We start from the raw sequence: 72,089 nt of genomic DNA, 5'->3' as shown, positions 1-72,089 counted from the left end.
GTTTCTTCTGTCATCCTTTCCCTTTTTTCATACTAAGCTTTAGCCCCACTAAAGTTCAGGTATTTCCTGTCCCTTGAATATCTATCCTCCCTCTACATTGCCTGGTTCCATGCTGTTAACAGCCTTTAACAGGCTATTCCCTCAAACTTACACTATGACATTCAAGTGTCAAGCCTTGTTCACTTAGAAGTAGCTGCTGCTGAGGAGTGGAATATAATCAAGAATAGGGACAATAACAATTGTATCACTAGAGGTTTTGAGAGAACAATTTGGGCTGTGTCGAGACCTAAAACTTAGTCTATTTTCTACTGTAAGTTTCAAGAGACATTTGGTTTTCGTTGTTTTTGCTACTGTACTGTTTTGTTTAACAGACTATAAGAACACTGAGTGCAGTCTTCTCCCCATCTGTTTTGGCACTGGAACCTGGAGTTATCCCACTGGGACTGGCTAAGGAAGAGATACTTCCCTTCATATGCAGGCTCCCTAGGAACCTGTGTGGGTGCCAAGATGCAAGCAAAAGTGGAGAGTCATGTGTGCATTGGACATAGTCCATCGATTTAATAGCCAGAAAGTCACAAAATAATAGAGAAAAAGATGACGGGTTTAGAGACACCAATAACTCCTCTTGCCAAACTTTGAGCTAGAAGGAATAACCAATAGGAAAAAAATCTTGGGTGAGATTAATTGATAGTCCCTATGGGAATAGGCAAGATAGGGAATATTTTTTTTTTTTCCTTTACCTTCTTTGACTTCAAGATGTTGGTGTGAGAGACACATAACTTAAATATCAATGCTTCTATTTTTAATCTTAAAATAAATTTTAAATTAATTTTAAAGTGTTTTATGATAAAAAATCAATTATTTTGTCAATCTGAAGTATAGTGCTTTGTTAAGAATAAAAATATTCCACTAGCTGCAAAAGTAGAATCCACATTTTTCCTACATCATACTGCATGATTTTTGTTGACACTACTGCCTAATTTCTCAAATTTAGTTTTAAATCTTCTTATCCAGTCAATTCAAGTAACTACATAGCAAGTTGAACACCTCTTTATGATACTGTAATAAAAATCATGAAAATATATATCAGCAATTTTCATACAAATTTTTAGTAATTATTATTTCCTTTCAATTTCAAATAAAAAAATGAAAACTCAAACATGTTATTCCTTAGAAAACTCTTCCCTCACAAAAAATTTGAACTTCAAGGAATCTAATGTTTCTTTCAGTTATCCATGGTAAAAATAGTTGCTTTAAAGTGGATTAAAATAAAATAAGCTTTTATCTTATTGATGTATTGGAAAAAAGAAATGAAATGAGTTTAGTTTGATAAAAAGTCATTTTCAGAAAATGTATAAGTTCAATTTATTTAAACACTAAAACCAAGCATCCCTAGATAATTGTATTTAACTCTTCTATGTTTTAAAATTATTCCCTTGATAAAAGTAGGCACCTCAAAAGCACTCTCAAAGCCTACAGGAGCATTTTTTTCTCACTTATAATGCTACATACATTGTATATTTATCTTTTGTTTTATTGGGTATTAGAGAGGGCTGGAGATACCAGCTCTGAAAAAGAGGGAACCGTTAGATATATTTTATTACATGTAGCACAGGTATTTAAAATCACATCACTGCCTCTCTTACAGATTCTAATTATAATGACATGAGAACTCCATTCTAGTTTTATGCTGTTGGAAAAGGAATTTATCCAAGGATATTCAGAAATTAACTTACCTAATTGTAGGTTAAATCATATTGGGTAAGAAATAGAATATAATATGGGGAAAAATCAGTATTTTTTAAAGTTGTGTGCACTTAAAATGTGGAGTCATACAGAAAGAATGCATAACCAGGAACGTATTACCAAATAAAATATGAATGAGACTGTTTTGATATTAGATATTATACACAGTAAAGGAATTATTTGGAAGCTTTAAGTTTCCGAACATTCATTTCTTTTTTATACACTAGATGTTGGGGATACAAAGAAATATAATTCTCATCATGAAGGAGTTCATATCATAGTGAAGAAAATGTCAGTTTGTAATAACTGAGATAAATTTATATCTCTATAATATTTAGATAAACAATATTGCAATGAAAGTTTTGTAAAAGATGATGGAATGCCGATTAAAGAAGTATAATTAAAATTTCTATTAGACGGGGAAAGGAGTGCTAGTGTTGAAGAACCTCAGGTGAGATGGAATTCGCCTGGAGTTTAGAAGAGGCCAAGGAACTATGGGGCTGTATTGGCAGAGGTTAAGCATGAGCGGCTTCTCTGGTGGCTCAGTCAGTAAATAATCCACCTGCCAATGCAGGAGACCTTGGTTCAGTCCCTGGGTTAGGAAGATCCCCTGGAGAAGGAAATGGTAACCCACTCCAGTGTTCTTGCCTGGGAAATCTCATGGAGAGAGGAGCCTTGCAGGTTACAGTCCATGGGGTCACAGAGTTGGACATGACTGAGAGACTAAACCACCACCACCATGCTTTTGACTGTGGTGTTGGAAAAGATTCTTGAAAGTACCCTGGAAGGCAAAGAGATCCAACCAGTCAATTCTAAAGGAAATCAGTCCTGAATATTCATTGAAAAGACTGATGCTGAAGCTGAAACTCCAATACTTTGGCCACCTGATGTGGATAACTGACTCATTTGAAAAGACCCTGATGCTGGGAAAAACTGAAGGCAGGAGAAGGGGATGACAGAGGATGAGACTGTGGGATGGCATCACCAACTGGATGGACATGAGTTTGAGCAAGCTCCAGGAGCTGGTGATGGACAGGGGAGCCTGGCATGCTGCAGTCCATGGAGTTGCAAAGAGTCAGGTATAACTGAGAGACTGAACTACACTGAATTGATCAAGCATAAGCAGGGTCAAAGAAACAGTATAACTATAGAGAAAGAAATCAAGAGATGCATAGGGTATAATGTGTTGGTGGGACAGAGTTTGTTACTAAAGAGAAGTTGGAGATTTATTTGAGATCATGTTTGAATAGACTTTAGGAGTCATTCTGGAGTTCATTGCATGAATAATAGAGCTTAGTGTTGCTTTTTTTTAAGTAACATGTGAAATGCTTATTTAAGAAATTAACTCTTGTGCGATGGGAGTGAGATGCAATATTGGACAGAGAGCCTAATATCAAGCATAGCAGCTAGGAGTCAGTCACTGTTATTCAGGCCAAGGACATAGAAGGACTGATGGGAAGCAATGTCAGTAGTTAACAGAAGGAAATATTTGGAAAGCTGAATAAACAAACATGATGGCTTGTTGATGGTGAGGCTGGTGGATGAAAGATGAGAAGGAATCAAAGGTAGCACCAAAAGGTGGGTTTTTCTGACATCTGGTTCTGGAAAACTATGTATTCTGATAATCTCACATATGCTTATGAATACATTTGGATAACTTCACATTTTTTTTTTTTTACAATTTAATTTCTACTTCTGTGTTGTGTCTACATTTTATAGATGCTTCTGTTGTGCTAATCACATTGGATTGCCCTTGTTTAGACCTCTCTCAGGAGAGATGCAGGTGAAAATAAGCAAATTACTGAAAAAAATCTGCATGAAATTATTCAAATGATCAAATAAAAACTTACCATGGATGTTGTTAAATTAAAAATTAAATAAAGACCAAATTTACATATGATATTCAGTTTATAAATCAAGGAAGCATAGAGAGCAGAAAGAATTAGTGGTATAAGTTTTATTATATAAAGTGTATTATAGCTATGAAAAAAATTTTGTATCCAAGGATATCAGTTGAATGTGCAGAGATTAAATTGTCATAAAACTATTTTATTTTTCCTCCATCCTCAGATATATTAATATTTTAATATTTAAGCACATAAACTCTTCTTATTTTATCATGAAATATCTTTAAAAGTAACACATATGTTATGATTTTAAAAGGAATATATGCTTACTAAAAAATTTGAAGCTGAGAAGTATATAAATGAAAATAGAATTAAATGTAATACCAACATAATACATAACCTTTATTCAGTTCAGTTCAGTTCAGTGGCTCAGTAATGTCTGACTTATTGAGACCCTATGGACTGCAGCACGCCAGGACTCCCAGTCTATCACCAACTTCTGGAGTTTACCCAAACTCATGTCCATCCAGTTGGTGATGCCATCCAACCATCTCATCCTCTGTCGTCCCCTTCTCCTCCTGCCTTGAATCTTTCCCAGCATCAGGGTCTTTTCAAATAAGTCAGCTCTTTGCATTAGGTGGCGAAAGTATTCGAGTTTCAGCTTCAACATCAGTCCTTCCAATGAACACCCAGGACTGATCTTCTCTAGAATGGACTGGTTGGATCTCCTTGCAGTCTAAGGGACTCTCAAGAGTCTTCTCCAACACCACAGTTCAAAAGCATCAATTCTTTGGCACTCAGCTTTCTTTACAGTCCAACTCTCACATGCATACATGACCACTGGAAAAGCCATAGCATTGACGACATGGACCTTTGTTGGCAAAGGAATGTCTCTGCTTTTTAACATGCTGTCTAGGTTAGTCATAACTTTCCTTCCAAGGAGTAAGTATCTTTTAATTTCATGGCTGCAGTCACCATCTGCAGTGCTTTTGGAGCCCCCCAAAATAAAGTCAGCTACTGTTTCCCGATCTATTTACCATGAAGTGATGGGACCAGATGTCATTATCTTACTTTTCTGAATGTTGAACTTAAAGCCAATTTTTTCACTCCTGTTTCACTTTCATCAAGAGGTTCTTTAGTTCTTCTCTCTCTGCCTTAAGGATGGTGTCATCTGCTTATCTGAGGTTATTGATATTTCTTCCAGCAATCTTGATTCCAGCTTGTACTTCATCCAGCCCAGCGTTTCTCATAATGTGCTCTGCATATAAGTTAAATAAGTAGGATGACAATATACAGCCTTGACATACTCCTTTTCCTATTTGGAACCAGTGTGTTGTTCCATGTCCAGTTCAAACTGTTGCTTCCTGACCTGCATACAAATTTCTCAAGAGACAGGTCAGGTGGTCTGGTATTCCCATCTCTCCCAGAATTTTCCACAGTTTATTGTGATCCACACAGTCAGAGGCTTTGGCATAGTCAATAAAGCAGATTTTTTTCTGGAACTCTCTTGCTTTTTTGATGATTCAGTAGATGTTGGCAATTTGATATCTGGTTCCTCTGCCTTTTCTAATTTCAGCCTGAATATCTGGAAGTTTATGGTTCATGTATTGCTGAAGCCTGGCTTGGAGAATTTTGAGCATTACTTTACTAGCATGTGAGATGAGTGCAATTGTGCGGTAGTTTGAGCATTCTTTTGCATTGCCTTTCTTTGAAATTGGAATGAAAACTGACCTTTTCCAGTCCTGTGGCCACTGCTGAGTTTTCCAAATTTGCTGGCACATAACATTTCATTAATGATTCTTATTCATCTGTGTTTATTTTCCTGTCTTGCATATGTGTGTGTGTGTATACCTCTTTACTGATAAATTATTAATAATTTGTTGATTATTGTGACTACATACCCCCAAAATATTGTCACTTTTCTTAAGATTCCACATTATGTTACCAAAGTACATTGTGATTTAGAATTTTCTTAGGTATTTTTGTTTGTTTTAAATTATAGACAAAATTGCCACAAATGTCACAGTGACTGTTTGTGTAAGTCTTTATATCTGATTGTTTTTGTGGGTCGTAGTTAAAAGATAAATAAGAAAAAGGGAATCAAACTAAAAGAAAATTTGGGTAATTGAAATATTCTAAAACTTTAGTTTGAAAGTTAGTAGCATGTCACTTTAAAACAGAAAATGGTTTTGATGTCTGATGATTGTGAAAAGTAAAAATGTCTAAAAAGGAATGTGAATAATGTTCAAATATTTCTGATAAGTGGGAAAATTGTCATTGAAATTTATAGTCAAGAATTGGTTCCCTGGAGAAAGGATCTTGTATTTGCATCTCTTTTCTCTATAAAAAGTTCGGCGAAAATTAACCCTATTAGAACTTCATATTTTTATTATTATTGTTTCCATAATTGAGGAAAATGAAATAATATTTAACTTTTTGTGGCAATTTTGATTATTAAATAAGTAATCAGAACTAGAACCTTTTTTCTTAGTTTATAAACAAAATGTAGGCTAATGTAACTATTTCTATCCCCTTATGCTTCTCTCCACAGTAAAGTTTCACTTAATTGAATTATTCAAACATGTTGAATGATATTATTATACTTAAAAATCTAAGTAAATTTAATTATACATTTATTTTTATTCTTATTGTTTTTAAACTTTATGTTTCTGTTAGACAAATTTCAATATTACCAGCATTAGCAGTTAATTGTGAGAAATGTCAGGTATTAAAAAGCTGGTTTAGAAAAATGGTTTGGGGCAAAATGATGCCTTTACTATATAATTTCTTAATAGAACCTATCAGCTTATGCTTTAATTGAATTGAAAATTTCTTTTTTCTTTGAGTATTAAGTATTAACATGTGGTGAGTTGTTGAATTAGCAAAGCTATATATGGGGGGAAGGGGGAGAAAAGGTAGCCATTTTTCCATAATGTTTTATTAAATTTTGATTCATTTAGGCCACAACACACATATACTTACATATACCATGTTCTCGTACATCTTTTTTTTTTTTTTTTTTTTTTTTTGAGAACAAGAATATTAGAGAGACATTTTGAAATTACCCAGAAATACATCTTATGTAGAAAATGGCCAATAGTTTGAAGGGCCTCCCTGAGGCTTTTATTAACACACTGCTAGATCTCTGTAACTGCATGGGGAGATGTTGCCAGTGGTCCAGCTGGCCAATTTATTGAAACCAGGACAAAACCCCAGTTTCTATTTAATTATCTGTGACATCGCTACAACCCTAAGAAATTGGGTTGCCTGGTAATTTTGCTGCATTGCTGAATCTGTTACAAAGTGAAAATGGTGAATTCAAGAAACTCATTGAGTTACAGGCCTGGAATGAAACTTTAATGGCTACTTCATTCATCTCCCTGCCTTAATCCTTGGTTGGCAGTAAAGTAATATCAAGAAGATAGACATCTTATTTTTATCTTTAAGGAATGAGAATCTGCAATCTTATTTGGAACCCAAGTCTCACATCTCTTCATCACCTCAGCCAGAAAGTTCTTCCAAGCATCTATGTAAGGTTTAGCCAAATTAATATTTATTACTTCTCATTGAAAATGGATTGAACTTTCACTCGTATAACATCCTGAAGATGTGATGTCTATTACCAGAATACAAGTGAATGTGTCCATTCAATTTTTCTTAGAGTCTTGCTATTTAAACTATTTTTGTGATGTGGGGACTGTCTCCTGAACCCTGTGTTTTAACCTTTATTATTGAGATGGAGAATTACATGAATAAACTAGGCTGCATTTCAGTGATAGTCTTGTCTTTTCTTGAAACACTACTAGACAATCCAGTTTTTGAAATAGCTACCTAAATTAAACACCATTCATGATCACATCTACTTTTTAAATTCATCAAACTCTATGAATTTTATTTGAATTTTCTTAGGGTACTGCTCTGCCCAATTTGAACTCAATTCATAAATATAGTATACACATTTATTTATTTTGTCTATCTTAAAATTCTTTCCTGGTATGTTTTGCATTGAATTGATGAATTGAAATCTGATATCTGAACTAGAGAAACAGATTACTTAATAATGGCTACTACTTTTAGAAAGTAAAAATCATAAAAAGTATATTGCTGAGTGGCCACATAAAGAGTTCACAATTCTCTTACACTTACATCACAATAATATTTCCTACAATTTAGAAATGTAATGAAACATGCCATTCTAACTAAGGGGGTTTGTATTTCACTTTTGAAAATATTTGTGTCAAGACACAAAAAGAGAGATAACCAAGAGAAAAGTTGAATATACTCCCATTATTTTCCCTGAAAGTGCACACACAAAATGATACTCATAAAAAAATTACCCCTTGAGGAACAGGTTTTGTAGCATCATTGCTTCTCTGCTGCTGCTGCTGCTAAATCGCTTCAGTCATGTCCGACTCTGTGTGACCCCATAGACGGCAGCCCACCAGGCTCCCCCATCCCTGGGATTCTCCAGGCAAGAACACTGGAGTGGGTTGCCATTGCCTTCTCCAATGCATGAAAGTGAAAAGTAAAAGTGAAGTCACTGAGTCGTGTCCAACTCTCAGCGACCCTATGGACTGCAGCCTACCAGGCTCTTCCGTCCATGGGATTTCCAGGCAAGAGTACTGGAGTGGGGTGCCATTGCCTTCTCCATTGTCATCCCCTTCTCCTCTTATAATATTACACATGCTAAATAAGAATCTGTATAGATGTGGCACATGTTGCATATTAAGTCAATGATAGCATATTATAAAAAATATAAAATAGTTTAAACATAAGGAAATATGAGCCAGCTATGCATGTATCTGTGTGTGTGTGTGTGTACTTAAAATCCAGTGCCAAATGCACAATCATCTGATGTAATAAATTATACATGAAAGACTTTCAAACTCCTTGGAAGAACATATTTCTTGTAATACAAGGAAGTTATTTTATAACATTATTCATTTTTCTTGTTGTTCAATGTACACTTTTAAATGTCCACTGGAATATTTTGCCTGATTAGGTTATGCCTAGGTAATAGTGGCAAAGTTAATAAATACTATAATGGCAAAAGAGGGTCTTTTAGTTGTTATATCAAATGTTTTTTTATGAAAGTGCAAACAATAATTCAAAATTATAATTGCCAGTATTTATGTTCCACTGCCGTAGATGGTTTAGCATCAGTTCACTCAATTCTAAGTATAACCTCATTAGATGAGGTCTTCAAGAGGATGTGACCGCCTGTTAACCCACAAGCGGGGCCCAGACAATGGAGCCTTTCACCCCCTTCCCTGTCCTTGGAATGTACAGTCCACCCACCATACTCACAGCTGTAGCCATTTTCAAGGATGCAGCCTTGAGAGAGTAATGAGTTATTGAGGCCATCTGGACTGAATATATGACTAGACCCAGCTAATACACTTTTAAGACTCTGGCATGTGACTGCCCAGATCTGCTCATCTTAAAGGTGCCCAAGATAAGCCTTCTATGTAAGTTCCCTTGCTTATTAAACCCACCATCTACTAACCTAAAGTGCTCTGTTTCTCCCTTTGCTTTCTCCTTGTCCTCATGCATTGGGGCCAATTTATGAATAAACAAACCCTATTATTACCTCCATTTCATAAACGAGGATACTTGCTCTGTGAGGTTAAGTAATTTTGTTCAGCAGTCAATAAATGTAGAGCTATTACCTACCAGCCTTCTTGGACTCTTTAATCAATAGAAATTGATAAAAGGCCAGACAAGAAATTCAGGCAAGGCTTTATTTGGACTCATGTTGCACCACAAGGGAGGGAAAACATGAAACAGGTGACCTTGCTTGTTCGCTGAAGGAGGATAAGCTGGTGCCTTAAATGAGGTGAGGGCAGGAACCGATCAATGGGATGGGCTTAAAGGGTAGCTTAGGTGGTTGGCTCACCCCTTGTGGGTGCTGTGTGCATGAATCATTCGCCATACCCTGCTTTTGCCCTTCAGAATTGGCAGTTGGTCTTTTTGTATCTTGTCATTCATAACTTGCCCCATCTGCACATGCATGCAGATGTTTTTAGTCCCATACAGTTTCTTTTATTTTGTTGCTCCAGGAGATGTTTGTTCAGGTGCATCTTGGCAGAAAAGGTCCCAGGTCCCAGTCTGCCTTAGAGACCTCATAAAATTCTAGGCAGTTTGGCTACAATGTGTTTTTTTGTTTTTTGTTTTTTTAACCACTGCAAGTCATTTGTTTCCCTGGTGAAAAACATCATAAGGCTGCACAGATCATAGATACTGTAACTCTAATATGTAATCAAAATTGAGTATTGAAACCTGCCAGGAAAATCAGTATGGAACTGTTATGTTGAAAAGGAAAATACAAGAGAATGTAATGATAAAGTAACTTTTTTCCTCCTATAACTTTTCTTTTAGGCCTATTATGTCTGCCGAGTTACTCCCTATTCCTTGGACGATATTTGGGGCATATCATTTTTCTGCTCACTCTCTCAGATAGTAAAATGTTCTATGATTAGTTTACTCACAATTAAATTTTATTTTTATATGACAGGGTTCAGGACATAATACTCCAAAATACAACACCTGGACATATTGACTATTTTAATATTCAAGAAGAAATTTGAGAAACGGCAGTTGCATGAGGGACTCTGACATTTTCCCCATCTCCGATAAAAAGACCCTCCTGTGAGAGGTGCCTGTCCCATTCTAAGAGGAGAGTGCTTATTTCTGAAGACTAAGGAAGGCAGAAGTGGAAATGAATGAATCTTGCTGAGTTCCCCCAGTTTATCACTCTTAGCGCATTATCTTTTTCTCCCGTCACATTTTCCACAACTTTGCACACTTCATCAAAACTAGTGTTAGAATATTCAGATTTAACAGCTTTTTCCAGTCTTCATTTTCTCAGCAAAGCTCCCACATACATAGTAAGTAAATCTGTATACTTCTTTTCTCAGTAATCTCTTTTGTTACAGACTCCCCAGAAAGGGTAGAAGAAAATATTTTTTCCTCCCTATGGTTATTAGAATATCCATTATCATGTAATAGAATTATAAACTTTTAAAAAATTTATCCTACTATTTTGCCATATTTCAGTTAGAAACCTGAGTGATTGGAGACAGTGGTCACTGTCTTCTGTATATGTTTTGTTGTCCATTATTTTGTTATGAAAACTTAAAACATGAACCAGAGTTAGCCCCTTGTGGCTCAGATGGTAAAGAATCTGCCAACAATGTGGGAGACACGGGTTTGATCCCTGGGTTGAGAAGATCCCCTGGAGTAGGAAATGGCAACCCACTCCAGTATTCTTGCCTGGAGAACTCCCTGGACAGAGGAGCCTGGCAGGCTACAGTCCATGGAGTAGCAAAGAATTGGACATGACTGAGCAACTGACACCACCAAAACATGTATCAGGGTTGAAAAACTATACTGAACACTCCCCTGGATTATACCACAAACTTCCTGATGTTCTTGCTTCATCATAAGTTTCATTCCCTTATGCATCCTCTGTTCAATCCATCCATCCATCTTATTTTTGGATGATTTTCAAACTAAGTCAGAGACTTCAGAACATTTCTAAATATTTGAGCATGCAAATGTTAAATAAAATTGAATATTTATATTCAGGTCTTTTTTTTTTTCTGATGTCAAATTTACACGCAATTTGTGTGTAACACATTTCAGAAATTTAGGTAAATGCTATCTGAGCTTTGACAAATTCATATGCCCTTGTAAACCAAATCAAGATAAAGAATATCACTATCATCCTAGAAAGTTTGGTCATGCACTTCCCACTCAATTCATGCCTCTCACAAGAGGCAACTATTGTTCTGAAATTTTTAGAACACATATTACTTGTGTCTGTTTCAAAACTTGAAATTAATTAAGTCATATCATGTGATATCTTTTTATTGGTGAGTAGCATTGCTTTCTCCATACAAACAAAGCATCAATTAATTTAATACATTCACTTCTGGGTGGACTCAGCTCTTTTCCATTTTTTAATTATTATGTATAAAACTGCAACATTTTAATATACCATAAGTTTCTGTACATATATTTTTCTTTGGGGGTTAAAGACCTAGTAATCAAATTCAAGATTATGGAATAAATGATGTTTTGTTGTTGTGTGGTGGCTTAGTCGCATCTGACTGTTTTGTGACCCCAAGGACTGTAGCCTGCCAGGCTCCTCCCTCCATGGGATTTCCCAGGCAAGAACATAGGAACAGGCTGCCATGTCTTTTTCTAGAGGATCTTCCTGGCACAGGGATCAAACCTGCATCTCCTGCCTTGGTAGGTACGTCCTTTATTACTGAGCCACCAGGTTTAGTTACATGTGATATTGCCAGAACTTTATCCACAGTAAGTCTACAAGTTGATAGTTATGGATAATCTACATTCTCATAAATTTTGGTGATATCAGTCAGTTTCATTTAATCATACAGGAGGGTATGTAGTGGTAGTTTGTTATAATTTCCCTGATGATTTGTGATGCTGAACACCTTTCCGTGGTTTCAGAGTGTATTTCACTTTTGTAGATTAGAATGTTCTATAAATGTTAATTGGGGCAAATTGCTAGCTTGTTTTTAATATATTCATATCAGAGTCTGGTTCTGATTATTACTTCTTGTCTTTTCAGAATCTGGTTTTCCTCACCCTTTTTGAATGTATCGTGATGTTTTATCAGAAGCCTATTATATAGGAGAGCAGATATGAGTGAAGAGTTTTGTTTTGCTTGTAAATTCGAACTTCTGACAGGCCTGTGATATGTGGACTTCTAAAAAACTAGTTAGAAGTTGAGCTGGGTTCTAGGCTCCTTGTTGCTGTGGCTATTATTGTATTGTAGCCATCAGATTCCTCTGGGCAAACTTTATTTGAGATGTGAGTTAATTTGCAGAATTGTTTTGTCATTTTCTTTGGTATCTGCTCCTTTCCTGGCCTTGTATTTTCCTTCTGCGCTGTGGGCTACAGAGACTTATGCTTTTGCAGTTCTCCCAGCTGTATTCCATCATTGCCTTTACACAGTGCATGTTAGCCTGGTGGCAGGTGAGAAGGGAGAGTTCTTTGTTCTGAGTTAACCTCAGTCCTGGGCTGAACTGGGTCTCTGTATCTCCATAGCTGTAACTTCACTTATTCTTAGTTCAGTTGCTCAGTCGTGTCTGACTCTCTGTGACCCCATGGACTGCAGCATGCCAAGGTGCTGTCCATCACCAACTCCCAGAGCCTACCCAAACTCATGTACATTGAGTCAGTGATGCCACCCAATCCTCTCATCCTCAATTTTCCCCTTCTCCTCCCACCTTCAATCTCTCCCAGCATCAGGGTCTTTTGCAATGAGTCAGTTCTTCACATTACGTGGCCAAAGTATTGGAGTTTCAGCTTCAGCATCAGTCCTTCCAATGAATATTCAGGATTGATTTCCTTTAGGATCCACTGTTGGACTTCCTTGCAGTCCAAGGGACTCTCAAGTGTCTTCTCCAACACCACGGTTCAAAAGCATCAATTTTTTTGTGCTCAGCTTTCTTTATGGTGCAACTCTCACATCCATACATGACTACTGGAAAAAACATAGCATTTATTAGATGGGACTTTTTTGGCAAAGTAACATATCTGCTTTTTAATATTCTGTCTAGGTTGATCATAGCTTTTCTTCCAAGGGGCAAGCATCTTTTAATTTCATGTCTGCAGTCACCATCAGCAGTGATTTTGGAGCCCCCCCCAAAAAAGTCTTGCACTGTTTTCATTGTTTCCCCATCTATTTGTCATGAAGTGAAGGGATAAGATGCCATGATCTTAGTTTTCTGAATGTTGGGTTTTAAGCCAACTTTTTCACTCTCCTTTTTCACTTTCATTAAGAGGCTCTTTAGTTCTTCATTTTCTGCCATAAGGGTGGTGTCATCTGCATGTCTGAGATTACCCCAGCTTGTGCTTCATCAAGTCTGGCATTTGGCATGATGTACTCTGCACATAAGTTAAATAAGCAGGGTGACAATATTCAGCCTTGACATACTCCGTTTCCTATTTGGAACCAGTCTGTTGTTCCATGTCCAGTTCTAACTGTTGCTTCTTGACTTGCATACATATTTATCAGGAGGCAAGTCAGGTGGTCTGGTACTCCCATCTCTTGAAGAATTTTCCAGAGTTTGATGTGGTCCATGTAGTCAAAGGTTTTGGCATAGTCAGTAAAGCAGATGTAGATGTTTTACTGGAACTCTTTTGTTTTTTTAATGATCCAATGGATATTGGCAATTTGATCTCTGGTTCCTCTTCCTTTCCTAAATCCAGCTTGAACATCTGGAAGTTCACTGTGCACATACTGTTGAAGCCTGGCTTGGAGAATTTTGAGCACTACTTTGCTTAGCATGTGAGATGAGTGCAATTGTGTAGTAGTTTGAGCAGTATTTGGCATTGCCTGTCTTTGGGATTGGAATGAAAACTGACCTTTTCCTTTCCTGTGGCCAATGCTGAGTTTTCCAATTTGCTGGTAAATTGATTGCAGCACTTTCACAGCATCACCTTTTAGGATTTGAAAGAGTTCAACTGGCATTCCATCACCTCCACTAGCTTTGTTTGTAGTGATGCTTCCCAAGGCCCACTTGTCTTCTCACAACAGGATGTCTATCTCTAGGTGAGTGATTATACCATAGTGGTTGTCTGTGTCAAGAAGATCTTTTTTGTATAGTTCTTCTGTGTATTATAGCCATCTCTTCTTAATATCTTCTGCTTCTGTTAGGTCCATACCAATTCTGTCCTTTATCACTTTTCCTATGCATGCTTTTGGGCCTAAAGTACTGGGCTAGTATATATTCCTGCGTCTTTTCCTAGTAACAGTGCTGTTCTTTGTTTTTTTTCTAAATCACACTTCATTTCCTCCAATCTAAAGCCTTCCTCCCCCCAAAAATGTCTTAATTGATTTTTACCTGCAGATTTTTGTTATTATTTTTTTATCTGAAGGGAATACAGGGAAACCCTTCACAAATTTCCACAGTGGCTAGTTTTCCCCTCCAACACAACAAGAAATGATTCTTTAAATATTTCCTCAATCTTCTGTAAATACCCCATAGTGTTTGTGGAGGAAATGTCTCCAAAAGGTAAGACTTTGCTTCCTGGCATCACTTTTAAGGGTTTCATACTTTGATTATTTTCCTACACTTGACTTTTAGATAGTCTTTAAAATGTTATAACTGTAACTTTTTACCAATTGATTCTTCATTCTACTGCATTTTTTTTCAGGCAAACAATTGCTGGAGTATTTCTTTTTTACTTCAAGTGCTACTATTTCTAAAGATTTTGAGTCACTTATTTTGCAGTTTCTATTTTCTGGTGAGTTAAAGGGGAGTTGTTAATTTGAATTTTGTTCAGGTTTTGCCTTGTTGTAATGGTGGGAGGAATATTTATGCATCACTCTACAACTTTGAACTGAACCAATTTTATTTTGAGTCATTATATTTTTCTCAGCCTGGTATATCTTTCTGCATCATTTTGCTTTTCATCTGCTTATGTCATATTTGAAGTAGATTCCTTTTATTTAATATAAATTTATTTATTTTAATTCGAGGCTAATTACAATATTGTATTGGTTTTGCCATACATCAACATGCATGATTCAGGATGCTCGGGGCTGGTGCAGTGATGTAGATTTCTTATGTAGCGTATAATTGGGTTTTGCCCTTAGTTTGTGGCAGTGTGGGTGTGTGTTTAGTTAAGTTGAACTATTTGCGTATAATGTGATTGTTGATAGAGTTGTGCTTAGGTATACTGCCTTGTGAGTTATTTTTCATGTGTACCATCCACTTTTTGTTATTGTTCCATTTTCTTCTTTCTGCCATCTTTTGAATGAATTGAATACTATTTATGGTTCCATTTTGTCTCTATTTATTAGATACATGCCTTTAGGGTTATAATTCTTATGTTGACCTAAAGTTTATAATGTAACCTTTTTTTTTTTTATGTCTCCTTGATTTTTTTATTTTTTTTTAATTTTATTTTTACTTTATTTTACTTTACAATACTGTATTGGTTTTGCCATACATTGACATGAATCCACCACGGGTGTATATGAGCTCCCCATCCTGAATCCCCCTTCCACCTCCCACCCCATATCATCCCTCTGGATCATCCCCATGCACCAGCCCCAAGCATCCTGTAACCTGTATCGAACATAGACCGGCACTTCGTTTCTTACATGATAGTATACATGTTTCAGTGCCATTCTCCCAAATCATCCCACCCTCTCCCTCTCCCTCAGAGTCCAAAAGTCCGTTCTATACATCTGTGTCTCTTTTAAAATTGTCATGGTCTATCTTTAATATTTGACATGGAACAACAGACTGGTTCCAAACAGGAAGAGGAGTACATCAAGGCTGTATATTGTCACCCTGATTATTTAGCTTATATGTAAAGTACATCATGAGAAATGTTGGGCTGGAAGAAGCACAAGTTGAAATCAAGATTGCCAGGATAAATATCAATAACCTCAGATATGCAGACGACACCACCCTTATGGTAGAAAGTAAAGAAGAACTAAAGAGCCTCTTGATGAAAGTGAAAGATGTGAGTGAAAAAGTTGGCTTAAAGCTTAACATTCAGAAAACTAAGATCATGGCATCCAGTCCCATCACTTCATGGGAAATAGATGGGGAAACAGTGGAAACAGTGTCAGACTTTATTTTTGGGGGCTCCAAAATCACTGTAGATGGTGATTGCAGCCATGAAATTAAAAGACACTTACTCCTTGGAAGGAAAGTTATAACCAACCTAGATAGTATATTCAAAAGCAGAGACATTACTTTGCCAACAAAGGTCCATCTTGTTAAGGCTACGTTTTTTCCAGTGGTCATGTATGGATGTGAGAGTTGGACTATGGGGAAAGCTGAGCACCAAAGAATTGATACTTTTGAACTGTGGTGTTGGAGAAGACTCTTGAGAGTCCCTTGGACTGAAAAAAGATTCAACCAGTCCATCCTAACAAGTGGTTCTGGGAAAACTGGTCAACCACTTGTAAAAGAATGAAACTAGATCACTTTCTAACACCACACACAAAAATAAACTCAAAATGGATTAAAGATCTAAACATAAGACCAGAAACTATAAAACTCCTAGGGGAGAACATAGGCAAAACCCTCTCTGACATAAGTCACAGCAGGATCCTCTATGATCCACCTCCCAGAATACTGGAAATAAAAGCAAAAATAAACAAATGGGATCTAATTAAAATTAAAAGCTTCTGCACAACAAAGGAAACTATAAGCAAGGTGAAAAGACAGCTTTCAGAATGGGAGAAAATAATAGCAAATGAAGCAACTGACAAACAACTAATCTCAAAAATATACAAGCAACTTATGCAGCTCAATTCCAGAAAAATAAACGATCCAATCAAAAAATGGGCCAAAGAACTAAATAGACATTTCTCCAAAGAAGACTTATGGATGGATGGCTAACAAACCCATGAAAAGATGCTCAACATCACTCATTATTAGAGAAATGTTAATCAAGACCACAGTGAGGTACCATTTCACACAAGTCAGAATGGCTGCAATCCAAAAGTCTGCAAGCAATAAATGCTAGAGAGTGTGTGGAGAAAAGGGAACCCTCTTACACTGTTGGTGGGAATGCAAACTAGTACAGCCACTATGGAGAACAGTGTGGAGATTCCTTAACAAATTGCAAATAGAACTGCCTTATGACCCAGCAATCCCACTGCTGGGCATACAAACCAAGGAAACAAGAATTGGAAGAGACACATGTACCCCAATGTTCATCGCAGCACTGTTTATAATAGCCAGGACATGGAAACAACCAAGATGTCCATCAGCAGATGAATGGATAAAAAAGCTGTGGTACATATACATAATGGAGTATTACTGAGCCATTAAAAGGAATACATTTGAATCAGTTCTAATGAGATGGATGAAACTCGAGCCAATTATATAGAGTGAAGTAAGCCACAAAGAAAAACACCAATACAGTATACTAACACATATATATGGAATTTAGAAAGATGCTAATGATAACCCTGTATGCTAGACAGCAAAAGAGACACAGATGTATAGAACGGACTTTCGGACTCTGAGGGAGAGGGAGAGGGTGGGATGATTAGGGAGAATGGCACTGAAACATGTATACTATCATGTAAGAAAAGAATCACCAGTCTATGTTTGATGCAGGATACAGGATGCTTGGGGCTGGTGCACGGGGATGATCCAGAGAGATGATATGGGGTGGGAGGTGGGAGAGGGGTTCAGGATTGGGAACTCATTTACACACATGGTGGATTCATGTCAATGTATGGCAAAACCAATACAGTATTGCAAAGTAAAATAAAGTAAAAATTAAAATTAAAAAACAATAAAGTGGTGAGAAGTGGGTACAAAAAATAAAAAAATAAAGGAAATCAGTCCTGAGTGTTCATTGGAAGGACTGACGTTGAAGCTGAAACTCCAATACTTTGGCCACCTGATGAGAAGAGCTGATCCATTTGAAAAGACCCTGATGTTGGGAAAGATTGCAGGCAGGAGGAGAGGGGACGACAGAGGATGAGATGGTTAGATGGCATCATCAACTCAATGGACATGAGTTTGCAGGTGTTGGTGATGGACAGGGAAGCCTGGTGTGCTGTGGTTCATGGGGTCGCAAAGAGTCGGACATGACTGAGCAACGGAACTGAATTGATCTTTAATATTATGGTATCTCACATAAACTCTAAGGACAGTATATTTCCCTTCTCCCATCACTGATTTTATGCTGGTTTTCATAGATTTTACTGCTCTCTCTGTTATAAAACCTAGAATACATTGTTGTTTTTGTTTATACAATTATATTTTTTTGGAAAGTTTTAATGGTGTTTCTCCACATTCTTACAGCTTGCTTAAAAAAACAAAAACAAAAACACAAAAACAACCCAGTAAATCTGCTGTCATATTTCTTTTTACTTTTTTTGTATGGATTGTGTTCCTTTGCTCTAATTGCTTTCAAGATTTTCCCTGTCTTTTTTTCAAGACCCTTGAGGGCATGTAGCATATCTGTCTTGCTCCTTACTATTCACTCAGCATCATCATACTGTCTAACACATAGTAAGAGGTTAGTAAATAATTATTTAATGGCTGCAATGCATATGGTACATACCATGGTAGGTTTGACAGGATAAGCCCATGAAAAAGAGTAGCCCAGAAAAGAAGCCATGTAATAAAGATTGAGTTGTGTTGTGATTGGTAGAAAACATAAGGTAAAAGTTTATATCACTCTCAGATACAGTGAGTTCATCAATAAGCAGTCTTGGACTGGTAATATATCTCCATAATCAACAGGAAATCATTTTCTTCTACTTTGTTGCCTTGCCATCCTCAAAATGTATTTTCCACCTTGTATTCAACAGAGTTGTTTGAGCTTCAGCCATTACTTCTTCAATCCAATATGTGAGAAAGATGAAGAAGCAAGAAAGAAAGGGAAAGGGGTGAATGTCTGTTATTTCTCAGAGAAGCTTCCCAGGAATGATATATGGCACTTTCTCTTACATGTCATAGGTTAGAATTTAGTGACATAGCCACATTCAATTACAGGAGAGGTTGGAAATGTGGTCTTAATTCAGATAGCCATATGGCCAGATAAAAATCAGAGATATTATTACTCTGGTGTAATAGAAGGTTAGAACAAATATCAGAGGACAACCCCTACCTGTTTCTGCCACAGCCAACAGTGATAGGCATCCACCATTTTTAGGGCTGTAAAGAGGAGGCAAATGGGATGTATTGTTTTTTTTTTATTTTCAAACTACTCCTGCAAAATAAACCACTTCAAAGCCCTGTGGCTTTAAAGAACAACTATTCTCTGTTATGCTTCTGTGGGTCAACTGATTTAAAAACTGAACTAGACTTGGCTGGACTCAGATTGGCTCCATATTATGCTTCCACCCAAGCAGAACAGTCAGCATCTACTTGCAGAAATGTTCCACTGAAATAAAAATTTCTTTTGTTGTTTTTGTCTAATTTTGAAATAATTACATGTTTCAGGAATTTGCAGAGATTGTACAGAGAGGTCTTGTGTAACTATTCGAGGAAAGTAGGTGAAAGCTACATATATAGTACAACATCAAAAAGAATCTAAGATGGTCTAATCTGTGTTTATAGTTCTATGTCATTTTATCATATGCATAAATTCATGTAACCAGTACCATGATCAAGATAAAGAACTATTTCATCACAAAGATTTCTCTCCATACTTCATTATGGTCACACTCATCCCCTACTCCCACCATTGCTCACCCTTGCCAATCACAGATCTGCTCTACACTTATTTAATTTTGTCATTTTAAGAGTATTATATGATGGAATCATACTGTATGTAACCCTCTGAGATACTTTGCTCACTTATCATAATGCCCTTTCAGTTCAGTTCAGTTGCTCAGTCGTGTCTGACTCTTTGCGACCCCATGAATTGCAACACACCAGGCCTCCCTGTCCATCACCAACTCCCGGAGTTCAAACAAACTCATGTCCATCGAGTCGGTGATGCCATCCAGCCATCTCATCCTTTGTCGTCCCCTTCTCCTCCTGCCCCCAATCCCTTCCAGCATCAGAGGCTTTTCCAATGAGTCAACTCTTCACATGAAGTGGCCAAAGTACTGGAGCCTCAGCTTTAGCATCATTCCTTCCAAATAACACACAGGACTGATCGCCTTCAGAATGGACTGGTTGGATCTCCTTGCAGTCCAAGGAACTCTCAAGAGTCTTCTCCAACACTGAAGTTCAAAAGCATCGATTCTTCAGCACTCAGCTTTCTTCACAGTCCAACTCTCACATCCATATATGACTACTGAAAAAACCATAACCTTGACTAGATGGACCTTTTTTGGCAAAGTAATGTCTCTGCTTTAGAATTTGCTATCTAGGTTGGTCATAACTTTCCTTCCAAGGAGTAAGTGTCTTTTAATTTCATGGCTGCAATCACTGTCTGTAGTGATTTTGGAGCCCCCCCAAAATAAAATCTGACACTGATTCCACTGTTTCCCCATCTATTTCCCATGAAGTGATGGGACCAGATGCCATGATTTTCATTTTCTGAATGTTGAGCTTTAAGCCAACTTTTTCACTCTCCTCTTTTACTTTCATCAAGAGATTTTTTAGTTCTTCTTCACTTTCTGCAATAAGGGTGGTGTCATCTGCATATCTGAGGTTATTGATATTTCTCTCAGCAGTCTTGATTCCAGCATGTGCTTCTTCCAGCCCAGAGTTTCTTATGATGTACTCTGCATATAAGTTAAATAAGCAGAGTGACAACAAACAGCCTTGACGTACTCCTTTTTCCTATTTGGAACCAGTCTGTTGTTCCATGTCCAGTTCTAACTGTTGCTTCCTGACCTGCATACAGGTTTCTCAAAAGACAGGTCAGATGGTCTGGTATTCCCATCTCTTTCAGAATTTTCCACAGTTTATTGTGATCCACACAGTCAAAGGCTTTGGCATAGTCAATAAAGCAGAAATAGATATTTTTCTGGAACTCTCTTGCTTTTTCCATAATCCAGCAGATGTTGGCAATTTGATCTCCAGTTCCTCTGCCTTTTCTAAAACCAGCTTGAACATCTGCAAGTTCACAGTTCACGTATTGCTGAAGAATTGCTTGAAGAATTTTGAGCATTACTTTACTAGCGTGTGATATGAGTGTAATTGTGTTGTCGTTCGAGCTTTCTTTGGCATTGCCTTTCTTTGAGACTGGAATGAAAACTGACCTTTTCCAGTCCTGTGGCCACTGCTGAGTTTTCCAAACTTGCTGGCATATTGAGTGCAACAATTTCACAGCATCATCTTTCAGGATTTGAAATAGCTCTAAGTTTATATATATCAATAATTCAATCCTGTTTATTGCTATATAATTTCTATAGTATGGGTGTACAGCAATTGTTTTAACCTTTCCTTCACTGAGGGACATGATTGTTTCCAGTTTTGGTCATTACATATAAAGCAGTGATACATAATTGTGTAGAGACTTTTGTGTGGATGTAAGTTTTTACTTCTCTGGAATAAATGTCTAAGGGTGCAATTGCTGATTTACATTATAAGTATAGGTTTAATTTTTAATGGTGCTGCTAAACTATCTCCCAGAGTAACTGTGCCATGAGATATCCATTTTTATCTGCATTTGTGTCAGCATTTAATGTTGACTTTTATTTTAGCTGATGTAATAGGTATATTAAATTATAAATTATCTTTCTATTTGATTTTAAGCAATTTATTTGTGATATGCTTAGGCATAGTTTCTAAATATTTCTTATGCTTGAAGTTTTTTAACTTCTTATGTCTGCGTGTATATATACATATTTTTCATAAAGATTAGGAAAATTATCGCCTGTATTTAAATAGTTTTCATCACTCCTCAATTCATTGACTTCAATGCACATACCTTTAGATGCTTGATGTTGTCCCAGAGTTCAATGATGCTATTTTTACCCCAAACATTTTTCTGCTTTTTATTTTGTTTCTACTGTTAAATCTTCATGTACAATAAAATTCTGCAATATCCGCATGTGAACTTCATCTAGTGTTTTCTGATGTTAGAAATTGTACTTTATTTTCTAAGCTTTCTTGTGGGTATTTATTTTCTATAATTTTGATGTCTCTACTTAACCTGCTAAATTATTCTATATACTTGAACAACCAGAATATAATTATTGCTTAAATTTATTTTTCTTATTTCTATAAGTTTAATTTTCCACTTCATTATAATAGGTTTGTTGAAGTATAATTATCACAAAATATATCAATTCAAATTATAGAGTTCTATGGTTTTAAATATATTCAGAGTTATATGATTTTTTAAATTTGAATAGTTATCAACACAGTCTAACTTTAGAAATTTTTTTTTTCTTTCTCTAAAAATAAACATTCATATATGTACAGTTGTTTACCAACCCCATCCTCCTCGGCCTTAGGAAACTGCTAACCTATATTGCTTCTTAGATTGACCTGTTCTGGACTTCATTTAACTGAAATCATAATATGCGATAGTTTACTAAGTTACTTCATCATCATAATGTTTTCAAGGCTTATCTTTGTTAAAAATGTATCAGTAATTATTCATTGTTTGTACTCATTATTTCACTCTAGAGATACACACAATTTTCTTTGTTTCATCAGTAGAATGGATTTGGGTATTCAAATTTTGAGTTTATAAACAATGCTGCTATGAATATTTGGTTAAAGTTTTTATTGGACATGTGTTTTCATTTCTAGGTAGATAACAAGAAGCAGAATTGTTGGATAATACAATAACTCTATGTTTAACATTTGAGGAACTGCCAAACTGTTTTCAAAAGTGGCCAGCAGCATTTGACATTTTCATCAGCAGTGCTTAAGGATTCTAACTTTTTCGTATCCTTATCAACACTTGTTATTGTCTGTCTTTTTGATTTATGCAATCCTAGCGGATATAAAATGATATTTTATTATGGTTTTGATTTTTTATTTCCATAATGAGAAACTCTGGGCTGGAAGAAGCACAAGCTGAAATCAAGATTGCTGGGAGAAATATCAATAACCTCAAATATGCAGATGACACCCTCCTTATGGTGGAAAATGAAGAAGAACAAAAGAGCCTATTGTTGAAAGTGAAAGAGGAGAGTAAGAGAGTTGGCTTAAAGCTCAACATTCAGAAAACTAAGATCATGGAATCTGGTCCCGTCACTTCATGGAAAATAGATGGGGAAACAGTGGAAACAGTGACTGACTTTATTTTGGGGGGCTCCAAAATCACTGTAGATGGTGATTGCAGCCATGAAATTAAAAGACGCTTACTCTTTGGAAGGAAAGTTATGACCAACCTAGATAGCGTATTGAAAAACAGAGACATTACTTTGCCAACAAAGGTCCATCTAGTTAAGGCTATGGTTTTTCCAGTGGTCATGTTTGGATGTAAGTGTTGGATTGTGAAGAAAGCTGAGTGCTGAAGAATTGATGCTTTTGAATTGTAGTGTTGGAGAAGACTGTTGAGAGTTCCTTGGATTTCAAGGCGATCCAGCCAGGCCATTCTAAAGGAGATCAGTCCTGGGTGTTCAGTGGAAGGACTGAGTTGAAGCTTAAGCTCCAATACTTTGGACACTTGATGCAAAGAGCTAACTCATTTGAAAAGTCCTTCATGCTGGGAAAGATTGGGGGCAGAGGAGAAGGGGACGACAGAAGATGAAAAGGTTGGATGGCATCACCGACTCAATGGACATGGCTTTGGGTGGGCTCCAGGTATTGGTGATGGACAGGGAGGCCTGGTGTGCTGCAGTGCATGGGGTTGCAGAGTTGGACACTACTGAGCGACTAAACTGAACTGAACTGAATGAATAATGATGTTGAATATCTTTTCATATGATGTATTTCTCAAGGGAAAGATATTCCTCATTGCTTCCAAAAAAATTTTTCATTTTTTTTTCATAGATGATTTTTTAGTTGTCAGGATGGAAGGGAAAACCCAGTTTTATTGTTATCTCCCCCAAAGTGAGAGTACTTTATTACAATTAAATAAAATGATTCTAATGATTCACAGAGGTCAGTTGAAATTATATTACCTTTTGTAATTGTTTCAAAACAAGCCTAAAAGTTGTATATGTGCATTGCAGCCCAGTCCATGGCAAAAGTATCATCTTAATTGAGAGTGGACTGAATTGCAGATTTAGTGCAAAGGATAAAATAGTCAGCCCCACAAGGTTTGCTTGTAACTTCAAAATTATAAGTGCTTCCAGATGTTCCATTAACCAACATAGGGTTACCATTTTGATCAGTATTTTTCTTTTCACATATGTTTAGCAAATTTTTTACTATAATTTTCCTGGCTAATTACTTAAACCTCTTACATAACCTGAATACTTTGGTTAGAGTGACCAGTTGAAACTATTAGGCTGAGGAATCTCTTGTTAAAATAACTATAAGTATTTCAGAGTCCTATGAACTGAGTTAATTCATATGTTGAATATGTAACCCCTGGTACCTCAAATTGTGACCTTATTTGGAGGAACAGTTTTTACAGAACTAGGTAATCTAAAGTGAGGTTGTTAGGGTAAGCTATCATACAATATGACTAATGTTCCCATTGAGGGGAAATTTTGACATAGAGAAAAGTATAGAGGGAAGAAAATAAGAAGATGTTTGGAACATATAAGGCAAAGTGAGAGGCCAGGAATGGATTCTTTGACAGCTTTAAGAAGGAACAAACCTTGCTGACACCTTGATCTTGGACTCTAGAACTGTTAGACAATAATTTACTATTGTTTAGGCCACCCTAGTAGCCATACCAAATACACAAGGGAATTAATTTATTTCAGGAACCCAGCCTTCCTTTTGCCTTCATTACTTTGACCTTGGCTATCACTCTATTAGACTCACCTTTCCTTTTCATTAGTCTTGCAGTGAACCACAGAATAAATGTTGACTTTTTTCACATTGCTGACACCCTGTTAAGCCCCTGTCTGCTCCTGGCAGGTATTTTCTTCCCCAGACAAGAACATTTTCCCCAGAGACAGACCTAACACAAAGCAATAACCTGCCAGAAGCTTTAATATATCTATGGCAACAAGATTACAATGCCATTTACTGCTAAAGTTCAAGTCAACAATTCTTTGGAGGGAGGACAGGATGCTAACATCTGGAATAGCTCTTTTATCTAAAGCAAAATAAGCTACTTTTTTTGGCGGGGGGGGGGGGGAGGTTGGTTTGTTTTTCCTTTTTGTGATGATTTTTCTTCAAAGAAGTTTTGAAAAAATATATACCAAAGGCTGTATTATGATTCTTGTTCCTTGAGTATAATATATGGCCAATCTACTTCTGCTTAACAGAAAGGAGAGACATAAATATAATAAATGAAATGAAAGTGTCAGTTACTCAGTCGTGCCCAACTCTTTGCAACCCCATGGACTGGGTCTCTCCAGGCTGCTCTGTCCATGGAATTCTCCAGGCAAGAATATAGGAGTGGGTTGCCATTTCTTTCTCCAGGGTATCTTCCTGACCCAGGTATTGAACCTGGGTCTCCTGCATTATAGGCAGACTCTTAACCATCTGAGCCACCGGGTAAGCAGGGAACTTTAACAAAGGATAGATACCATTTCACACCAGTCAGAATGGCTGCGATCCAAAAGTCTACAAGCAATAAATGCTGTAGAGGGTATGGAGAAAAGGGAACCCTCTTACACTGTTGGTGGGAATGCAAACTAGAACAGCCACTATGGAAAACAGTGTGGAAATTCCTTAAAAAACTGGAAATAGAACTGCCTTATGACCCAGAAATTTCACTGCTGGGCATACACACCAAGGAAACCAGAATTGAAAGAGACACGTGCACCCCAATGTTCATTACAGCACTGTTTATAATAGCCAGGACAAGGAAGCAACCTAGATGTCCATCAGCAGATGAATGGATAAGAAAGCTGCGGTACATATACCACATATAAAATGGAGTATTACTCAGCCATTAGAAAGAATACATTTGAATCAGTTCTAATGAGGTGGATGAAACTGGAGCCTATTATACAGAGTGAAGTAAACCGGAAAGAAAAACATCAATAGAGTATACTAACACATATATAAGGAATTTAGAAAGATGGTAATGATAACCCTGTATGTGAGAGAGCAAAAGAGACACAGAGGTATAGAACAGTCTTTTGGACTCTGTGGGAGAGGAAGAGGGTGGGATGATTTGGAAGAATGGCATTGAAACGTATAATATCATATATGAAATGAATTGTCAGTCCAGGTTCGATGCAGGATACAGGATGCTTGGGGCTGGTGCACTGGCATGACCCAGAGGGATGGTAAAGGGAGGGAGGTGGGAGGGGAGTTCAGGATGGGGAACACGTGTACACCCGTGGCAGATTCATGTTGATGTATGGCAAAACCAATACAATATTGTAAAGTAAATAATAATAATAATAATAAATAAATGATAAATGGTTAAAAAATAAAAACAAAATGAAAATAAAGGTAAAAAAAAAAGAAAACACAGGATGCCCATTAGATTTGAAAAATAGCTCTAACTGTCAAATTTTGATAGTTTAATGAAAAAAATTGGATACTGACATTTAGGGTGTCCTGACAAAGTTACTGCAAGATCCCAGAACAGAAACATTACAATATAGGACATATCTTATATATATAGAATGCCTGCCTACACTACCAGGGCAGAATATGATTGACCCAATTTCTGTTCCTTGTCTGCATCCGTTGATCTCTTCTGTGTATGTCAGATCTATAGATGTGGGAAGGGAAATAAGAATTAAGTACTGGGAGATTTTTAAGACTGGCTAGAAACAAATTGTTCTTGATTTTAAAGGGAAAAAAATATTTGCATTTACTGGTATTCTAAACAATTATAATATAAAATGTAATAATGGTAATATAAAATTTATAACCTAAAAATATAAAACGATTTACCTATTTAAAAAAGGGAAAAACTATAAGTAGAGAAAAATTTACTTTCACATGTTTGAATATCTGCTTTCAGTCCATGTCTGTTTTCTCTTAAACAATGAAAAAAAAAAAAAATTAACTAAGGAGAGGAGTTTAATAGGCCTTCCCTGCTGGCTCAGATGGTAAAGAATCTGTAAGTAAATATAGGTGAAAATTAAACATTTTTCCGTAATCTTAAAAATTGTACTTTATTTTGTTTGCATGGTTTCTGATAAGTTCACTATAATTATTATTTTTTTATTATTCTAAAGTTATCTCACTGTTTAAAAAAATTGTCTTCATATTCTGGTAGTCAATATGAATGTTATATGCTTGAGTGTGCCTTTTGGTATTTATCCTGACTGATGTTCTCTGAGCTTCCTTACCTCTAGTTTGTTTCCTGTCCTTAATTTTGGAAATATCTGGGCCATTATTTATACAAATATTTCTCTGTTCTTTCCTAATATTCCAATTACACATACTACACATTTGAAATTTGCATTGTAAATAGTAGTTCTTTCTGCCATAAGGATGGTGTCATTTGCATATCTGAGGTGATTGATATATCTCCCGGCAATCTTGAGTCCAGCTTGTGATTCTTCCGGTCCAGCGTTTCTCATAAGGTACTCTACATATCAGTTAAATAAGCAGGGTGACAATATACAGCCTTGATGTACTCCTTTTCCTATTTGGAAACAGTCTGTTGTTCCATGTCCAGTTCTAACTGTTGTTCCTGACCTGCATACAGGTTTCTCAAGAGGCAGGACAGGTCGTCTGGTATTCCCATTTCTCTTAGAAATTTCCACAGTTTATTGTGATCCACACAGTTAAAGGCTTTAGCATAGTCAATAAAGCAGAAATAGATATTTTTCTGGAAGTCTCTTGCTTTTTCCATGATCCAGTGGATGTTGGCAATTTGATCTCTGGTTCCTCTGCCTTTTCTAAAACCAGCTTGAACGTCAGGGAGTTCACGGTTCACGTATTGCTGAAGTCTGGCTTGGAGAATTATGAGCATTACTTTACTAGCGTGTGAGATGAGTGCAATTGTGTGGTAGTTTGAGCATTCTTTGGCATTGCCTTTCTTTGGAATTGGAACGAAAACTGAACTTTTCCAGTCCTGTGGCCACTGCTGAGTTTTCCAAACTTGCTGGCATATTGAGTGCAGCACTTTCACAGCATCATCTTTTGGGATCTGAAACAGCTCAACTGGAATTCCATCACCTCCACTAGATTTGTTCATAGTGATGCTTTCTAAGGCACACTTGACTTCACATTCTAAGATGTCTGGCTCTAGATAAGTGATCACATCAAGATGATTATCTGGGTCATGAAGATCTTTTTTGTACAGTTCTTCTGTGTATTCTTGCCACCTCTTCTTAATATCTTCTGCTTCTGTTAGGTCCATACCATTTCTGTCCTTTATTGAGCCCATCTTTGCATGAAATGTTCCCTTGCTCTCTCTAATTTTCTTGAAGAGATCTCTAGTCTCTCCCATTCTGTTGTTTTCCTCTATCTCTTTGCATTGATCGCTGAAGAAGGCTTTCTTATCTCTTCTTGCTATTCTTTGGAACTCTGTATTCAGATGCTTATATCTTTCCTTATCTCCTTTGCTTTTCGCCTCTCTTCTTTTTACACCCTCTTTTTAAGACCTCTTTTTAAGGCCTCCCCAGACAGCCATTTTGCTTTTTTGCATTTCTTTTCCATGGGGATGGTCTTGATTCCTGTCTCCTGTACAATGTCGCGAACCTCAGTCCATAGTTCATCAGGCACTCTATCTATCAGATCTAGACCCTTAAATCTATTTCTCACTTCCACTGTATAATCATAAGGGATTTGATTTAGGTCATTCCTGAATGGTCTAGTGGTTTTTCCTACTTTCTTCAATTTAAGTCTGAATTTGGCAATAAGGAGTTCATGATCTGAGACACAGTCAGCTCCCGGTCTTGTTTTTGTTGACTGTATAGGGCTTCTCCATCTTTGGCTGCAAAGAATATAATGAATCTGATTTCGGTGTTGACCATCTGGTGATGTCCATGTGTAGAGTCTTCTCGTGTGTTGTTGGAAGAGGGTGTTGGCTATGACCAGTGCATTTTGTTGGCAAAACTCTATTAGTCTTCACGCTGCTTCATTCTGCATTCCAAGGCCAAATTTGCCTGTTACTCCAGGTGTTTCTTGACTTCCTACTTTTGCATTCCAGTCCCCTATAATGAAAAGGACATCTTTTTTGGGTGTTAGTTCTAAAAGGTCTTGTAGGTCTTCATATAACTGTTCAACTTCAGCTTCTTCAGTATTACTGGTTGGGCATAGACTTGGATAACTGTGATATTGAATGGTTTGCCTTGGAGACGAACAGAGATCATTCTGTCATTTTTGAGATTGTATCCAAGTACTGCATTTTGGACTCTTTTGTTGACCATGATGGCTACTCCATTTATTCTGAGGGATTCCTGCCCACAGTAGTAGACGTAATGGTCATCTGAATTAAATTCACCTATTCCAGTCCATTTTAGTTCGCTGATTCTTAGAATGTTTACATTCACCCTTGCCATCTCTTGTTTGACCACTTCCAATTTACCTTGATTCATGGACCTGACATTCCAGGTTCCTATGCAATATTGCTCTTTACAGCATTGGATCTTGCTTCTGTCACCAATCACATCCACAACTGGGTATTGTTTTTGCTTTGGCTCCATCCCTTCATTTTCCACTGATCTCCAGTAGCATATTGGGCACCTAATGACCTGGAGAGTTCCTCTTTTGGTATCCTATCATTTTGCCTTTTCCTACTGTTCATGGGGTTCTCAAGGCAAGAATACTGAAGTGGCTTGCCATTCCCTAAAAAGCCTCTTGATGAAAGTGAAAGAGGAGAGTAAAAAAGTTGGCTTAAAGCTTAACATTCAGAAAATAAAGATCATGGCATCTGGTTCCTTCACTTCATGGGAAATAGATGGGGAAACAGTAGAAACAGTGTCAGACTTTATTTTGGGGGGCTCCAAAATCACTGCAGATGGTGATTGCAGCATGAAATTAAAAGATGCTTGCTCCTTGGAAGAAAAGTTATGATCAACCTAGATAGTATATTCAAAAGCAGAGACATTACTTTGCCGACTAAGGTCCGTCTAGTCAAGGCTATGTTTTTTCCTGCAATCATGTATGGATGTGAGAGTTGGACTGTGAAGAAGGCTGAGTGCCGAAGAATAGATGCTTTTGAACTGTGGTGTTGGAGAAGACTCTTGAGAGTCCCTTGGGCTGCAAGGAGATCCAACCAGTCCATTCTGAAGGAGATCAGCCCTGGGATTTCTTTGGAAGGAATAATGCTAAAGCTGAAACTCCAGTACTTTGGACACCTCATGCGAAGAGTTAACTCATTGGAAAAAGACTGGTGCTGGGAGGGATTGGAGGCAGGAGGAGAAGGGGACGACCCAGGATGAGATGGCTGGATGGCATCACGTATTAGATGGACGTGAGTCTGAGTAAACTCCAGGAGATGGTGTTGGACTGGGTGGCCTGGCGTGCTGCGATTCATGGGGTCGCAAAGAGTCAGACACGACTGAGCGACTGAACTGAACTGAAGTGAAATAGTAGTTCTTAGATGTTCCATTGTATTTCTTTCTTTTTCTTCCCCCTTTTCCTTCACTTTCTTCTTTACCATTCTTTTAGCACTTTGAACTTCGTTGTAGTTTGGTAAGTTTCTAGCAGTCTATATTCAAGTTCACTGATTATTTTCTGATTAGTGTCTAGTCAACTGATGAGCTCATCAAAAGCATTCTCTGGTTTCTGATATTCTTTCCTCTAAAATTCCCTTCAAATTCTTAGAATTTCCATCTTTCTCCCTTCAGCCCATATGTTCTTGTATGTTGTCTACTTTTTCCTTTAGAGCCCTCAACATGTTAGTTAAGTTTATTTTAAATTTCTTGTCTGAAAAGCCCACCATTTGTTTCATGAATCTGATTCTGATGCTTGCTAGGTCTCTTGAAACTGATTCTGCTTGTCTTTTATCATGCCTTGTAGTGTTCTGTTGAAAGATGGGCATAATATATAGGATGATAGCAACTTGGCTTTAGTGTAAAATTTAAAGTAGATCTGGCTAGCATTTGACCTTCATTTAATGTTTGCTATAGTTATATATACCAAAGACTTCAAATTCCTGTAGGGTAGTTATCATTTGTCTCCCCTATTGACTTTGGATTTTTCTAAGTGCATTTTTTCCCCTAAAATTATGGTTCATAAAAGTTCTTTCAGCTGTGAACCACTATTATTATGCTAGAGCCTTGTTGATTTGATAGTGGAGAGGAGGGCAAGCATTCTATAATCACAATTAAATCCAGTTATTTCAGGGGACCTGGCATGTGACCATTTTAAGACTTTTTTAGTCTCCTTTGTCCCTTTTTTAAGTCATTGGAAGTAGTGGTGGGGAGGATAACCTTTTACCCAGGTGGGATAAGGCTCTAATAAAGCTTTTACCCTTAGAGAGAAGGACTTTTCATATGAAGCACTCTGGTTCTATTTCACAATGATTTTGTTCCTCTCTCCCACTGGAGACATAGGTGATCTTTCTCACCTCTCTAGCATAAAATCTGATGCAGTTTCTCAAGATTAAAATCTACAGAAGTGTTGGGTTCCCTAAGACTGTGGCCCCACGAGTTTTTCCTTCATGTTAAAGCTACTCAGCCTAAAATGAAAATTGTAGTTTTTAAAAATTCTAATTTGCAAGCTAGTCAGTGTACATTAGGATTGTGATATGATATAGCATTTTATACTAAAAAAGTACAACTTAAAACATACATTAAAGTGGAGGGTTCCTTTATTAACTCTTCACTAGGTAAAATATTTGCTTACATGAAATACCGATGAACATAGTTCTAGAAAAAAAAAAACTATCTATTGTGGTTGGAAAAGTCAAGTTGAGGCTTAAAAATGTATTTTAACATTTATAGCCACAGTTCTAACAAGCACAGTAACTTATCAAATGAAGTATTTAAAAAGTAATGTGTATTTTAATATCAAAATTTTATTATAGATTATCTGCCATAAATGTTGAAATTTTATATAATGATGCAAAGTTACTTAAAAATCTGAAATATCAATACAAGTTTTCTATGTAGATTACTATAAATGATCCAATGCTTTTCTCATTTATTTCTCAATAGTTATTCCTTAGAATGTAGCAATGAACCTAGGCTTGTATGAGTAATTCATTCTATTCTTTGTACAACTAATAGTTTTACAAGTTGAAATTCAGATGAGTTTTGCATCTGAACATTCAACAGCCCAATTTCATTCTAGGCAGAAGTTCTTTAAAACCCTTTCTTGTGTCTGGTCTGCTGCTTATGTGGATATATGATAGTGAAATTGCTCCCTGTTGTTACTATCGTAGCTTTCTGCAGTTTTTGATTCTGTTGACCACAACCATTTGTCTCACAAATTAAGTGCTGTACCTGCATTGATTTATCTGCTATAGCACTTGTTCTGGTTTAATTTCATTATTTCTATTGTATGCAGCTTATTGCATTAGGTTTCATGTATTTATCTATCTAAAATATATTTTGTCATGTACTGCTAGAGCATCTGGACACCCTAAAGTAAGTAAGAGTTAAACCAATTTATCAATTTATAAACCTATCAATTTAGTCAGAAACTTATTTCCACTCTAATAGCTGTAACAACATGCTAAATAAGATTATACTTTCACCTGACTCTTTGAATCAAAGAGCTCACAAAACAAAATTTATTCATATTGTTCCCAGTTCAATTTACTTAAAATCCTAACTTTCCTAGTCATTACTTTATCAATACAATTGTAAACTATGCAAGTTTTTTAACTTTAAATAAAAATGTTTCTTGGAGTAATCTGCCAAATAGTGGTTTAATAAATGCCTTGTGCTGAATGACTTCTGTGTTTGGTACTTTTTACAATATGGAAATTAGTGGTGTGATGGCAAAGAAGTCAGTGAATTGTTTAATCCTGATGGGCACTTTATGGTTTATTCTCAAGTACAGCTCTTGCTGGTTTGTTGTAGCATGATGATGTACATAATGATTTAGCATGAAGATTATGGCTTTGATATGGAGTCCTTGGGATAGGTAAATCTTTGTCCAACTCCCTCAGCCACTGGTAGGCCAAAGCCTTTTCTTTTCAAAACACAGAACAGCTTATCTTGGGGGCTCCATCTTAAGAGTTTGGAGAGGATCTATGTCCTGTATAATTTACATCCCAGAAGGACTGTATAGCACAGCACTCTTTACAGTGGAGATCTTTGCACGGTTTAGAGAAGTCTGCTTCTATGTTTGAACTGGGAAGCTGCATCATTCACATCCCATATTCTTAATAACAGAGGTGGAGGAAAATTGTGTAACATAATCTATGTGTTATTATTAATCTTTATGATAATCCCTAAATGTGACTTGTCTAACTGTGGCAAAGTTAATGACTGACAGAACCAGAATGCAACATGGGCCTTTGTGGCCTTAATAGTCAGGTCCTTTCTCCCTGATAACACAACCTCCAAGAAGGTAATTGCATTCTCAGGACAACTTCAAATGACTACAAAAAACTTACAAATATATTTTATTTGTGGTTATAATTCATAATCTCACACATCAATTTTCATTAATTTGTAAATATAATATTTTTGAGAATTTAATTTTGTCAAACGTTCCAGAAAGCTTATAGCACAACATGGGAAATCTTAAAATGATGCTTATAAACTGTTCATTAGACTCTGACAATGACACACTCATTGCCTATTTTTTGCAATATTTTATTTGGATTTGAGGTAGATGATTGGTACACAGGGTTAAGCTAAAAGATATGAGTTTTACCAATTAGTGGATATACTTTTAAGATATAAGTGAATTTTAAAATATAGATCTCTATGTCTCAGGTTTGAAGACTACATGGTAATAAATTGAGGTGCTAGGTTTTCTAAGCAGGATGAGAAAAGAACATATTTAAAATCTGATTTGACAACTCTTACATCACACCCAGAGCATAACATAGCTGAAAATAGAAAGGATAATGGTAACAGCAAGGCAGGATTTATTTTGAGCTTCTACTGTGTTCCATTCCCTCATCTTGAATGAAATACTTCTTTCCTCCTACCTTGCTCTAAAAAGAAGAAAATACTCAAAGACATATTTATCACTTGTGATTTTGGGAAACACTATATTGGTTTTAAATGGTTTACCATGAAAAAAGAGTCTCCAAATTAGGTTGTAGTTTTATAGCTTGAGGGTTCATCGCTTTGATAATATTTGGGAAATCATTACATACCTCCATACACAGTAGCTTCCCTCGTGGCTCAGAGGGTAAAGCATCTGCCTGCAATGAGGGAGACCAGTGTTCCATCCCTGGGTTGGGAAAATCCCCTGGAGAAGAAAATGGAAACCTACTCTAGTACTCTTTCCTAGAAAATCCCATAGATGGAGAAACCTGGTAAGCTACAGTCCAAGGGGTCTTAAAGAGTCTGACACGACTGAATGACTTCACTTTCATTTTTCTTTCATACACTTACTCAAAGATGCTTGATTTTCAGGGACTAGTCCTGGAATCTATGGTTGGACTAGTAACTAAAGATTGTTTTTGAACGACCTTAGTCAAGAAGCCTGTGCCAGAGGCAAAAGAAATCAGCAAAATAAATATGGATATGATCTTTTAGGGGCTTCCCAGGTGTTGTGTGGTAAAGAACCCACCTGCCAATGAAGATAGATGTAAAAGTCGAGGGTTGGATCTCTGGGTTGGGAAGATTCCCTGGAGGAGGGTGCGGCAACACACTCCAGTATTCTTGTCTAGAGAATCCTGTGGACAGAGGAGTCTTTGGGCTGCGGTGCATAGGGTCAAATACAGTGTGACACAACTGAAGCGACTTAGCACGCATGTTGTGTCATCATTCAGACGCAGAAAACTTAACAAATGGCAGTAGTGATAGAGGTATTAAACAGTCATTGTAAAGATAAATACTAACATCATTAAGAGTTACAGTAGGAGGAATCTCTCAGGGAGCTCACTAAAGGAAGCAGGAGGAAAAGGATATGCCTTAAACAGCTGCCTGAGTAAGAACTTTTGGCCTTCTTGTATTTGCCCTTGTCTGCAGTCTTAATGTTGGAGTGTATCAGAGGTTTCTTGGTATGTAACCATTCTACAACTTAGTGGGCTGAAACAGTAAACATTGACTTCTCATGACTTAAAATGTAAGCCTGATGGTTTGTCTTGTGTGACCCGGCTTGGCTAATATTAGGGTTCATTTGGTAGCTTGGCTAGGACTGGATCATCTAGGTTGGCCTGTCTCACATGTTTGGCAGTTGACTTGAGGTCAGCCAACACAAACAAGACTACTTGGCCATATATCTCTCATAATCCAGCAGATTATTCCTGAGATATTCAGGTAAAGATGGTTACTGTGTTACCAAAAGAAGCCAGGAGAGGGTAAGCCTCAATGTACAACTCAAAGTACACAAAAATGTACTTTTTACTCACTAGTTGCATAGCATACTTTTCTATTGCCCAAAGCAGTTCACAAGATAAGCCTATGATCTTGGAGGGTTAAGGAGACAAGAAGGAAAAATATTGTGGCAAAGTTTGAAAACATTATATCATGTAGATATTTTATAAGCTGTTTAGTTAATCAAGCCAAAATGAGAGGAGTGTACAAATACTCAACTTTACAGAAAATATACTGTGTTGATTATTTTTGCAGGGACTAAAAAGGCTGTAGTGTTTTTACTCTCAGAGAATGACAGGGAAAGTTAAGACACAATTCTCAGATTTTATTCAAGTTTAGAGGAAGTCCTGACATCCTAAATGAATTTGAGCAGGTATGGAAAGGAAATAGTAATATTGCTTTATGGCTATATCCTTTGAGTTCTCCTTGTTCCATGAAATAAAGAAGCAATCTAAGTAGAACCTTGAAACTATTGGATTTGGCCCACAATTATGTTTCTTTTGGCTATTCAGTATTAATCAAATATATTAGTTATCCAGATGTAAAAACTAGATTTTACAATCACACACAAAAAATAAAAAACTGAAATTTTGGTAATATTAAAAAAAATGAAATGTCTGGCTTCATCACTCAGAGCAAATAGGTGCTAGTACTGAGCATCAGCTAAAGAAGATTCATCACTTCTTTTGAATCACCTTTTGGTTTACTTAAGGTCATACAATTAATGATATGTATGTATAAATATATAATACATATACATATGTTTCTATATGCTGCAAAACTCCTCCCTTCCGTTTCAATACCTAAACCATATATATTCTACCAACCAAAACTCACGACGTGCATGTTGTGTAGAATTCTATTGTATTATGGCTGTAGTTTCTTTTTTAATTCTAGTTTTCTCTTTTGTAAATTTTCATTACTAGGGTTTTTTGTTTATTTTAATTTTAATGAGTTTTTATTAATGTATATTTAATTTACAATATTGTGTTAGTTTCTGCTGTACAGCAAAGTGAGTTAGTTATACAAATCCAGTCTTTTTAGATTCTTTTCCCATATGGATCATTACATAATATTGAGTAGAGTTTCCTGGGCTATACAGTAGGTTCTCATGGTTATCTATTGTATATGTAGTAGTCTGTATATGTCAGTCTCAATTTCCCAATTTATTCTGTCTCCCTTCCCTCTTTGGGCTTCCCTGGTAGCTCAGCTGGTAAAGAATCTGCCTGCAATATGGAAGACCTGGGTTTGGGAAGATAACCTGGAGAAGGGAATGGCTACCCACTCCAGTATTCTGGCATGAAGAATCCCATGGCCTGTGTAGTCCCTTTGGTATCCATAAATTTCTTCTTTACATCTTATCTCTATTTGTGCTTTGCAGACAAGTTCATCTGTACCTTTTTTTCTAGATTACACATATTATAAGATACTTGTTTTTCTGACTTATACTTTACTCTGTATGACAGTCTCTAGGTCTATCCATGTCTCTGCTGATGACACTATTTCATTCTTTTTTATGGCTGAATAATATTCCTTTGTATAATGTATTACATCTTTAGCCATTCCTATGTTAATGGACATTTAAGTTGCTTCCATATCCTGGCTATTGTAAATTGTGCTGCAATGAAAACTGGGGAGCATGTATCCTTCTGAATTACGGTTTTCTCTAGGTATCTGCCCAAGAGTGGGATTGCTGGGTTGTATAGTGGTTCTATGTTTATTTTTTTAAGGATTCCCCATACTGTTTGCCCATAGTAGCTGTACCAATTTATTAGTTCAGTTCAGTTCAGTTCATTCACTCAGTCCTGTCCTACTCTTTGACCCCATGGACTGTAGCACGCCAGGCCCCCCTGTCCATCACCAACTTCCAGAAGTTACTCAAACTCATGTCCTTTGAGTCAGTGATGCCATCCAATTATCTCATTCTCTGTCATCCCCTTTTCTTCCTGCCTTCAGTCTTTCCCAGCATCATGGTCTTTTCAAATGAATCAGCTCTTCCCATTAGCTGGCCAAAATATTGGAGTTTCAGCTTTAGCATCAGTCCTTCCAATGAATATTCAGGATTGATTTCCTTTAGGGTGGACTGGTTGGATCTCCTTGCAGTCCAAGGGACTCTCATGAGTCTTCTCCAACACCGCGGTTCAAAAGCTATATTCCTACCAATAGTATAGGAGAGTTTTTTTTTCTCCATCCCTCTCCAGAATTTATTATTTGTAGGCTTTTGATGATGACCATTCTGAGTAATGTATGGTGATATCTAATTTTTGTTTTGATTTGCATTTCTACTAATTAGTGATGTTGAGCATCTTTTTGTCTTTTTGTGAGCTTTTTTGTAAATTTGTATTTAACAACAAATATCCTGTTTATTTTTTGTTGTTAAGAGAAAGACTTACAAGAGTATTTGACCAAACTTCCTTTATACTGTTTTTTTTTTTTTTAATGGAATTTTTTGGATTTGTTTCTTTTTGTATTAAAATTCTTAATTCAAAACAACTTTTTTTTTTTCTTTCCCAAGTGGGACTTTGGCACATATCCAGAAGTATGGTTCTGAGATCTTCTTTGTTCTTGATTCAGTTGGATACCCATAGATTCATATCTAATTTGAAAGTTCTTTATTGGCTAGTACTTTAAAAATAGCAACATATTGTGTTTTATCTAGGAGTATAATTGAGAAATTTAATGCCACCTGATCCTTATTTTTATTTTTTATTTTTTATTTTTTTTTGATGCTAATTACTTTACAATATTGTATTGGTTTTGCCATACATCAACATGAATCTGCCATGGGTGTACATGTGGTCCCCATCCTGAACCCCCCTTCCAAATCCCTCCCCATCCCATACTTTTAAGTCATCCCAGTGCACCAGCCCCAAGCACCCTGTCTCATGCATCGAACCTGGACTGGCAATCCATTTCACATATGATAATATGCATGATTCAATGCCATTATCCAAACCATCCCACCCTCGCCCTCTCCCACAGAGTCCATAAGACTGTTCTATACATCTGTGTCTCTTTTCCTGTCTCACATATAGGGTCATCATTACCATCTTTCTAAATTCCATTTATATGCATTAGTATACTGTATCAGTGTTTTTCTTTCTGGCTTACTTTACTCCGTAATAGGCTTCAGTTTCATCCACCTCATTAGAACTGATTCAAATGTATTCTTTTTAATAGCTGAGTAATATTCCATTGTGTATATATACCACAGCTTTCTTATCAATTCTTCTGCTAATGGACATCAAGGTAGCTTCCATGTCCTGGTTATTATAAACAGTGCTGTGATGAATATTGGGGTACATGTGTCTCTTTCAATTCTGGTTTCCTCAGTGTGTATGTCCAGCAGTGGGAGTGCTGGGTCATATGGCAGTTCTATTTCCATTTTTTAAGGAATCGCTTCACTGTCTTCCATAGTGGCTGTACTTGTTTGCATTCCCACCAACAGTGTAAGAGGATTCCCTTTTCTCCACACCCTCTCCAGCACTTATTGCTTGTAGACTTTTGGATATCAGTCATTCTGACTGTCATGCAATGATACCTCATTGTGGTTTTGATTTGCCTTTCTCTAATAATGAGTGATGTTGAGCCTCTTTTCTTGTGTTTATTAGCCATTTGTATGTCTTTTTTGGAGAAATGTGTATTTAGTTCTTTGGCCCATTTTTTGATTGGGTCATTTATTTTTTTGGAATTGAGCTGCAGGGGTTGCTTGTATATTTTTGAGATTAATTCTTTGTCAGTTGCTTCATTAGCTATTATTTTCTCCCATTCTGAAGGCTGTCTTTTCACCTTGCTTATGGTTTCTTTCGTTGTGCAAAAGCTTTAAATTTTAATTAGGTCACATTTGTTTATTTTTGCTTTCATTTCCATTACTCTGGGAGGTGGGTCATGGAGGATCCTGCTGTGATTTTTGTTGGATACTGTTTTGCCTATGTTTCCCTCTAGGAGTTTTAAAGTTTCCAGCCTTACTTTTAGATCTTTAATCCATTTTGAGTTTCTTTTTGTGTATTTGTTAGAAAGTGTTCTAGTTTCATTTTTTAACAAGTCGTTGACCAGTTTTCCCAGCACCACTTGTTAAAGAGATTGTCTTTCCTCCATTGTATATTCTTGCCTCCTTTGTCAAAGATAAGGTGTACATAGGTGTGTGGGTTTATCTCTGGACTTTCTATTTTGTTTCATTGATCTATATTTCTGTCTTTGTGCCAGTACCATACTGTCTCGATGAATGTGGCTTTGTAGTAGAACCTGAAGTCAGGCAGGTTGATTCCTCCAGTTCCATTCTTCTTGCTCAAGATTGCTTTGGCTATTTGAGGATTTTTTGTATTTCCAAACAAATTGAGAAATTATTTGTTCTAGCTCTGTGAAAAATACCATTGTTAGCTTGAAAGGGTTTGCACTGAGTCTATAGATTGCTTTGGGTAGTATATTCATTTTCACTATATTGATTCTTCTTATCCTTGAACATGGTATATTTCCCCATCTATTTGTGTCATCTTTGATTTCTTTCACTAGTGTTTTATAGTTTTCTATATATAGGTTTTTGTTTCTTTGGATATATATATTCCTAAGTATTTTATTCTTTTCATTGCAATGATGAATGGAATTGTTTCCTTAATTTCTCTTTCTGTTTTCTCATTGTTAGTGTATAGGAAAGCAAGAGATTTCTGTGTGTTGATTTTATATCCTGCAACTTTACTGTATTCATTAATTAGTTCTAGTAATTTTCTGGTGGAGTCTTTAGGGTTTTCTGTGTAGAGGACCATGTCTTCTGCTAACAATGAGAGTTTTATTCTTCTTTTCCAATCTGGATTCCTTTTATTTCTTTTTCTGCTCTGATTGCTGTGGCCAAAACTTCCAAAACTATATTGAATAGTAGTGGTGAGAATGGGCACCACTCTTGTTCCTGACTTTAGGGGAAATGCTTTCAATTTTTCACCATTGAAGATAATGTTTGCTGATGGTTTGTCATATATAGCTTTTATTATGTTGGAGTATGTTCTTTCTATTCCTGCTTTCTAGACGGTTTTTATTACAAATGGATGTTGAATTTTGTCAAAGGCTTTCTCTGCATCTCATGAGATAATTATATGGTTTTTATTTTTCAATTTGTTAATGTGGTGTATTACGTTGATTGATTTTTGGATGTTGTAGAATCATTGCATCCTTGGGATAAAGCCCTCTTGGTCATGATGTATAATCTTTTTAATATGTTGTTGGATTCTGTTTGCTAGAATTTTGTTAAGGATTTTTGCATCTATGTTCATCAGTGATATTGGCCTGTAGTTTTCCTTTTTGGCGGCATCTTTGTCAGGTTTGCTATTAGGGTGATGGTGGCCTCATAGAATGAATTTGGAAGTTTACCTTCCTCTGCAATTTTCTGGAAGAATTTGAGTAGGATAGGTGTTAGCTCTTCTCTTAATTTTTGGTAGAATTCTGCTGTGAAGCCGTCTGGTTCTGGTCTTTTGTTTGCTGGAAGATTTCTGATTACAGTTTCAATTTTCATGCTTGTGATAGGTCTGTTAAGCTTTTCCATTTCTTCTTTGTTCAGTTTTGGAAAGTTGTACTTTTCTAAGAATTTGTCCATTTCTACCACGTTGTCCATTTTATTTGTATATAGTTGCTGATAGTAGTCTCTTATGATCCTTTGTTTTCTGTTGGGATGTCTCCATTTTCATTTCTAATTTTGTTGATTTGATTTTTCTCCCTTTGTTTCTTGATGAGTCTGGCTAATGCTTTGTCAATTTTATTTAACTTCTCAAAGAACCAGCTTTTGGTTTTGTTGATATTTTCTGTGGTCTCTTTTGTTTCTTTTGCATTTATTTCTGCCTTAATTTTTAAGATTTCTTTCCTTGTACTAACCCTGGGGTTCTTCATTTCTTCCTTTTCTAGTTCCTTTAGGTGTAGAGTTAGGTTGGTTTTTGTGTGTGTGTGTGTGTTTTTTTTTTTTTTTTTTTTACTTTTTTCTTGTTTCTTATGGTAAGCCTGTATTGTTATGAGCCTTCCCCTTAGCACTGCTTTTACAGTGTCCCATAGGTTTTGGGTTGTTGTGTTTTCATTTTCATTCATTTCTATGTATATTTTGATTTCTTTTTTGACTTCTTCTGCGATTTGTTGGTTATTCAGTAGTGTGTTGTTCAGCCTCCATATGTTGCAATTTTTAATAGTTTTTCTCCTGTAATTTAGATCTAATCTTACTGCATTGTGGTCAGAAAAGATGCTTGGAAAGATTTCAGTTTTTTATTTTTATTTTTTTAATTTACCAAGGCTAGATTTATGGCCCAGGATGTGATCTATCTTGTAGAAGGTCCCATGTGCACTTGAAAAAAAGGTGAAATTCATTGTTTTGGGGTGAAATGTCCTATAGATATCAATTAGGTCTAATTGGTCTGTTGCATCATTAAAATTTTGTGTTTCCTTGTTAATTTTCTGTTTAGTTGATCTATCCGTAGGTGTGAGTGGGGTATTAAAGTCTCCTACACTTACTGTGTTATCATTATTTTCCCCTTTCATACTCGTTAGCATTTGTCTTACTTTATTGTGGTGTACTTACTGTATTGTGGTGCTCCTATATTGGGTGCATATATAATTGGTATATCTTCTTCTTAGATTGATCCTTTGATGATTATGTAGTGTCCTTCTTTGTCTTTTTTGACAACCTTTGTTTTAAAGTCTATTTTATCTGATATGAGTATTGCTATTCCTGCTTTCTTTTGGTCTCTATTTGCATGGAATATCTTTTTCCAGCCCTTCACTTTCAGTCTGTATGTGTCCTTTGTTTTGAAGTGGGTCTCTTGTAGACCACATGTATAGGGGTCTTGTTTTTGTATTATTTTTTAAATTTTCTATTATTCATTTCTGGAAATGTTCATAATTTTTTTGTTGTTGATATTTTTGCATTAGACTACTATGTTTTGGGACAGAGGTTTTCTTAGTTTCATTTGTTTTTGGCAAGCCAAGGGTGATTTAAGTTTAATTCAGTTATGTATCCTTAGATCTTTGAAATCTATGCCCCCTTTTATAAAAGAGCTCAGCTTTCCTATTTTAGTTTTCCTTCTTACTATTCATACACTGATGTTAAATATATGTTTTATATATCTTATCTTTTATTTTTCTGTATTCTGGAAATTTTCTCAATCTAGCTCTCCATTTGTGCTTCAGGCAATTACTTTCAGAGTTCACTGAATTTTGGGTAATTTCAGTGATAAAATGAAAAAAAGTGAAGAAATGTGTAAAATATTTACAAAGATTTGCTGTTTCCAGAGTAAAAACAAACTATTCATAAATAGGTAAAGGACCAACAATAAACACAGTTAAGCTTTTATTAATATGAAATATTAATAAAATGCATCTATAAAATGAGATTATATTCAAACTTAAATCAACCTGGGTATTATTAATGAGAATAATTCAAGCTATATTTTAAGAATTTAATGTGAACCACTACTGTAATTAGTATCTTTTACTGTTATTAAGTTTGGCAAGGCTAGTTTATACAATGGGGGAATGTTCAGGCTAAAATTTTAAATGAAGCTTGTTAGCATCATAATATATATTTGAAAGTCTCTGTTGCATGTTAAGAGAACTACTCCTTGAGATTAAGCCTCTTTTCATACCCCTTGAGCTTAAACCTCATTTCTGTGTCTGGAATAGTTTCCTCTGTTTACCAAGGTATTCAGTTCTCTTCTTTTACCTAGTTTTCATTCATTAAGTGTTCTCTAGTCTGAAAAATCTAAATTAAACTGCCTACATATGTTTCTTTATTACATTGTAATAGCCTGGTCATAGCATTTGCTAAAGATTACATTCTTATCCATTGATTTTTCTATGTACCAAAAGAATATACTCTCTATAGGGATAGGGTCATGAGTCTTGTTTGTTATTTTATTTTTAGGGCTTAGTTGGAAGCAAATTCAGTACATAATTTTAATAATAAATAGAAAGGAAGAAGAGAGAGAAAGGAAAGGAGTGGAGGAAGGAAAGATTAGATTACAAGAAGTTTTTATTTTCCTTATTGTGATTTTTTTTTAATCTGTGCACTCTGGGTCTGAATTTTCTGAGTTGATTTCAATTTCTATCCACTTTTTCTTTTGGTACTGTGAGAATAAATGGATAGCTAAAAATCCCATGGAATTCTTGATGTAGCTGATAAATAAATAAGACCTATATTAACTCTCATATTTTCCTAAGCAATGCTTTAAATTTTTATCTTACCCGTCCAACAAGAAGTGAAGTTATTGCTGTTTAATCATTTAAGAATTATTTCTGTTCTATTATTTTGTCTGTCATTGGCAGATTGTATCACATGGTATCAGTATACAGATTCATTCAGAGTACTAAACTATTTTTGTCTCTAAATAATCCATACATATTAATATTTCTTGGCCTGTTAACTTCTAGATTTATATATATTTAATACTACTATTAAATGATAATATTAAAAACATGAAAATCTACAGGAATATTGAAAGTTGACAGGAATTAACAAATTATGAAAGTGCTTAAAATATTTACATATATTAATATGTATAACATATAATAGAAAAATATGTAGAATATATATAGTATTTAAAACATTGGTTTGTAGGTAGCATATGTTTGCTTGTATTCCACTCATATATGCAAAAATGATAATGGTTTCATCAGTTTCAAATGGTAGTTGACCAGAGGCTTTATATAGGAAGTGAATTAATGGGCTCATTGTGCATGAAACCCCATTTTGTTAAATGAAACTAGCCCATTGGTCTTTATTGATCTTCTTGCGTTTAGATCTGTTATGCCTCTTGGTTTCCTTTTCTTTAATCAATGCTACTGTGTGAAGGCAGAAAAATAGTCTTAAACTTGTGATGATCAATTGTCTTAAAGTTAAATTCACGCTATCTCCAAATATGCTACCATAAATACATTCCCACTTAATATATGTATATATTAAAAACTATAGTAATTAGGAAGGAATGAAGTGAAGTAGTATCCGATTACATAAAATCGTATAACTGAACTAAATTTTACAGGTTTGAATTTTCATATTAGGGAATCTACATGGAGGAACATTTAAGTTTTGATTGTACGAAATTTAATTACACATGCTCTCACACAAAAGCATGCATACCACACAGCCCTTATACGTCTATTTAGGCCTTAACAGACTGAAATAAAATAGTATCATAATATTTACTGATTTTTTTCACCTTATACAAAACCTTTGGCTTGCTTATTGTTATATGCCTCCTCCAAATCTTGTAAACTTATGGGGATAATCATTAGGAGACTCTTTTCTGGATTCACTAGCTGACCAAATATAACATGAAAAGATATGGTTTCTTCATAACTGTCTTTTTCTAAATTTGCATAAATATATATTCATAATATATACACACATGTATATTCACAGTCTAAAGAATTATTTTATTGTATCAGAGCAGAAGAGTCACCATACTGATATTTTAAAATACATAGAGAGACAGTATTTATCCTCATTTCAAGGGAACTACACAATAGGAAATAGTACAACCAGAGTTTAGACCTTCCTTATAATAAATGTTCAGGAAGACAGACATCTATATTGTATTAGGTAATTATTATTCATTTTAAAGCTACTACCTTATAGTAAACTCTTTATGTTGCTGTTAAACTAATTCAGTTGTATATTGAAACAATTTCGGTGAGATCAAAACTTTCCATAGCAAAATTCATGGTAAATTAAGAATGATAAATCTGATTTGGTCTTAATATAAATACAATGCCTTAATAACTAACTATTAACAAAAGTAAAATATTTTACTCCAATATTATACTTCTATAGTATTGAATAAAGTAGACCTTAACATATTTTGAAGAACACTTTAGCATATTTCATAAGTTCAGGTTTTACTTTTTAACTCTGAAATACTTGCTATGTAAATGTCAAGCATACTGTAGAAAACCTTATTTACCTTTAAAATTCAAATGTGTACTGTTATTTGTTCATCAAATAAGAATAAACATAACATTGCTGCTGCTGCTACTAAGTCACTTCCGTTGTGTCCGACCATCAGTGACCCCATGGACTGCAGCCTTCCAGGCCCCTCCATCCATGGAATTTTCCAGGCAAGAATAGTGGAGTGGGGTGCCATTGCCCTCTCTGAAACATGACATTAGGTAACAATAATATGAAAAATTCATTCTAAAAGTTAACTCCTTTTTCTAATCCACTTATAAAAATGCATACTTAACAGATATTTATTTTTTCTTTATTTCTGGTATTTTCATTTCATCAATAGTGCAGAATTTCCTTGGACAAAAAAATAAAATTAATTTCCACTTCATAAATTCATTTTCTACAAAAATATCCAACATATGTGACTTCAACAAATATACATCTATAGATCTTGAATAAACAAAAGTCCAAAGTACAGCAAATTTTTAATGGATTGAATAGCACTTTCATCTGTTTGCTGACAAAGAAGACAAGTGAAAAACAAAGGAAAAAAGGAAAGACATAAGCATCTGAATGCAGAGTTCCAAAGAATAGCAAGAAGAGATAAGAAAGCGCTCCTCAGTGATCAATTCAAAGAAATAGAGGAAAAAAACAGAATGGGAAAGACTAGAGATCTCTTCAAGAAAATTAGAGATACTAAGGGAATATTTCATGCAAAGATGGGCTCAATAAAGGACAGAAAAGATATGGACCTAACAGAAGCAGAAGATACTAAGAAGAGGTGGCAAGAATACACGGAAGAACTGTACAAAAAAGATCTTCACGACCAAGATAATCATGATGGTATGATGACTCAGCTAGAGCCAGATATCCTGGAATGTGAAGTCAAGTGGGCCTTAGAAAGCATCACTATGAACAAATCTAGTGGAGGTGATGGAATTCCAGTTGAGCTATTTCAAATCCTGAAAGATGATGCTGTGAAAGTGCCATACTCAATATGCCAGCAAATTTGGAAAACTCAGCAGTGGCCACAGGACTGGAAAAGCTCAGTTTTCGTTCCAATCCCAAAGAAAGGCAATGCCAAAGAATGCTCAAACTACCACACAATTGCACTCATCTCACATGCTACTAAAGTAATGCTCAAAATTCTCCAAGCCAGGCTTCAGCAATATGTGAACCATGATATTCCAGATGTACAAGATGAATTTAGAAAAGGCAGAGGAGCCAGAGGTCAAATTGCCAACATCCACTGGATCATGGAAAAAGCAAGAGAGTTCCAGAAAAATATCTATTTCTGCATTATTGACTATGCCAAAGCCTTTGACTGTGTGGATCACAATAAACTGTGGAAATTTCTGAAAGAGATGGGAATACCAGACCACCTAACCTGCCTCTTGAGAAACCTATATGCAGGTCAGGAAGCAATAGAACTAGAAACAGAACAGACTGGTTCCAGATAGGAAAAGGAGTATGTCAAGGCTGTATATTGTCACCTTGCTTATTTAACTTATATGCAGAGTACATCATGAGAAACGCTGGACTGGAAGAAACACAAGTTGGAATCAAGATTGCTGGGAGAAATATCAATAACCTCAGATATGCAGATGACACCACCCTTTTGGCAGAAAGTGAAGAGGAACTCAAAAGCCTCTTGATAAAAGTGAAAGAGGAGCGTGAAGAAGTTGGCTTAAAGCTCAACATTCAGAAAATGAGGATTATGGCATCTGGTCCCATCACTTCATGGGAAATAGATGTGGAAACAGTGGAAACAGTGTAAGACTTTATTTTGTTGGGCTCCAAAATCACTGCAGATGGTGACTGCAGTCATGAATTTAAAAGACGCTTACTCCTTGGAAGAAAAGTTATGACCAACCTAGATCTCATATTGAAAAGCAGAGACATAACTTTGCCAACAAAGGTCTGTCTAGTCAAGGCTATGGTTTTTCCAGTAGTCATGTATGGATGTGAGAGTTGGACTGTGAAGAAAGCTGAGTGCCGAAGAATAGATGCTTTTGAACTGTGGTGTTGGAGAAGACTCTTGAGGGTCCCTTGGACTGCAAGGAGATCCAACCAGTCCATCCTAAAGGAGATCAGCCCTGGGTGTTCTTTAGAAGGAATGATGCTAAAGCTGAAACTCCAGTATTTTGGCCACCTCATTCAGAGTTGACTCATTGGAAAAGACTCTGATGCTGGGAGGGATTGGAGGCAGGGGAAAAAGGGGATGACAGAGGATGAGATGACTGGATGGCATCACCGCCTCGATGGATGTGAGTTTGAGTGAACTCTGGGAGTTGATGATGGACAGGGAAGCCTGGCGTGCTGCAATTCATGGGGTCACAAAAAGTCAGACACGACTGAGCGACTGAACTGAACTAAACTGAAATTTGTTTTTCTAAAATCCTGGTCTTCATGACTATTGAAAACTCATCCTTTGTTTGCACCTTCTTTTTTGTTAGTTAGTTGCTCAGACATGTCCAACTCTCTGCGATCCCATGGCCTTAGCCCACCTAGTTCCTCTGGTCATGGAATTTTCCAGCCAAGAATTCCTGGAGGGGATTGCCATTTCCTTCTCCAAGCACCTTCTTTGATATGTATACATTAGCTGGGACTTGTTCTATTGCAAGGAAAGTGATTCCTTATCCAAACAACTATACGCATAAAAAATAATTTACTGCCTCATAAAATAGTACTGGGGTGAATATAGTTTGAGGTATTTTTTTTTTTTTTTTTCAAACTCAAATGGGTCACAAGACTCTTTCCGTAAGTTTTGCATTTTTTACCCAGAAGACCTGATTTAACTCATGACCACATCCAGTTCACAACATAAGGAAGAATCTGATGGCTCACATAGAACCCTTCCTGCCTTGACTGCCCTGAATTAAGTACACATCAATAGCTGAGTCCATCTCTATAGCCCCAAGATAGAATGACTTGATTACCAACCCTCAAATATTATTTCCTTGACTCCTAGGGATTCAGTCAGATTTATATACAGAATATTGACTAAGAAAATAATTATCAGTGACATGGGATTCAGTTCAGTTCAGTTCAGTCGCTCAGTCGTGTCCGACTCTTTGTGACCCCATGAATTGCAGCATGCCAGGCCTCCCTGTCCATCACCAACACCCAGAGTTCACCCAGACTCACGTCCATCGAGTCAGTGATGTCATCCAGCCATCTCATCCTCTGTCGTCCCCTTTTCCTCCTGCCCCAAATCCCTCCCAGCATCAGAGTCACTGAATGTCAAACCCATGAAAGTAAAACCAATGAGTCCATGGGTGATAAAACCCATGAAAGTGTCAGGGACTGCATCTGTCAGAAGTTTCTCACTCTCACACTCCATAGTCCATACTCAGATTCCATCAAGTGGATAAAATGACAATTTAAATCTTTTTTCATGGTTTATGGCTATAAGGCTTCTGTGTCAGGGAAGGAGATCTTTCCTGTGATTCTCTAGGTACTCCTTTCAGAATGTAGGGTGGTTATTGTGTTCCATGGGGCTTCCCTAGTGGCTCAGTGGTAAAGAATCTGCTTAGCAATGCAGGAGACACTGATTCAATCCCAGGGTTGGGGAAATCTGCAGTAGAAGGAAATGGCTACCCACTCCAGTATTCTTGCCTGGGAAATCACATGGACAGAGGAGCCCAGTGGGGTACACTACTTGTGGTTGCAGAGTTGGACATGACCTAGAGACTAAACAATAACAAGATTGTATTCTATCATCATAGCTTTCTTTAAAAAAATGTTTATTTTTTTATTGAGTGATAATTGCTTTACAGAATTTTGCTGTTTTTTGTCAAACCTCAATATGAATCAACCGTCAGTTCTGTCTCAGTCTTGTCTGACTCTTTGTGACCCCATGAATTGCAGCACACCAGGCCTCCCTGTCCATCACCAACTCCTGGAGTTCACTCAGACTCACGTCCATGGAGTCAGTGATGCCATCCAGCCATCTCATCCTCTGTCGTCCCCTCTCCTCCTGCCATGAATCCCTCCCAGCATCAGAGTCTCTTCCAATGAGTCAACTCTTCGCATGAGGTGGCCAAAGTATTGGAGTTTCAGCTTTAGCATCATTCCTTCTAAAGAACACCCAGGACTGATCTCCTTTAGGATGGACTGGTTGGATCTCCTTGCAGTCCAAGAGACTCTCAAGAGTCTTCTCCAACGCCACAGTTTAAAAGCATCAATTCTTGGGCTCTCAGCTTTCTTCACAATCAACCGTAGGTATATATATAGTCCCTTCCTTTTGAACCTCCCTCCCATATCCCTCCCCATCCCACCCCTCTAGGTTGATACAGACCCCCTGTTTGAGTTTCCTGAGCCATACAGAAAATTCCCATTGGCCATCTATTTTACATATGGTAATGTAAGTTTCCATGTTACTCTTTCCATACACCTCACCCTCTCCTCCCCTCTCCCCATATCTATAATTCTATTCTCTATGTCTGTTTTTCCACTGTTGCCCTGTAAATAAATTCTTCAGTACCATTTTTCCAGATTCTGTTTATATGCATTAGAATATGGTATTCATCTTTCTCTTTCTGACTCACTTCACTCTGTATAATAGGTTTTTGAAGAATCCCGTAAGTTGTTGAATTGCAGGTTAACTTGTCTTGTTGGAAGGCTAGTTTTGATAACTTCAGAGCTCTTTGCATATTACAGCTGAAATCAGAAATCTGGTTTTGAAAATTAATAAAAACAAACACCTGATACACTTTGCATACTTCATTAAGAGAAAAGCATTGCTGATATACAAAACATTTTATTAAAATATAATTTATACAAATTGTCAAAATGCCTTTTCATTCATGAGTTGGGTTAGGTTATCTACATTTGAAAACTAAAAGCTATTATCCATGTGGAATCATTACCTGTATGGTAACCTGCAAGGAGATCCAATCAGTCAATTCTAAAGGAAATCAGTCCTGAGTATTCATCGGAAGGACTGATGCTGAAGTTGAAACTCTAATACTCTGGCCACCTCATGCGAAGAACTGACTCATTGAAAAAGCTTCTGATGCCAGGAAAGATTGAAGGTGGGACGAGAAGGGGGATGGCAGAGGATAAGATGGTTGAATGACATCACTGACTCAATGGACATGAGTTTGAGTAAGCTCTTGGAGTTGGTGATGGACAAGGAAGCCAGGAATGCTGTGGTCCATGGGATCACAAAGAGTCAAACATGACTGTTCGACTGAACTGAACTGAATCATTAATACACTAAATATTGAAAAGTAGAGACATTAGTTTGTCAACAAAGGTCTGTGTAGTCAAGGCTATGGTTTTTCCATCGGTCATGTATGGATGTAGAGTTGGACTATAGGCAAAACCAATACAATATTGTAAAGTAATTAACCTCCGATTAAAATAAATAAATTTATAATAAAAAATAATATAAAATAGGAATTTAGTATCCACAAAAAAAAAAAAAAAGAAAGAAAACTGAGCCCTGAAGAATTGATGCTTTTGAACTGTGGTATTGGAGAAGACTCTTGTGAGTCCCTTGGACTGCAAGGAGATCAACTCAGTCCATCCTAGAGACCAGTCCTGGGTTTTCTTTGGAAGGACTGATGTTGCAGCTGAAACTCCAATACTTTGGCTACCTGATGTAAAGTGCTGACTCATTTGAAAAGACCCTGATGTTGGGAAAGATTGAGGGCAGGAGGAGAAGGGGATGACAAAGGATGAAATGGTTGGGTGGCCTCACCAACTCAATGGGCATGAGTTTGAGTGAACTCCGGGAATTGGTGATGGACACAGAGGGCTGGCATGCTGCAGTTCATGGAGTCTCAAAGAGTCGGACACGACTGAGTGACTGAACTGAACTGAAAAAATCTTTGATTCTTTTAAGAAGGCCACTTAGTAACATTTTTGACTTGCTTAGATAAAATGGAAGAACTAATTTATTTCAATTTATTTTCAATTCAGGAGATCTTTTTGTGACAGCAGTGGGAATGTAGGGTATGTCCTTGTAGTTTATGACTTTTAATACCTTTTATTTTTGTTGTCAAAGCCATTTATTGGAGAATGAAATGGCAATCTACTCCAGTATTCTTACCTGCAGAATCCCATGGATGGAGGAGATTGGTGGGCTACAGTCCACGGGGTCACAAAAAGTCGAACATGACTGAGCGACTTCACTTTCACTTTCATTTTTGTTGTCAAAGCCATTTCAGTATTATAATTGCTTTCTATAAATTTTATGCCATGGAGAGGTTCTGTGAAGAATATTTAGGAATACATTGCTGATAACTTCATTTTTTATATTGAAATTGTTAGTATTTGGATATTCTAGCCTTGTGTTATAATTTTACACAAATAATTGCCTAGATTGGAAATTTTCCTTGTTAGTAAAGACCCAATAAAAATACCTCTTGTAGAAAGTAGAAAGACTACACAGGTGAATGCATTTTGGTTTAAAAAAAAAAAAAAGCTTATAAAATCATAGCTATAAGAAGGTAGTATATGTTATTCTTGAAATCCTTACTATAACAAGATCATAAGAATTTTTCTTTAATTTATTTCTTGAAGATAGAAATAAGCTTTCTTCAAGCAATTATCTCTATCTTTGTTGAAGTATAAGAAAAATGAATCAGGGTAATAATTTATATGAAAGGATTCAGATTACTCTGTGAGCTAAATGAAAAGAGCCAAATCTTTAAACTGTGAATATTCATGTCTACTGAAGAGTTGTTACATAGTATACCTTTAATAAATGTTGATTGAATAAGAGATTGAACTTATTGAGCTATTAAGAGACATATTTCTATGCCTTCATCACAAAATGAGGAAATACATTATAGCAAGTTAAGAGTTCCTAAATAACATTAAGGAAGGTAAAATCCCCCAACTGTGCTATGAATATAATTGCTTATTAAGTTTATGTTTCTCTAGAAACCATTAAATTAGTTCAAGAAATTTATCTTTCATGTAAATGAAATGAAATATATCTTAGATTTCAGAAAAAAATTGAAAATTAAAATTTTACTGGGAACGCATCAGCAAAACATTATTTTATCTTATGTAAAAGAGTATGCTGCTGCTGCTACTAAGTTGCTTCAGTAAAACAGTATAGCTAGCAATAGAAAAGATTCATATGGAAGGTGGAAATTTTAACATTCATTTCTTAGTCACTAACAGAGCAAGTACATCTTAAAAAGTGAATTAAAATATTTAGGGCACTCTCTCTAAGGTAAACATATTTAACATCTGTATATTACCAGAAAGGAAAGGAAATATCTTCTGGGAGCCATTTAATCATAGGTTTTTCCCATTATAAAATATTCTCATTGGTTATTCAATATTTTCAAAAATCATCATCTGATTAAATGGGACATATAATTCCATGGACAATCTGGTCAAGTGGGAACATTGTCTGAAACTGCAAAGATTATTTCTGATGTGGTAATAAAATGGGCAATTCAAAGAAATATTGAATTGATGATGATTCAAATAGGGAAGGCTCTAAAAGGTTAAAAGAAGGCACTCAAACTCTTCTGACTTATTTTGTAATGTTCTCAGTCTAATTTATATTCTAATTGCTATTTGGGATAATACTTTTTGATAGTGCAAATTTAATGTTGATAAACAATTGCAACACTGTTATTAACAATCAAATATATTGGAAAATTGAAATAAAACCTACACAGGAAGTTCTTTTAATGGCAACTTATTGGCCAATAGAAGAACTATACTTACTTAACAACCAATTAATTATTTTAGTCAATTAATTCATTGATACCTTTTATAACAATAAAAATCAAAATAAAAGAACTGCCAAGTTGCTACAAGATTATTAAAAACTCTGTACTGGTAAACTTAAATATTTAACTGCAATATTTCTTTAAAGCAATAAATATATCTCATTTGACACAAATGATTCTTATTATCATCAGTATACTTTTGCTTTTTATGTTTTATAAATTGTGAAAAAGTTACCAGAAAAAATAATCGTGAGCAAACTGTAAGGTCAAAATATTGACCACGTGTTAGAGCTTGAATTGTAAAGATACTGTTGATTAATCGGGTAGGAAAAAATCTATCTTTATCTCTGGGCCTATTTGGATGTCTGGTTATTAATTCTTGTCCAAAGTAAAGACAATGGAATTTATATGCTACTTAAGGACTCAAACTCTCCTGGCAACCTCAGAGGTCACTTTCTTTACTTATGGTTTGCAAATGATATATGTCCCAATTGTATCTGTGAAATTTTAATATCTAAAGTTGACTGAGTGGCAACACAGAGAGGTCAATGTCATAGAAAGAATAATTTATTACTTATAGTTCTCGAGAGGAAAGAGCATGCCATGTCATGCAGATCCACACAAAGTGCCAGGTTTGATTACAAGGCAGAAGGAAAAAGAAAACCATGACCAAGACTTTTATTATTATATTTGCTGTGGGAAAGATAAGACAGGGCATGAAAATGGCTTAGAATTGGACAGTCTGAATAATGTCTTTGGATTCTAGGCTATAGTGGTCATCTCTTGTATTCTGATACCAGTCTCTGGGAGGAATTCAGTTCAGTTCAGTCGCTCAGTTGTTTCCGACTCTTTGCAGCCCCATGAATTGCAGCAGGCCAGGCCTCCCTGTCCATCACCAACTCCGGGAGTTCACTCAGACTCACGTCCATCGAGTCAGTGATGCCATCCACTCATCTCATTCTCTGTCACCCCCTTCTCCTTCTGCCTCCAATCCCTCCCAGCGTCAGAATCTTTTCCAATGAGTCAACTCTTCGCATGAGGTGGCCAAAGTACTGGAGTTTTAGCTTTAGCATCATTCCTTCCAAAGAAATCCCAGGGCTGATCTCTATCAGAATGGACTGGTTGTATCTCTTTGCAGTCCAAGGGACTATCAGCCTTCTTCACAGTCCAACTCTCACATCCATATATGACTACTGGAAAAACAATAGCCTTGACTAGACGGACCTTAGTCGGCAAAGTAATGTCTCTGATTTTGAATATGCTATCTAGGTTGGTCATAACTTTTCTTCCAAGGAGTAAGCGTCTTTTAATTTCATGGCTGCAATCGCCATCTGCAGTGATTTTGGAGCCCCCAAAAATAAAGTCTGACACTGTTTTCACTGTTTCCCCATCTATTTCCCATTTTCTTCGTTTTCTGAATGTTGAGCTTTAAGCCAACTTTTTCGCTCTCCTCTTTCACTTTCATCAAGAGGCTTTTTAGTTCTTCTTCACTTTCTGCCATAAGGGTGGTGTCATCTGCATATCTGAGGCTATTGCTATTTCTCCCGGCAATCTTGATTCCAGCTTGTGTTTCTTCCAGTCCAGCGTTTCTCATGATGTACTCTGCATATAAGCTAAATAAGCAGGGTGACAATATACAGCCTTGACGTACTCCTTTTCCTATTTGGAACCAGACAGTTGTTCCATGTCCAGTTCTAACTGATGCTTCCTGACCTGCATACAGATTTCTCAAGAGGCAGGTCAGGTGGTCTGTTATTCCCATCTCTCTCAGAATTTTCCACAGTTGATTGTGATCCACAGAGTCAAAGGCTTTGGCATAGTCAATAATGCAGAAATAGATATTTTTCTGGATGAATTAGGGTAGGGGAAATACTGGTATGGAGTGTGAGAGATAAAGCAGGGGGCCTGAGGTATAACTTGGGGTTGGCTGTTTTGCATATGAAAGGTATGTTCACAGTAGAATTGGTATGTTGAAAATTATCTAGCTTTGGGAAGGACAGTCTCTTCCCAACTAGCTAACCCCATCACCATCCCAAATATCAAAACACCATAAGATATAGGGGGGAAAAAGCATGATTAATAGGCTAACCAATTAGAAAACTGTAGCTTGATTAGATGACCCAAGTGACTTAAATGTACCTACTGAAAATTTTTATTTTGACTTCTCCCAAAGCCAAGATACATGTCCTAGATATCAACAAAGATAACACCTCAAGCTAGAGGTGGTCTAAACTGCTCTGGTCCAGCCCCTGGTGTTGATTTTGCTAGTTCTCCAGTGTTTTCCAGTTCTCTCTTCTGCTGTGCCATATTGTTTACCTTTAAATAAAAGCTTTATGCAAGTATGTTTCATGGAATCTGGTGGGTTCTCTCAGTATATAAAATAAAAATTAAATCATGCATAAAATATGTGAATTTGAAAATATAGCAATAGAAAATACCCAAATTGAGACTCAAAGAAAAAAAGCTAAAAGATGAGAAAATGAAAAACCTTCATTCTCATGGGGGAAAAGTCAGGAGTCAATGGAATAGTTTGAGACCTAGGAGAGGGAAAATAAAAAAGAAAAAGGAATGTAATAGTTTGGCCAAAATGTTTGTTTGTATTTTTCATGTTGCAGATACTGTCCATAGCATATTGCAAAAAACCAAACAAACGTTTGCCAAACCAATAGTGACAAAAACAACTTAAATAATAACTTAGAGTTTGGCAAGGTTAATACAATCAGTAAACTACAAATTCAAGATACTCCTTGAAGAAGAAATGGGACAATTAGCAAGGCACACCATATTTAAATTATGGAAACCAATGCTAGAAATAATCCTAAAACACTTAGAGATTTATGTTCTTGAAGATAAAAGATAAATTCCATAGATTTTTCCTCATAAAAAAATTATCAGACATAAAATAGAATTGTACCTTTGAAGAACTGGAACTAGCATGTAAACCAAAGAAACAATTATTAACTATAATTCTCTATCCAGCCAAATAATCATTTTTAAAAAATGAAGTAAGATAAAAAATATATCAGTATAAAAAAGCTGATCAAATTAATCAGCCAAATTGAACTATTAGAAATAATAAACACAGTTCTTCAAGTGAATAGAAAATTATACAAGTGGAAATTTGAATATGCACAAAAGAGCAAAGAGTATTAAATAAGGTAAATATATTGAGAAAGATACATAAGACATTTTATAATGTTTACTATTTTCAAATGGTTGTTGTTCAGTTACCATGTTGTGTCTGACTCTTCATGACCCCACGGACTGCAGCACTACAGGCTTCCCTCTCCCTCATCACCTCCCAGGGTTTGCTCAAACTCATGCTGTTGAATCAGTGATGTTGTCCAACCATCTCATCTTACCATTTTCAAATGGTAATAGATTATTGAAAGAAAAATTAAAACAATGTGATATTTTACATATAAGTGGCAACATAGGAGAGGAGAAAATTAAGGTGTACATGATGAAAGTGTTAGTGTTAGTCACTCAGTTGTGTCTAACTCTTTGTGACTCCATGGACTATAGCCTGCCAGGCTCCTCTGTCCATGGAATTCTCCAGGCAAGAATACTGGAGTGAGTTGCCATTTCCTTCTCCAGGGGACCTTCCTGAAGAAGGGATCAAATCCAGGTCTCCTGCATTGCAGGCAGATTCTTTACTTGCCAGAAATATATACCTTTATACATGATATAGCAATATTAAAATGCATTTTAAGTGAAAGATGCATCTTGCAGATTCCTAGAAAAAAAATTATAAAAAAATATTTGGATAATAAGCAGCCTTAAATGGAATGATAAAATAGCTTAGTTAATCTAAATGATGTTAGGGAAAGAAAACAGAAAAAAAGAGAAGAGCGAAGACTAGCCAGTACAGATAGAAACCAGATAGCAAAATGGTAACCTTTAAATCCAAACTTAGAGATAATTAAATTTAAATGATCTAAATACTCTAAATAAAAGACATTATCAAATTGGATAAAAAGCATGACCTAGCAGCATGCTATCTAGAGGAAACATGCATTGAATATAAATACATAGCTAGGTAAAGAGTAAAAAGATGATTAAAGTATAAGATGTTAAAAATAATCCTAAGAAGAATTGAAGAGCTATAATAATATTAGACAGACCTTGTATTTTTTAGGACAACCCATATTTCTAAAGAGGGACATTAATGACTATAAAAATGATAATTCATCAGTAACATGAAACATATTTAAAGATGTATGCACTTCTTAAGAGTTTCAAAATATAAATGGAAGAAATGGAAAATTGTCCTTTCCCTCCCAGGTTCTTTGGCTGGTCTTATAGTTAAACTGACACAGACAGATTAAGAGGAGAAAAACAAATACAATTTTGTGCAAACAGGAGCCCATAAAGATAAGACTCCCCTAGCTAACCAAAGCCGGCAGCTTTTATATCTTTTAGACAAGGAAATAATAGATTTGTGAGAAATTGACAAAACAAAGGGATTTGGGTTTGGGGTAGTAAATTAGTGAAAAAGTAACAGGTTTGTTTAGGTAACCTTTTCAGCCTTGAATTCCCTATCTCTAACTATGAGGATGCCTTCTACCCTCCTGATATGGGAAGAGTTGTTTCACATGAGATATTTTTCCTATATTCAGAGGTATAAATGAGGATCAGAATGTCATTTTTCTGTTACTGTTTCTTAAGTAACTTTAGTTCTAGCTAATTAGTGGCAAATTGGCATATTTCGGGATGGCATATTTTACTCTTTTAAGACTAATTACTGATAGAACTGAGAGGAGACATAGGTGTATCCATAATTATAGTTGAAAATGTAAAAACTCCTATCTTAAATAGACAGACTTTGAGTGCACATGTAATATTAATCTATATAGACTATATATATGTAAGCCATCAAATATCTCAATAAATTACAAAGAATTAAAGTCAGATAGTTTATATTCTCAGACTACTACAGAGTTAAATAACCTAAACTATTAAAATAATAATTACTTAAGTAATACTTATGTATAGCCCATGGACAAAAGAAGAAATAAAATTTATAAAATATTTTAATTGACTAGAATAAACAATTTATCAACATTTGTTGGATTCCCCTAAAGCAGTGCTTTATGAATATAAATTTTAAAATTAATTACATATGACTAAATGCCTGTATTTGTAAAGAAGAATTAAAATTAGTGATCTAAACTTTAACCTTAGAAAGGCAGAATAAAAAGAGCAAATCAAACCCAAAGTATGTGAAAGGAAATAAATATAAAAATAAGAGCAGAATATGAATTAAAATAGAGAAAACATATTAAACCAAAAGATAGATTTTTAAAAAAATCATTAAAATGAATTTCTAGCTAGACCACTCCATGTCACCCAGAATTTTTTAAAGATTTAAGCTCTATTTTTAAAATATCTTTTAAATGTAACAGCTCTTAGGGTCTTCTCTCATGGATCAGTGGTAAAGAATCCTCCTGACAACACAAGGGACATGAATTCGATCCCTGGTCTGGGAAGATCCCACTTGCCACAGGACAACTAAGCCCTTGTGCCAAGACTACTGAGCCAGGGCTTTAGAGCCCAAGAACTCCACTTGCTGAAGCCTGCATGTCTAAATCCTGTGCTCTGCAACAAGAGAAACCAATACAATAGAAGCCTGCAACCCTCAACTGAAGACTTGTGCAGCAATGAAGACTCAAAGCAGCCATAAATAAATAAATAAAAAATGTGACTTTTCTTAAACATCTGACTTTGCTAACTATATATTATGTTTGGGAGAAATACTCAAAAAAGAATTGTAGGCTTTAATTCTCTTACAAAACTACATTGCAGACAGACTGATTTAAATTAATGGCAGAAAAGATGAAAAATAATACTAGTAATATGAAGGAGTCATCCTATATGTCCAACAGATACAGAATACTGTGAATAATTTATTGCTACTGACTTTGCTTAGAAGAGGTGGACATGAGAATGTAAACTAATATAGCCACTATTGAAAACAGTCTGGAAATTCCACAAAAATAAATAAAATAAAACTACCATCTTTTCCAACAATTCCACGTCTGGGTATTTATCCTGAAGAAATGCAATCCCTGTATTGAAAATATATCCACCTTCATCTTCATTGCATCATTTCATAGGCATGAATATCAAGGGAACACAACAGAGTCCAAAATTTCACTTACACAGAAACAATTAAATGATTTTTGATATGAGTTCTAAGAAAATTGAATAGGGGAAAAAAAAAAAAAGTTTATCCTTGAAGAACTTCTGGCATTAGGGAAACCAACCCTCACTTTGTGGAATACCATGTGTAATTTTACAGTTTACCCCTCATATCCATGTTCTTACATCTATAAATTCAACCATGGGCCATGGAGTACTACACTATGTATTTGATTTAAGAAATCTATGTATAAGTGAACCTACACAGTTCAAACCCAATATTATTCAATAGTTAACTGATTATACAGAGTGAATTAAGCCAGAAAGAATAACACCAATACAGTATACTAACACATATATATGGAATTTAGAAAGATGGTAATGATAACCCTCTATGCGAGACAGCAAAAGAGACCCAGATGTATAGAACAGACTTTTGGACTCTGTGGGAGAGGGAGAGGGTGGGATGATTTGGGAGAATGGCATTGAAACATGTACACTACCATGTAAGAAACAAACCGCTAGTCTAGGTTCGATACAGGATACAGGATGCTTGGGGCTGGTACACTGGGATGACCCAGAGAGATGATATGGGGAGGGTGGTGGGAGGGGGGTTCAGGGGTGGAAACTCATGCACACCTGTGGTGGATTCATGTCAATGTATGGCAAAACCAATACAGTATTGTAAAGTGAAAAAATAAAATTAAAAATGTTTTTAATAAATAAATAATAAAAAATGTTATCACATTATATGGCTATATGAGAAAAAATGAATTTCATATTGTCTAATACCATACACTGATTATCTCAAATGGATCATAAGTCTAAATGTAAATGATAAAATTAGAAAATTTTCAAAGAAAAACACAAAGGAAAATCTTTGTGACCTTATGAAAAATAAGGATTTCTGATTCAGGAAACAGAAATAACCATTAAAAAAAGAAAAATAGCTAAATTTTACTTAATCAAAATTCAAAAAAATGTCAAAATATAAAAGTTTAAAGATGTCTTCTAACCAGAAGAGTAAAATTAAGACAAATGGCACAGTTAAATGCTGAGAGCTAATGGAGGAACTGGTACACCCATATATTGCTGATGAGAACATGAAATGTTACAACTATTTTGAAAAATAGTTTGGCAAGCTCTTATACATTAAACAACTTAGTGTTTTCAGACCTAGGTATGTATCCAGGCAAATGAAAGATTATGTTTATAAACACATTTTGCTGCAATGCTAATAGCTTCTCCATAATAGTCCCAAACTGGAAATGCAACTAATGTCTTTCACAGATGACTGGATAAGAGGACTACTCATAAATGGCTATAACAAACAGTAAATATATATTCATACCATGGAATACTACCCAGAAATAAAAAGGCAGAAACTCATATTGCACAAAACAGTATAACTATATCTCAAAATTTTTTTTGAGTGAAAGAAGTCAAACACAAACAAATTTATTATTGTATAATTCTCTTTATGTGCGATTCTAGAGCAGAAGTCATTGATGTAATGTGAATATTCTATAGCTTTATAATACTATAACCTGAGTATATACATTTGACAAAATATATCAAATTATAAATTAAAACATGTTTATATTTTACTGCATCAGTTATATCCAAATAAAATTGATATCACTTATCAGTTATTCATATATTTAAGAAATTGTGTACTGTTTATAAAGGCATAATGTGGTGTTGGAGAAGACTCTTGAGAGTCCCTTGGACTGCAAGGAGATCCAACCAGTCCATTCTGAAGGAGATCAGCCCTGGGATTTCTTTGGAAGGAATGATGCTAAAGCTGAAACTCCAGTACTTTGGCCACCTCATGTGAAGAGTTGACTCATTGGAAAAGACTTTGATGCTGGGAGGGATTGGGGGCAGGAGGAGAAGGGGACTACAGAGGATGAGATGGCTGGATGGCATCACTGACTCGATGAACATGAATCTGAGTGAACTCCGGCAGTTGGTGATGGACAGGGAGGCCTGGTGTGCTGCGATTCATGGGGTCGCAAAGAGTCGGACACGACTGAGTGACTGAACTGAACTGAATGTTACCTTCAAGGGCTATGATCAATATTGAAAAATATCACTTAGATAAACTATGGATTTATCACTCATCTTAGCAGCAATGTAAATTGCCTTTTCATAATTTCCAAAGGATGTAGATGTAGATGCCCACTAATAGATATTTTTAGTTTCCACTAGAAACATAGGAAGCACAGGAGATTATTTCAGCAGCTTCTCAGGAAAGCCTCTTATAGTAAAATAGTTTTTATTGCTGTTTTATGTAGAAGGATTAGATGTCAAAATAGCAGTTCCTACAATCCAATTGAGTTGCTATTCCTTCAAAAGTTGCTATCCATTGATTCAGACTCCAGTGACTTGGTTTCATTTATTAATCAATTTCTCTCTGAATCCACTTCTTAACTTGTACCTCTTCACTAATCTTATTTTATAGTACTAAGGGTATCATCTACATTTGCTTATGCCTTTCTTTTTTTCTTAGTTTAAAAATATTCCCAATACATGGTATGATTTAAAAATATTTAATATGCTTATTTTTAACTCATTACTTATATTTCATTCCATAGGTGGTAAGTCACAGTGCTGGTAATACTGAATCCTTTGATTTATGTATATTCTAATATGGGCACAAGACTTTATGATTTTGAAAACTGTGTAACCTATTTGTGAAAACTTAAGTTTTATGTAATCATTTATATAATACTAAACTGAATTCACTTTTGAAACACTCATAAGGCTGTTTAATTTTTTCTTTATTATGTTATATGCTGAGATTTATACACCCAAAACAGACAAGAAACACATAAGTAAAATCTACATGCATATATGATAAAAATGTTTTATGTATATATCTACATTTGCAATATATATACATATGTACATATATGTTACACAGATACGTAAAATAGAAAATTGAATTCCTCAAATGAAAATAGTACTTGACTTTTTTGTGGAAGACTTTTTCAGTTAGAATGTCTTACATTTTCAATCATAATAGAGTGTCTAGTTTGTTAGGAAAGAAAATATTTTCCAAAAATAATTTTTAAAGGGATTTCTATTTGTATTAGATATGCAACATCACAGAAGCAAGTTGTGTCATTCCTCCCTCCTTTGCAATTTTATTTCAAGGTAAATTATTTTTCATTAAAATGTCTCATCTTTCTGGCCAGTTTCCATCAGCTCTTGTGAGTTCTGATGATTCATAAGTTCCTTCCAATCCATGAGTGAACATATAAAGAAATTAACCATCATAAGAAGGCTAAACAACACATAAAGGCAAAATCACTTTTGTTTAAGTCATAATTTATTACCTCTGTTCACTTCAAAGTACTTTAAAAAATTGACACAGTGAACAAGTCATAATTCTTATGAAGGAGGCAAATATTGTTATATCTTTAACAAAAGTGATTATTGAGGCTAAGAATTTGTCTTCAAAGAGAAAAATAATACCTAATTCTCCTCATCAGTTTTGGTTCATTATATTGTATGAGACTCCAACCTCTTTTTTAATACTCTATTTATTCACAATCTATATAACCTCTTCTAGTCAGCGGTGCTAATTGTATTAATGGGCATTTCAAAGCTTGTATGTTTTCTGATATGATTCACAGTCTAACAAAATTTTGTAGAAGTGGTAAATCTTCACATAAGTATGTTGTCTTTGATTCACATTATGCTTATTAAATTCAACAAGTATTTATTGAACCACAATATGTGTCAGACACTGTGGGAAGTGCTAGGGATAAAAAGATAACTATGGAGCTGTTTGCTGTCAAGGGCACACAGTCAAGTTATGAAGACAGTTATGTAAGTTAATCATTGGGATAAAATGTGATGAGCGCGATTTTGCCAGTATTTTCAGAATAAAATATTGACACAAATTATGTCATCAACTTGAATCCATAAAGTATATTTTCAAAAAAAAGATGTTTTACGTGGAGCAAAAAGTAGGAGTAGGTTTTTTCCAGATGGGAGCAAAATATGACTGGGAGATGGGTGAGCAAATCGTATTTCAGGAGGCAGAACAGCATGTGCCAAACTGGAAATATATTAGACAGCCAAGGGAACTGCAGAGTTTTGGTCTTGACTGAAATGTGGACAGTATTTATGTGGCAAAGGCAGATTAGGCAAAGGTAACATTCTGGGATGTATCTTATGATACTCTAAAGGCCCTCAAGCAGCAATCCCACTGATAACATTAAAAACCAAGCAGGAGTAACATAGTCATATTTCTACTTTGATTCAAGCTTTGTTAATGATAGGATAATAGATTATAAGTCTGTGGATACGGATAAGAGTGGAGCTTACTGTGTGTCAGGTAGGAGATGATGAAAATTTGATTTAAAGTCATTGATATTTATAAGAGGGTGATATTGAGAGATACTCACATAGTAAAATTGTGCAGAATTCAATGCCCATGAAATATGGTAGGAGAAGGGAGGGAAGTTTAGGAGTCTCCTGTAATTGTAAATAAGTAAATAAATGGCTTGTTCAAAATGGAAATATATGAGAATGAGCAAGTTGAGAAGAAAGATTGTAAGTTTGATTTTGGATGTGTTGACCTAGAATCTACATGTTAAAAAGCATTTTGATAACTGGAAATTAGTGTTTTGTGTGCATTTGTGGATGAAATACTTGACCCGTTTTGTCGAATCTGAAACTATTAGAGTATTCGCCTCAAGCTTCATTAGATTAAAAAATCTTAAGCAAGCAAATTTCACTTATTAGTACTACCCAGTGTAGGTATTTATGGATTTCCCTGGTGGCTCAGCAGTAAAGAACCCACCTGTCAATGCAGAAGGCATGAGTTTGGTCCCTAGGTCAGGAAGATCCCTTGGAGAAGGAATGGAGCCCACTTCAGTATTCTTATCTGGGAAATCCCATGGACAGAGGTGCCTGGTGGGTTGCAGTCCATGAGGGTGCAAAAGAATTATGCATAACTGAGCAACTAAACAACAATGTAGGTGTTTTGATCATTACACACAAATTACAGATACCAAAGGAATATTTCAGGCAAAGATGGACACAATATAGGACAGAAATTGTATGGACCGAACAGAAGCAAGATATTAAGAAGTCGTGGCAGGAATACATAGAAGAACTGTACAAAAAAGATCATGACCCAGATAATCTCGATGGCGTGATCACCAACCTAGAGCCAGACATCCTGGAATGCAAAGTCAAGCAGGCCTTCAGAAGCATCACTATGAACAAAGCTACTGGACGTGATGGAATTCCAGTTGAGCTATTGCAAATCCTAAAATATGATGCTGTGAAAGTGCTGTAATCAACATGCTAGCAAATTAAGATAATTCAGCAGTGTCCACAGGACTGGTAAAGGTCAGTTTTCATTCCAGTCCCAAAGAAAGGCAATGCCAAAGAATGCTCAAACTACTGAAACTACTGCACAATTGCACTCATCTCACATGCTAGTAAAGTAATGCTCAAAATTCTCCAAGCCAGGCTTCACCAGTACGTGAACTGTGAATTTTTACATGTTCAAGCTGGATTTAGAAAAGGCAAAGGAAACAAAGAACAAATTGCCAATATCCACAGATCATCAAAAAAGCAAGAGACTTCCAGAAAAACATCTTTTTCTGCTTTATTGACTATGGCAAAGGGTTTGACTGCGTGGGTCACAACAAAGTCTAGAAAATTCTTAAAGAGATGGGAATATCAGACCACCTAAACTGCCTCCTGAGAAATTCTATATGCAGGTCAGGAAGCAACAGTTAGAACTAGACATTGAACAACAGACTGGTTCCAAATAGGGAAAGGAATACATCAAGGCTGTATATTGTCACACTGTTTATTTAACTTATATGCAGAGTACCTCATGGGAAATGCTGGGCTGGTTGAGGCACAAGCTAGTGTCAAGATTGCCAGGAGAAATATCAATAACCTCACATATGCAGATGACACCACCCTTATGGCAGAAAGCAAAGAAGAACTAAAGAGCCTCTTAATGAAAGTGATGGAGGAGAAAAAGTTGGTTAAATCTCAACATTCAGAAAACTAAGATCATGGTATCTGGTCCCATCACTTCATGGCCAATAGATGGGAAAACAGTGGAAACAGCGACAGACTTTATTTTGGGCGGGGCTCCAAAATCACTGCAGATGTGACTGTAACCATGAAATTTAAAGACGCTTGCTTCTTGGAAGAAAATCTATGACAAACATACACAGCATATTAAAAAGCAGAGACATTATTTAGCTAACAAAGTCCATCTAGTCAAAGCTATGGTTTTTCCAGTAGTCATGTATGGATTGAGAGTTGGACTATAAAGAAAGCTGAGCACCAAAGAATTGATGCTTTTGAACTGTGGTGTTGGAGAAGACAGTTGAGAGTCCCTTGGACTGCAAGGAGATCCAACCAGTCCATCCTAAAGGAAGTCAGTCCTGAATCCTCATTGGAAAGACTGATGCTGAAGCTGAAACTCCAATACTTTGGCCACCTGATGCAAAGAACTGACTCATTTCAAAGATCCTGATGCTGGGAAAGATTGAAGGTGGGAGGAGAAGGGGATGAAAGAGGATGAGATGGTTGGATGGCATCACCAACTCAGTGGGCATGCATTTGAGTAAACTCCGGGAGTTGGCGATGGACAAGGAGACCTGCATGCTGCAGTCCATGGAGTCGCAAAGAGTCGGACACGACTGAATTGAACTGAACTGATGAATTGATGCTTTTGAACTGTGGTGTTGGGGAAGACTCTTGAGAGTCCCTTGGACTGCAAGGAGATCCAACCAGTCCATTCTGAAGGAGATCAGCCCTGGGATTTCTTTGGAAGGAATGATGCTAAAGCTGAAATTCCAGTACTTTGGACACCTCATGTAAAGAGTTGACTCATTGGAAAAGTCTCTCATGCTGGGAGGGATTGGGGGCAGGAGGAGAAGGGGAAGACAGAGGATGAGATGGCTGGATGGCATCACTGACTCGATGGACGTGAGTCTGAGAGAACTCCGGGAGTTGGTGATGGACAGGGAGGCCTGGCGAGCTGCGATTCATGGGGTCACAAAGAGTAGGACACGACTGAGTGACTGAACTGAACTGAACTGAGATTATTACACTTACACTACTGAATAAGACTTTTGCTGATTGTTTCTAGTATTTAATGTTTCTTTTTGATATACTGTTGCAGAATTCAAAAGTTTAGTGGAGGAAGATTTTTTTCAAAAATTCTGAAACCCGTTGGAGCTCAATTAACTCAGGTTTGATTTGAAATGAAAAGTAAAATTTTAAAAGCCTTATGAAAAGGAGGAAAATGAGCCATTTGTTTCTATTAAAATCATAAAATCTTGTTATTGAAATCTGATGTTGGAACTATCTTCTCACCTTTTTCCCAATGGTCCATTACATTTTATCCTGTGAATGCAGAAAAGTGCTGATTTCATTAAATTAGAATTTGACATTGAAAGGCTTTACATGCAAGTGCATCACTGAATGTTACTGTTTCAAAAAGCAGAATTAAAGAAAAAAGTTGCTTGTATCTATTATGGCTGTGCTCCCATTGACCATAATGTTAACACCTCATTGAGCTGACAAAGCTTAGGAAAGGCTGAGTTCACTTCATTGCTACTGTTATTCAGCTGTATATGAGTTTCATTAAAATCATTATTAGTGAATTTAATGTATATAAATCATTGAAAACTATGCTTTCTCCTCAAACTGTGCACAGTGTAACTTCCCCCACCTATCAAGCCAATGCAGGCAAATAGCAACAACCTTCTCTTAACCTAATATGTGTGTGTGTGTGTGTGTGTGTGTGTGTTCAGTCTCTCAGTCATGTCTGACTATTTGCAACCTCCTGAACTGTGGCCCACCAGGCTCCTCTTCCCATGAAAAATAGTTTATAATCTGTCAATTATGTTTTATATATCACTAGAGAGTTGTACCTGTGTAGATAATACTGGAATATTAAAAGTCCCTGGTGTTATCAAAACAGTGCTTTGAGTGGGACTGAGTTCTTTCAGGACTGAGATCTGATGAATTCTTTATTTAGGTATGACCAGGAAGGTCAAGTCATTGCAGGACACTTAACACTCCCTGTGGATCTGTCTTTGGTAAGGAGACTCACTTCTTTCTCCATAGTCATCTCTGAGGTGACATCCTTTCTTCCAAATTAGAATGAATCTTAAAAGTGATTCTTCTTATTGGTTTGCTTTAACACTCTGACCTACCATAACAACACTGTAGCATAAACGCGTGTTTTTCATTTTTTCAAGATTCTGTTTCTTCTTGACAAGCAAAACTATTCCTGTTCAGAAAACACCCATGTTCCTCAGGTAACATTAAATAATAAAATCTCCATAGTGCTAATACTGATCTCTGAAGACCCAAACCCATTCTTACTTTGACAGATTATATAAACACACATTTTAAACTATATTCTCATTTTTAAAAGTCAACATAAATCAACCTAATTCACATCATTATGTGGTCAGATTTTTTTTTTCTTTTATCTCCACAGAGTCCTAGAGATTCTTAGAATATCAGAAAGTAAATCCATTGCCTGGTATTTAGTTTTGAATGTCTTAGATTTATTTTTCTAACAATCACTCACAGTGTTCAAACCACCTAATCTCCTATTTAGCAAAAACACAAGCAAACAAAAGTGATATATAAATCCAACAATCGGAAAAGAAGTCCATTAGACTTGGAAAGATATCGTCATTTTCTAGCTGCTATGAGAATTTTCAAAACAGCAGACATTAAAGAAAAAAATTCTAAGATAGTATCTAGTGGTAAGTGGTGCCTCTGTGTCAATCAGACAGTATTTTTGTCCTTATGCACATGTCAGAAAGCTGAGGATAAGTGAAAGATATACTTTTTTTCCTAGAAAAGCAATGATATGGGGCAAATTGTAAACACTCCCAAACCCTTACCATTTTTTCTACATGTCCACAGAAATATATACTTGAAAACTTATTCTCTAATTTACATGAATAAAAATCCTTAGAAGAATCATTGTTTTCACTAATATTTTACAGAAATTCAGTGAAGTGAGCAAGTCTCCCTCCATTCTTCTGTTTACTCAGTTCATGAAAGATAAATCAGCCCCCAGCTAGAAAGTATATCTTCTCAGGTAACAAAATTCACAAATACATAAAAACTAATTTTTAAAAGCGGCGCTAGCACCATTGACACTACAGAAAAAGTTTTACAAATATATGATTTGTTTGAGGAAGAATGTAAGTCATTCTAATTTGTCAAACAAAGTGATAACTTTGAAATATTTATAATTCAAAGCAAGTCCTTATCAATTAGAAAATATTTGCTTGTACCATCATCTTAATATGATATCTCTAAGATAGTTCACACAGACAAGAGAAAGCTAAACATACTGCAAATATTCTGTATTTAATATAGATACAGATATAGATATTTAATCTTGGGAAAAATACTTGGATCAAAGTTGGGATATTCAGTGAAAACTTTTTACTTGAGAGTCTCTGAGTAGGAATTTTGGGGAGTTGTTATACTTGGTACAATTCATTAAAGATTCATCTTTAACCAACATGGTCATGTTTTGCCAAACCAGAAAGGAATAGACAACAAAGACTCAAAGTGTAAGATACATGGGGACAAAGTAGAGTGATCACAAAGTTTGTTATTGAGAGAAGATTGTCTCATAGAGCAAGCCAAATAGAAAAGGATTAGAGATTTAAATCCAAATAGTGTCACTGATTCAAAGAATTTTGAAAGTCTTAGCTAACTAGTTCTGGTGTTTAAAGAGAAAAGAGTTGAACAGTTTAGACATGGTGGAAGTCAATAATTCTAATAAATTATGAAGACTAACCTGGTTTTCTACTTTGTACTTTGCAGCTTTTACATAGAAGAAATAGATCATAGCATGGTAAAGAATCTAATTTCAAACTTATAGTCTATTATTGTTTTTACTACATCATTTAGGGGTAAATTCTAAATTTCTGTGACATACACTTCTTGTCAATTTATAAGGGCAAGTTGTATGACATGAATAAAAACTTTGAGTTAGAGCAATATGGATCCATTTCTTCATTTTGGGTTGTTGTTAGTGAAAGGCAGACCAGGTGAGGGGTACCACTTCACATGCTTCCTTTTTAAAATCCAATTATTTTAGGTCTTTTACTTTAAAAAAAAAAATTCATTTAAAAGATGGCCTAATTCAGTTGAGCTGCATGCATAGCCTAGAGAAAATGACTCAGACTTCAAAGTACTAGGCTGAATTCAAAGAAGTGGTTTACAAAAGATTCTAGAAGAATAAGGCTTTAGGCATGCAGGGGACAGAGTTTAAGTATGGTTGGTTAAGTCTAGAATTCACAATAGAGACAGGCTCATCCTCAGACAATAGACTTGTACTCTGTGGATGGAACATATCTTAAGCAGAAAAAGTGTCTCTCTCTTTCTTTCTGTCTGCATCTTCTCTCCTCAGCCTTTCCCTTCTTCTTTGTGCCAAGATCACGTAGTTACTAAGACAGAGATTTCTTAGTTAGGGGTGTCATAATGGTGTGCCTGTCTCTTGCACGAGTGGCCTTGAAGTCATGCTGGAGTCAGAGTGGGGGTTACTTGCATGTTGGCTGAATAATACAAATTACTAAGCTAAAATGTCAAAGTCAGACATGCCAAATTGATTGATCTACTAATCACTAGGATTACTTCATTTTTCTTAACATCTACCTTTTGTGAGAAAACACTTTGTATGACTCAGATATACATCAACTTCAATATGCTGCAAGGCAACCAGCTTTTATCTATTTATTCCTTCATAGTTTCCCTTCATGCTCAGAAAAGAATGAACAAGAAGCCTATATCTTTTTGACCAGCCTGGTGAGGGTGGTATTCAGTGAGTGTCACTGAAGGAAAAAACAAAACAAAGCTTTGTTGAAGAAGTTAGGGGCAGGAAAGCTAACAGATCCTAGTCCCAGAAAACTTCCTCTCCAAGTAACAATAAAGACTTTAATGTATTTAGAGGGATAGAATTTTATTGTACTTTGGTGGTTTTGTATTTGGAAAAAAAAGTTAAACTTTCTAAATTTATTTAGCAGCTAAACAGAGATTAACAGCACATAAAGATCAAATGGCATTTTAGACAGAAGTTTCATAGACATTATGCAATGTGATTGTCAAAAATATATTCCTGATAAAGCAGATGAAGAAAAGAGTATTCGGAGAGATGATTCAATATGGTTAGGCATTTCAGGACTTCTTGTCTTATACCACATCTCAAAAAGATCCACTTTGCAAATAGAAAATCTTAGGGGAAGGACACTTTTTTAGAAACCAAAATCAAACTAGAAAATAGAAAAATCATTTTCTTTAGTTTTTGTAGCTTTCAGCATACAATAATTTTCAGTAAATGTCATTGATGATAATTTCTAATACACAGTTAACTAATAGGAAGTTATTTTTTTTTCAAAGGTATTATCACTTATGGGTCCTTGTTTTTTGTAGAAGAAACTTTTGTTATCGATTCCTTATTTTTCTTTATTTGGTTATGTCATGGAAATGAAAAACCTGTCCTGACTTTAGCTTACGTAGCATAAGAATATATGACTCATTGTTATGTAGCTTGTGTAAAGGAGCAGCAATGAACCACTACAGTGACACAAAAGTCATTTTCATTGATAATCTATTAAACACTCTGCAAGAGGGTAATACAAACTGCAAACAGAATTAAAATTTGCAAAATAAGAATCCTTACTGAGACAACAGACCACAAAAGTATTAATAAACAGATTAAGAAAGTATTCTACAGAAAATAGGCTTCCAGGTGATTCAATGGTAAAGAATCTGCCTACAAATACAGGAGATGTGGGTTCAATCGCTGCATCAGGAAAATCTTCTGGAGATGGAAATCGCAACCCAATTCAGTATTCTTGCCTGAAGAATTCCATGACAGAGGAGCCTGGTGGGCTATAGTCCATGGGGTTGCAAAAGAGTCAGACATGATTTAATGACTAAATAAAAACAACAGAAAATACAGTCTGCTCTTGGATTTGGTGGTCTTAATTTAAATTCCAGATATTAGGGGGACACACTATCAACATTCTGGTATTAAATATTTGTTGTGAGACAAGCCTAACTTATCTTCTCATTGGAGAATACAGATATAATTTATGAACTCTCAAAGATTTGTAGAGGACTCGGCATATTTTGCTTTATTTCATAGCCATTAACTGTGAAATAAAAATTTGTACAGTAGGCCCTCTGTGTCTGCAGATAGGGAAGGCAGACTACATAATAATTTGATGAGAAAAATAGGTATTGAAATAAGAGTTCATAGGCAAATTTAATTAACGTGTTTATATGTAATTAATTAAAATTCTTATATTTCACATGGTAGCATAATTACTTTCTGAACTAAGAAAAATATAATTTCTAATGCAGCTACATTGCAAGTATGACTGGATTAACTGTGAAAACTTCTTTCTCAGTGAATCTTCACAGGAAATGCCAATCTCTTTTTTCTTGCCTAATGTATTTTATTTATGACAAACATTAGTAGATAATGAAATAATCAAATAGTATTTTACATACTGGAAGATAGAAGTGGAGAGGGAAATGTATTAAGAGGACAATTACTAATATTTTGTTCACAGTAATCAATCTTGGAGAACAAAATTAAATATTAAAATGGTCACCTGCTACAATATGTTGCATCTATGCTTCAGCCAAAAAGAAAACAGGTAACTAGTTTGCAAGGATAAGATATTTGAAAATGGTTAAAGAATAATGTAGTCTCATGAAATTGAACTTAAAAATTAAAAAAAAAATCCATGAGTACTTAGCACTCATAATTTTGAAATATTCTAATTAAAATGAAGACATTGTACTTTTATATAGTTGAATTTTATTTCTACCTTTTATATTTTTCTACATTTCTATTTTTTTTCTAATTTGTAGTTAAC

This window comes from Budorcas taxicolor, chromosome 6 (assembly GCF_023091745.1).
Source record: "Budorcas taxicolor isolate Tak-1 chromosome 6, Takin1.1, whole genome shotgun sequence".
In the NCBI taxonomy this organism is placed as follows: domain Eukaryota; kingdom Metazoa; phylum Chordata; class Mammalia; order Artiodactyla; family Bovidae; genus Budorcas; species Budorcas taxicolor.
Note: the sequence above shows the minus strand (reverse complement) of the source record.